The sequence below is a fragment of the Arachis stenosperma genome, chromosome 5 (genome assembly GCF_014773155.1).
Source record: "Arachis stenosperma cultivar V10309 chromosome 5, arast.V10309.gnm1.PFL2, whole genome shotgun sequence".
Classification (NCBI taxonomy): Eukaryota; Viridiplantae; Streptophyta; class Magnoliopsida; order Fabales; family Fabaceae; genus Arachis; species Arachis stenosperma.
In genome coordinates, this window is record NC_080381.1 from 97,078,307 (window position 1) to 97,150,395 (window position 72,089).

The window sequence follows — 72,089 nt, forward strand, 5'->3', positions numbered from 1 at the left end:
AGGACTGCTGATGTTGTTGGATTCTGACCTCCCTGCACTCGAAATGGATTTTCTGGAGGTACAGAACTCCAAATGCTGCGCTCTCAATTGCGTTCGAAGGTAGATATCTAGAACTTTCCAGTAATATATAATAGTCCATACTTTATTTAAGTTTATACAACGCAAACTGGCGTTCAACGCCAGTTCCATGCTGCATTCTGGAGTGAAACGCCAGAAACACGTCACAAACCAGTGTTAAACGCCAAAAACACGTTACAACTTGGCATTTAACTCGAAAAGAAGCCTCTACATGTGTAAAGCTCAAGCTCAGCCCAAGCACACATCAAAGTGGGCCCCTGAAGTGCATTTCTGCACTTAGACTTATTTCTGTAAACCCTAGTAACTAGTTTAGTATAAATAGAACTTTTTACTATTGTATTTACATCTTTGGATTATCTTTTGATCCTTTGATCAAGTTTTGGGGTCTGGCCTCACGCCCATGCCTGGACCTATATCACTTATGTATTTTCAATGGTGGAGTTTCTACACACCATCGATTAAGGTGTGGAGCTCTGCTGTACCTCGAGAATTAATGCAAAGTACTACTGTTTTTCTATTCAACTCTCATTTATTTCTATTCTAAGATATCATTCACGCCTAAGAACCTGATGAATGTGATGATTATGTGACGCTCATCATCATTCTCACCTATGAACGCGTGCCTGACAACCACTTCCGTTCAACAAGTAAACTAAGCTAGAATGAATATCTCTTGGGTTCCTTAACCAGAATCTTCGTGGTATAAGCTAGAATCCATTGGCAGCATTCTTGAGAATCCGGAAAGTCTAAACATTGTCTGTGGTATTCCGAGTAGGATTCAGGGATTGAATGACTATGACGAGCTTCAAACTCGCGAGTGTTGGGCGTAGTGACAGACGCAAAAGGATCAATGGATCCTATTCCAGCATGATCAAGAACCGATAGATGATTAGCCGTGCTGTGACAGAGCACCTGGACCATTTTCACTGAGAGGACGGACGGTAGCCATTGACAACGGTGATCCCCCAACATATAGCTTGCCATGGAAAGGAATATGCACGATTGGATGGAGACAGCCGGAAAGCAGACGTTCAAAGAGCCATACAGCACCTTCATACGCTTATCTGAAATTTCCACCATTGAATTACATAAGTATCTTTATCTTTATTTTCTGCTTTATTTATCTTTATGTTCGAAAACCTTTATAACCATTAGAATCCGCCTGACTGAGATTTATAAGATGACCATTGCTTGCTTCATACCAACAATCTCTGTGGGATCGACCCTTACTCATGTAAGGTTTATCACTTGGACGACCCAGTGCACTTGCTGGTTAGTGATGCGAAGTTGTGAAGAAAGTGCTGAGATTATAAATGCGCATACCAAGTTGAGCGCCATTGTTAGAGATCACAATTTCGTGCACCAAGTTTTTGGCGCTGTTGCCGGGGATTGTTTGAGTTTGGACAACTAACGGTTCATCTTGTTGCTCAGATTAGGTAGTTTTCTTTTTATTTTCTTTTCAAAAAGTTTTCAAAAATCTTTCAAAAATTTTTGTTTTCTTTTTCGTTTTCCAAAACAATTTTCGAAAAAAAATACAAAAACAATTTATAAAATCATAAAAATCAAAAAAATATTTTATGTTTCTTGTTTAAGTCTAGTGTCAATTTTTAAGTTTGGTGTCAATTGCATCTTTTTAATTTTCTAAAAATTTTTTTTGAAAATTCATGCATATGTTCTTCAGGATCTTCAAGTTGTTCTTGATAAGTCTTCTTGTTTGATCTTCATATTTTCTTGTTTTGTGTCTTTTCTTGTTTTTATATGCATTCTTATTTTATTAGTGTCTAAGCATTAAAAATTTCTAAGTTTGGTGTCTTGTATGTTTTCTTCTCTTGAAAATTTTTCAAAAATAAGTTCTTGATGTTCATCATGATCTTCAATGTGTTCTTGGTGTTCATCTTGACATTCAAAGTGTTCTTGCATGCATTATGTGTTTTGATCTTGCATTTTCATGTTTTGAGTCATTTTTGTCTTTTTCTCTCTCCTCATTAAAAATTCAAAAATCAAAAAAATATATTTTCCTTATTTTACTCATAAATTTCGAAATCTTTAGGTTGACTTAGTCAAAAAATTTTAAAATTAGTTGTTTCCTATTAGTCAAGTCAAGATTTCAAATTTAAAAATCTTATCTATTCAAAATCTTTTAATTTTTTTATTATTTTCGAAAATTTTAAAAATTAATTTTCAAAATCTTTTTCTTATCTTTATTTCAAATCTTCAAAAACTTTACTAACAATTAATGTGATTGATTCAAAAATTTGAAGTTTGTTACTTTCTTGTTAAGAAAGGTTCAATCTTTAAATTCTAGAATCATATCTTTTAGTTTCTTGTTAGTCAAGTAATCAATTTTAATTTTCAAAAATCAAATATTTATAAATTTCTTTTTCAAATCTTTTTCAAAATAAATTCCAACCATATCTTTTCAATCATATCTTTCAAACATATCTTTTTCAATCATATCTTTTTCAAAAAAATTTGATTTCAAAAATTTTTTTCTAACTTCTTATCTTTTCAAAATTGATTTTCAAATCTTTTCAACTAACTAATTGACTTTTTGTTTGTTTCTTATCTTTTTCAAAACCACCTAACTACTTTTCTATCTCTAATTTTCGAAAATCACTAACCATTTTTCAAAAATTAATTTTCGAAAACTCCCCTCTCTCATCTCCTTCTATTTATTTATTTATTTACTAGCACTTCTCTTCATCTAAAAAATTCGAACCCCCTATTCTCCTCTGTGTTCGAATTTTTCTCTTCTCCTTCTTCTATTCTTTTCTTCTTCTACTCACATAAAGGAATCTCTATACTGTGACATAGAGGATTCCTCTTCTTTTCTGTTCTCTTCTTTTTCATATGAGCAGGAGCAAGGACAAGGACATTCTTGTTGAAGAAGATCCCGAACCTGAAAGGACTCTAAGGAGGAAGCTAAGGGAAGCTAAAGCACAACCCTCTGGAGAGGACTTGACAGAAACATTCGAAAAGGAAGAAGACATGGCAGCCAAAAATTACAATAATGGCAACAATACGAAGAAGATGCTTGGTGACTTTACTGCACCAAATTCCAACTCACATGGAAAAAGCATCTCAATCCCTGCCATTGGAGCAAACAATTTTGAGCTAAAGCCTTAATTAGTTTCTCTGATGCAACAGAATTGCAAATTTTATGGACTTCCATCAGAAGATCCTTTTCAGTTCTTAACTGAATTCTTGCAGATTTGTGATACTGTTAAGACCAATGGGGTTGATCCCGAGGTCTACAGGCTTAAGCTTTTCCCTTTTGCTGTAAGAGACAGAGCTAGAGTATGGTTGGATTCTCAACCTAAAGACAGCCTGAACTCTTGGGATAAGCTGGTCACGACTTTCTTAGCCAAGTTCTTTCCTCCTCAAAAGCTGAGCAAGCTTAGAGTGAATGTTCAAACCTTCAGACAAAAAGAAGGTGAATCCCTCTATGAAGCTTGGGAGAGATACAAGCAACTGACCAAAAAGTGTCCTTCTGACATGCTTTCGAAATGGACCATCCTGGATATATTCTATGATGGTCTGTCTGAATTGTCTAAGATGTCATTGGACCATTCCGCAGGTGGATCTATTCACCTAAAAAAAACACCTGCAGAAGCTCAAGAACTCATTGACATGGTTACAAATAACCAGTTCATGTACACTTCTGAAAGGAATCCTGTGAGTAATGGGACGCCTCAAAGGAAGGGAGTTCTTGAAATTGATGCTCTGAATGCCATATTGGCTCAAAACAAAATGTTGACTCAGCAAGTCAACATGATTTCTTAGAGTCTGAATGGATTGCAACATGCATCCAACAGTACTAAAGAGGCATCTTCTGAAGAAGAAACCTATGATCCTGAGAACCCTGCAATGGCAGAGGTCAATTACATGGGTGAAGCCTATGGAAACACCTATAATCCTTCATGGAGAAATCATCCAAATTTCTCATTGAAGGATCAACAAAAGCCCCAACAAGGCTTTAATAGTGGTGGAAGAAGCAGGTTTAGCAATAGAAACAGACAGAGAATTCTAAGCAGAGTCCCTCTAGCTTAACAAACATAGTCTCTAATCTATCTAAGGCCACTCTAAGCTTCATGAATGAAACAAGGTCCTCCATTAGAAATTTGGAGGCACAAGTGGGTCAGCTGAGTAAGAAATCTCTCCCAAGCAATACAGAAGAGATTTCAAAAAGAGAGTGCAAGGCCATTGATATAATCAACATGGCCGAATCCAAGGAGGAAGGGGAGGACGTGAATCCCAATGAAAAAGACCTCATGGGACGTCTTCCAGACAGAAAGGAGTTCCCTATTGAGGACCTAAAGGAATCAGAGACTCATATGGAGACCATAGAGATTCCATTAAACCTTCTTCTGCCATTCATGAGCTCTGAGAACTATTCTTCCTCTGAAGAGGATGAAGATGTAACTGAAGAGCTAGTTGCTCAATATCTAGGAGCCATCATGAAGCTGAATGCCAAGTTGTTTGGTGATGAGACTTGGGAAGATGAACCTCCCTTGCTCATTAGTGAACTAAATACATGGGTTCAGCGTCTCGATGAATTAATGCAATGATTTCTATTTTCCATTTAAACACGCTTGTTTCTATCGAAGATGCTGATTTGTATTTAACTGTGATGGATGTGATGATCCGTGACACTCATCACCATTCTCAAACCATGAACGTGTGCCTGACAAACACCTCCGTTCTACACTAGATTGAATGAGTATCTCTTAGATTCCTTAATCAGAATCTTCATGGTATAAGCTAGAATCCATTGGCAGCATCCTTGAGAATCCGGAAAGTCTAAACCTTGTCTGTGGTATTCCGAGTAGTATTCAGGGATTGGATGACTGTGACGAGCTTCAAACTCACGAGTGTTGGGCGTAGTGACAGACGCAAAAGGATCAATGGATCCTATTCCGACATGATCGAGAACCGACAGATGATAAGCCGTACTGTGACAGAGCATTTGGACTATTTTCACTGAGAGGATGGGAAGTACCCATTGACAACGGTGATGCCCTACATACAGCTTGCCATGGAAGGAGCCTTGCATGTTTGAAAGTGAGAAAGCATTATGTTACAGAAATTCAGAAGACAAAGCATCTCCAAAACTCCAACATATTCTCCATTACTGCATAATAAGTATTATTTAATCCATGCTCTCTTGTTTATTTGCAAGTCAGTTGATAACTATAATTGGTATCCTGATTAAGATTAATAAGATAACCATAGCTTGCTTCAAGCCAACAATCTCCGTGGGATTCGACCTTTACTCACGTAAGGTATTACTTGGACGACCTAGTGCACTTGCTGGTTAGTTGTGCGGATTGCAAAAGTGTGATTGCAATTTCTTGCACCAAGTTTTTGTCGCCGTTGCCGGGAATTGTTCGAATTTGAACAACAGACGGTGAATCTTGTTACTTAGATTAGGAAAAATTTGTCTTTTTTTTTTGTTTAGAGTCACTTGGATTGCATCTTCTATTATTCCTTTTAAATTTTTTTTCAAAAATATTATTTTTCTTTATTAGTTTTTAATTTTTCTTGGAATCTTTTATGTGAGTTTAGTGTCATGTTTTAAGTTTGGTGTCAATTGCATGCTTTTCTTTGTCTTCCAATTTTCAAATTGCATGTTCTTTGTTCTTCCTTGATCTTCAAATTGTTCTTGTCAATTTTTCTTGTTTGATCTTTGGTTTGTCTTATTTTGTGTCTTTTCTTGTTTTTCTTGTGCATTTTTCAAAATTTTAGTTTTAAAAAAAAATACTTTTATACCTCTTTAAAACAGGTTACATTTATAGCTCAATTGGCTAGAGCGTTAGTTTATGTTCTTGGTAATTGGGTATCTTCTTTTTAAAACTTTTTCAAAAATAATTTTTCTTTGATTAAATCTTGTGCCAAACTTTAAATTTGGTGTTTTCTTGTTAATTTTTCTTTAGTTTTCAAAAATTTTAATTGGTTTTCTAAAAATTTTAAGTTTGGTGTTCTTTCTTTTGTTCCTTTTGTTCTTGTGAGTCTTCAAGGTGTTCTTGAGTCTTCTTTGCGTTTTGATCTTAAAATTTTTAAGTTTGGTGTTCCTTGGTGTTTTCCCTCCAAAATTTTCGAAAACAAGGAGCATTAGATTTAAAAATTTTAAATCTTGTGTCTTTTATGTGTTTTTCTCTTTCATCATAAAATTCAAAAATAAAAAAATTATCTTCTCCTCAAATTTCTCATAATTTTCGAATTACTTGGGTTGACTTGGTCAAAATTTTCAAATCACATCTTTTTTAAAAATATCCTAACCACTTTCTCTCTCCTCACTTTTTCGAAAATCTTCATAAAATATTTTCAAATTTTTATTTTTATTTTTATTTTGGTTTTTATTTTATTTTATTTTATTATTTCAAAAATAATTTTTTTTATAAAATAAATCCACATCATCTCCCTTTTTCCATCATAGACCTAAGTGGAAATGAACAGTCCAGAAGGACTCTGGGGTCATATGCTAACCCCACTACTGCTTCATATGGGAGTAATATCTGTATACCCTCTATAGGAATCAGTAGCTTTGAGTTAAATCCTCAGCTCATTATCATGGTGCAGCAAAGTCGCCAGTATTCCGGTCTTCCACAAGAAGAACCTACAGAGTTTCTGGCACAGTTTTTACAAATTGTTGACACAGTACATGATAAGGAAGTAGATCAGGATATCTACAGATTATTACTGTTTCCATTTTCTGTAAAGGACCAAGCTAAGAGGTGGTTAAATAACCAACCTAAAGACAGCATAAAGACATGGAAACAGCTGTCAGAAAAATTTCTGAATCACTATTTTCCTCCAAAACGGATGACACAGCTAAGGCTGAGCATCCAAGGCTTCAAACAAGGAGATAATGAATCCCTTTATGATGTCTGGGAGAGATACAGAGAGATGCTAAGAAAATGCCCCTCTAAAATGTTTTCAGAGTGGGTGCAGTTAGACATCTTCTATTATGGGCTTACAGAGAGAGCTCAGATTTCTCTAGACCACTCAGCTGGTGGATCTATCCACATGAGAAAGACAATTGAAGAAGCTCAAGAGCTTATTGATATAGTTGCCAGGAATCAGCATCTGTACCTAAGCAGTGAATCTTCCAAGAAAGAAGATGCTAAAATAGTAACTGCTGAACTCAGTCCTGCAGAACAAGTTACAAAATTCAATCAGCAATTAGATTTTCTAACAAAACAGCTAGCCGAATTCAAAGGGATATTACAAGAAACAAGAATGGCTAATATGAATAAGGAAGTGCAGTTGAAGCAAACAGAACAGCAGTTATCAAAACAAATAACAGAAAAATACCAAACAGTTCAATTAAGAAGTGGAAAAACATTAAATACCCCACTTCAAGGCAGCATAAAGCCAAGAAATGAGCAAACTGCTACCCAAAATCCCTCTGAGGACAGCAAGAGCCCAGAGAGGAATAATTCTGGTGCTCATACGCCAGAAAAGGGGTGGAGAGCTGGCGTTGAATGCCCAACCCATGCTCAGTCCTGGCGTTCAACGCCAGAAATAGGCAAGGAATTGGCATTGAACGCCCATGGGAAGCACAGTTCTGGCGTTCAAATGCCAGAAACAGGTAAGGAGTTAGCGTCTAACGCCACTCCATCTTCCACCCCTGGCATTCAAACGCCAGTGGGAGATCAAACACATACAAGTGCTGATAGCAACCCCTCTAAAAAGGCTTCTCAACCCACATCTGTAGGCAATAAACCTACAGTAACTAAGGTTGAGGAATACAAAGCCAAAATGCCGTATGTAACAACCCTGATTTTCGAGTACGCGAGATCTTTTCTGAAAGTACGAATTTCTCTGGAGGATCAGTAAGGGGAGAACCTCTGATATATCATCAAGTATTTCAATCCTCATTTTCGTTATGTCATCTTTAAGCTAGAACCTTTTTCCAAGGCAAGCTCGATAACACAGTCACGAAGAACATAGTTTTTGAACCGTATCAGTTAGGAGTTTTGATCCGGTTTTTTGTAAATAGTCTCAGTTTGACGAACCGGACTCGATTCATGAGAGAAGAGAGATAACAGGGTAATATTATCATTATATTAGTATTAGAAGCTACTTGAATAATATTATAAGGTTACCTGGTCAGTTTTAGTTAAAAACAGAAAATCGGTTTAATCGGGTTCACAATTTACTGGTGCAGTTTAGCACCAGCATTCTCTGATGACTTTAGCAATGCTAAGGCCTCATCATACATGTTTTATTCTCATAATAAATATGTTACTAGTGTCATTTATGCTAGTAGCTCAGAAAATAATTTTTAGAGATGTTTTCACAAGTGTTCTGATACACCTAGTTTTAGTAGTTATACACCTGAGATATTTTAATATTATTTTAATCCACCTCCAAGCCAACCAATCACAACTCACCCTACACCCCCAAAACCCCCAAGGCTGGTTCATTTTCTCCTTGTGGCCGAAATTACCAAGAGAGAAAAAGAGAGAAAAGTTCTTGGTTACAAATCTTCAAAGCTTGATTTCTGCTGAACTAAAACTCAAATCAAAATTCCAATCCGACCAAAATGATCCTCTCTTCTTTCTCCACATGATCATATAACTTATTAAGGCTGGAATCAAGGCGAGTTGGCTGCACCATCTCTCTTTTGATTCGGTTTCAAGGAAACATGCTCAAACATGTGTTTTCTTGATGTTCTTCCTTAGGAATCATGCTTAACTTGACTTGAGGGCCAAGAAACGTGACTTTCCAGAAAGTCTAAGGTTAGAAATCACTTCCTAACATGCTGAGTGAGATTTGGTTATTTGAGAGTTTTTGGATTTAAAGTTGTTCTTGATGTGATTTAGGAGGAAAAAGTGCTAAAGGACCACCTGAAAGTCTAACTGAATTATGAGCAGCAAAATCAGGTAGGGTGTCACGAAATTAATCTTGATTATTTGTGTTTGAGATGTGTGAATGTTGTATGATTTGGCTGTGCTAAAAAATTGGTTGCATATATGATTGATTCTTGGTGAAAATTTGGTGAAATGTTGATGAAATTTGATGAAATTCAAGCTTTAAAGTTCATCTTCTTGTGGCAGCTGGAAAAACGAAACCCTAGGCTTAAATTGAAGTTCAATTTGTGTTAAAATCATGTAGAAAAGATGGGGTTTTAGTGGCTGCTAATTTATTATGAATTATGGTAAAAATCGGTTGCTGAAAAGACTAAAATACGGGTAAAAACAGAGAAAGAATCTGAAGAATTCATGAAGAACATGAAGAACACTTTGAGTGCGATGAAGAACAATGAATAACAGGCTTTAGATCCTTAAAAGGGCAAGGAAGTAAAATTTTTGGTGTTTAAAGGGTTATTTGGTAATTTCTGAAAGTTAGGGTGGTTAAAGTAGAAATATTAAAAGTTACTGGGTTAAAAAGTGAATTTTAAAGGTAAAAAGGTAAAGGAAGGTTAATTTTCGAAAATTTAATAATAAAATAATAAATAATAATAAAATATTAAATAATAATATTTAATTAAAAATAATATTTTAATAAAAATGATAAAATAATGCGAAAAAGGTAGTTTTCTGTATAAGTTTTAGAAAGACAACTTTAAGCGCAGAATCTCATAATTACCTTCATAAAACACTTAGGGAATGGTAAGAACATATTAGTGAGGCAAAGATAAAAGAAAGATAAAAGCTAAAGAAAAGAAAAAAAAAACAAAGAAGAAGTCTATAAAGTTTTAACAACAGAAAAACAGACAGAGACTAGCGAACGAACTAGGGCAACATAGTTAGTCCTTGAGTTACGACTAGTGTTAGGTATAATATGAAAAGTTAAACTGTTTCAGTATAGACTTAATGAACCTATACTTGGGACAGGCTAACTATTCATATCGAGATTTACATAAGCTTTAAATACACATGTTAAACAGAGGAATCAGAGCAGAGTAAAGAGATTAAGAGTAGAGGACTTATTGAAAAGTTAATTGTTGCGTGAGGCAACCCAAGGGATATTATTTGCATATTCGTTGTTTAATGCAACGCAAGAGATAATGTTTATTTATCTGTTGCTTAAAGCACCCCAAGAGTTTCTGTAGGGAAACTAGGATACCTACAGCAATTTTTCGTTCCCAAGAGTATATTTCCTGCGAGTAGAAAGCAGAGGCTGTCTCAATAGAGCTGCTAATAATTATATGCGCATTTATTTGAACGGAAAATCGTATCCGGGAAATCGTGAACTTGTGACCGGATAAATGTCGGGAAATGCAAGTGCTAACCGACACATGAGCTCATGGCCTGTACTAGGGCTAGACATGCATCATTCTTGTATGCGCATCATTCTCAGTTGTTTTCTGATGAGCGGATAATTTATACGCTTTTTGACATTGTTTTTAAGTAGTTTTTAGTAAGTTCAAGCTACTTTTAGGGATGTTTTCATTAGTTTTTATGTTAAATTCACATTTCTGGACTTTACTATGAGTTTGTGTGTTTTTCTGTAATTTTAGGTAATTTCTGGCTGAAATTGAGGGACCTGAGCAAAACTCTGAAAAAGGCTGACAAAAGGACTGCTGATGCTGTTGGAATCTGACCTCCCTGTACTCAAAATGGATTTTCTGGAGCTACAGAACTCCAAATGGCGCGCTCTCAACGGCGTTGGAAAGTAGACATCCAGAGCTTTCCAGAAATATATAATAGTCCATACTTTATTCGGAAATTGACGACGTAACTTGGCGTTGAACGCCAAGTACATGTTGCTGTCTGGAGTTAAACGCCAGAAACACGTCATGATCCGGAGTTGAACGCCCAAAACACGTTATAACTTGGCGTTCAACTCCAAGAAAAGCCTCAGCTCGTGGATAGATCAAGCTCAGCCCAAGCATACACCAAGTGGGCCCCGGAAGTGGATTTATACATCAATTACTTACTCATGTAAACCCTAGTAGCTAGTCAAGTATAAATAGGATAAGTTACTATTGTATTAGACGTCTTATCTTTTGATAGTTTAATCTTTTGACTGTTTAGTCTTTGATCATTCAGTCTTTAGACCTTCATTGGGGCTGGCCATTCGGCCATGCCTGAACCTTTCACTTATGTATTTTCAACGGTGGAGTTTCTGCACACCATAGATTAAGGGTGTAGAGCTTTGCTGTACCTCAAGTTTCAATACAATTACTATTACTTTCTATTCAATTCTCTTTTATTCTTATTCCAAGATATACGTTGCACAACACTTTGATGAATGTGATGATCCGTGACACTCATCATCATTCTCACCTATGAACGCGCGTGACTGACAACCACTTCCATTCTACCTTAGGCCAGGCGCATATCTCTTAGATTCCCCAACAGAATCTTCCTGGTATAAGCTAGATAGATGGCGGCATTCATGGGGATCCAGAAAGTCTAACCTTGGCTGTGGTATTCCGAGTAGGATCCCGGGAATCCGGAAAGTCTAACCTTGTCTGTGGTATTCCGAGTAGGATTCCGGTATTGAATGACTGTGACGAGCTTCAAACTCCTGAAGGCTGGGCGTGATGACAAACGCAAAAGAATCAAGGGATTCTACTCCAACCTGATTGAGAACTGACAGATGAATAGCCGTGCTGTGACAGAGCATTTGGACCATTTTCACTGAGAGGATGGGATGTAGCTATCAACAAGGGTGATGCCTCCAGACGATTAGCCGTGCAGTGACAGCGCATAGGACCATTTTCCGGAGAGGATGAAAAGTAGCCATTGATGATGGTGATGCCCTACATACAGCTTGCCATGGAAAGGAGTAAGAAGGATTGGGTGAAAGCAATAAGAAAGTAGAGATTCGAAAGGATTCTAGCATATCCACACGCCTATCTGAAATTCCCACTATTGATTTACATAAGTATCTCTATCCTATTTTATTTTCTGTTTATTTTTATTAATCATATTTGATTTTCTAAATTCCATAATTTTATCCTCCTGACTGGGATTTACAAGATGACCATAGCTTGCTTCATACCAACAATCTCTGTGGGATCGACCCTTACTCACGTAATGTATTACTTGGATGACCCAGTACACTTGCTGGTTAAGTTGAATGAAGTTGTGAACATAAATTCCAATAGAGCCAATTTTTAAATCTCATGCAAATACAAAGAGGATCACAATTTCGTCCACCAAGTTTTTGGCGCCGTTGTCGGGGATTGTTCGAGTATGGACAACTGACGGTTCATCTTGTTGCTCAGATTAGGTAATTTTCTTTTCAAAAATCTTTTTCAAAATTTTTCCTTTATTTTTCGTTTTTCCAAACTATATTTTCGAAAAAAAATTAATAAAAATACAAAAAAAATTAGAAAATCATAAAAAATCAAAAATATTTTGTGTTTCTTGTTTGAGTCTTGATAAGTCCTCTTGATAAGTCCTCTTGTTTGATCATAAAAATTAGAAAATCATAAAAAATCAAAAATTCCATGCATTCATAGTGTTCTTCATGATCTTCAAGTTGTTCTTGATAAGTCCTCTTGTTTGATCTTGATGTTTTCTTGTTTTGTGTTGTTTGTTGTTTTTCATATGCATTTTTCGTTTGTTAGAGTCCATGCATTAAAGATTTCTAAGTTTGGTGTCTTGCATGTTTTCTTTGCATCAAAAATTTTTCAAAAATATGTTCTTGATGTTCATCATGATCTTCAAAGTGTTCTTGATGTTCATCTTGACATTCATAGTGTTCTTGCATGCATCATGTGTTTTGATCCAAAATTTTTATGTTTTGGGTCATAATTGTGTTTTTCTCTCTCATAATTAAAAATTCAAAAATAAAAAATATATCTTTTCCTTTTTTCTCTCCAAATTTTTGAAATTTTGGGTTGACTTGGTCAAAAAAATTTTCAAAATTAGTTGTTTCTTACAAGTCAAGTCAAATTTTCAATTTTAAAAATCTTATCTTTTTCAAAAATTATATCTTTTTCATTTTTTTCTATTTTTCAAAAATTTCAAAAATCTTTTTCAAAATCTTTTTCTTATCTTTATATCATATTTTCGAAAATTCACTAACAATTAATGTGATTGATTCAAAAATTTGAAGTTTGTTACTTTCTTGTTAAGAAAGGTTCAATCTTTAAGTTCTAGAATCTTATCTTGTAATTTCTTGTTTGTGAAGTAAGTAATTTCAAATTTTTGAATTAAATCTTTTTATCTTTTATCATATCTTTTTCAAAAAGTTTTATCTTTTTCAAAATTTGATTTCAAAATATCTTATCTAACTTCTTATCCTCTTATCTTTTTAAAATTTGATTTTAATATCTTTTTCAACTAACTATTTGACTTTTTGTTTGTTTCTTATCTTTTTCAAAACCACCTAACTACTTTTCCCTCTTCAATTTTCTAAAATACCTCTCTCTTTTTCAAAAATTCTTTTTAATTGTCTTAAATTTTAATTTTAATTATATCTTATATTTAATTTTCGAAAATACTAATCCCTTTTTCAAAATTATTTTCAAAATTCTCCCTCCCTTTTCTTATTCTATTTAATTAATAATTTACTAACACTTCTTTTCACCTCTCTTCATCTAAAAATCCGAACCCACTCTTCTACATTCTTCTCCCCTTTCTTCTCCTACTAACATAAAGGAATCTCTATACTGTGACATAGAGGATTCCTCTTCTTTTCTTGTTTTCTTCTCTTTCATATGAGCATTAACAAGGAAAAAGGCACTCTTGTTGAAATTGATCCAGAACCTGAAAGGACTCTGAAGAGAAAATTAAGAGAAGCTAAGTTACAACAATCTAAAGGTAACCTTTCAGAAACATTAGAACAAGAGAAGGAGATGGCAGCCGAAAATAATAATAATGCAAGGAGAATGCTTGGTGACTTCACAAAGCCAACGTCCAAATTTGATGGAAGAAGCATCTCCATTCCTGCCATTGGAGCCAATAATTTTGAGCTTAAGCCTCAACTAGTTGCTTTAATGCAACAGAACTGCAAGTTTTATGGACTTCCATCTGAAGATCCTTACCAGTTTTTAACTGAGTTCTTGCAGATCTATAAGACTGTAAAGACGAATGGAGTTGATCCTGAAGTCTACAGACTCATGCTTTTCCCTTTTGCTGTAAGAGACAGAGCTAGAATATGGTTGGATTCACAACCCAAGGATAGCCTGGACTCCTGGGATAAGCTGGTCACTGCCTTCTTGGATAAATTCTTTCCTCCTCAAAAGCTGAGCAAGCTGAGAGTGGATGTTCAAACCTTCAAACAAAAAGATGGTGAATCCCTCTATGAAGCTTGGGAAAGTTACAAGCAGCTGACCAAAAGATGTCCATCTGACATGTTTTCAGAATGGACCATATTAGATATATTCTATTATGGTCTATCTGAATTTTCGAAAATGTCATTGGACCATTCTGCAGGTGGATCCATTTACCTAAAGAAAACGCCTGAAGAGGCTCAAGAACTCATTGACATGGTTGCAAACAACCAATTCATGTACACTTCTGAGAAGAATTCCGTGAATAATGGGATACCTCAGAAGAAAGGAGTTCTTGAAATTGATGCTCTGAATGCCATATTGGCTCAGAACAAAGTGTTGACTCAACAGGTCAACATGATCTCTCAAAATCTGAATGGATGGCAACATGCATCCAACAGTACTAAAGAGGCAGCTTCTGAAGAAGCTTATGATCCTGAGAACCCTGCCATGGCAGAGGTTAATTACATGGGTGAACCTTATGGAAACACCTATAACTCATCATGGAGAAATCATCCAAATTTCTCATGGAAGGATCAACAAAAGCCTCAACAAGGCTTTAACAATGGTGGACGCAATAGGCTGAGCAATAGCAAGCCTTTCCCATCATCTTCTCAACAACAGACAGAGAATTCTGAACAAAACACTTCTAATTTAGCCAATCTAGTCTATGATCTGTCAAAGGCCACTTTCAGTTTCATGAGTGAAACAAGATCCTTCATCAGAAATCTAGAGGCACAAGTAGGCCAACTGAGTATGAAAGTCATTGAAACTCCTCCCAGTATTCTCCCAAGCAATACAGAAGAGAATCCAAAAGGAGAGTGCAAGGCCATTGATATAATCAATATGGCTGAATGCACAAGGGAGGAGGAGGACGAAAATCCTAGTGAGGAAGACCTCCTGGGACGTTCCTCAAGCAAGAAGGAGTTTCCTATTAAGGATCCAAAGGAATCTGAGGCTCATATAGAGACCATAGAGATTCCATTAAATCTCCTTCTGCCATTCATGAGCTCTGAAGACTATTCTTCCCCTGAAGAGGATGAAGATGTGACTGGAGAGCAAGTTGCTCAATATTTAGGAGCTATCATGAAGCTGAATGCCAAGTTGTTTGGTAATGCGACTTGGGAAAGTGAACCTCCTTTGCTCATTAGTGAACTGGATACCTGGATTCAGCAAATTTTACCTCAAAAGAGACAAGATCCTGGCAAGTTCTTAATACCTTGTACCATAGGCACCATGACCTTTGAAAAAGCTCAATGTGATCTAGGGTCAGGGATAAATCTTATGCCACTCTCTGTAATGGAGAAGCTGGGGATCATTGAGGTACAACCTGCCTTGTTCTCATTACAATTGGCAGACAAGTCATTGAGACAAGCTTATGGAATAGTAGAGGACGTGTTAGTAAAGGTTTAAGGCCTTTACATCCCTGCTGATTTCATAATCTTAGACACTAGGAAGGAAGAGGATGAATGCATCATCCTTGGAAGACCTTTCCTAGCCACAGCAGGAGCTGTGATAGATGTCAACAGAGGTGAATTAGTCCTTCAATTGAATGGGGACTACCTTGTGTTTAAGGCACATGGCCATCCCTCTGTGACAAAAGAGAGTAAGCATGAAGAGCTTCTCTCAGTTCAGAGTCAAGAAGAGCCCCCACAGTCAAACTCTAAGTTTGGTGTTGAGAGGCCACAACCAAACTCTAAGTTTGGTGTTAAGACCCCATATCCAAACTCTAAGTTTGGTGTTGGGACTATACAACATTGACCTGATCACCTTGTGGCTCCATGAGAGCCCACTGTCAAGCTATTGGCATTAAAGAAGCGCTTGTTGGGAGGCAACCCAATTTTATTTATCTAATTTTTATTTTATTCTATTGTTATTTTGTGTTTTATTAGGTACATGATCATGTGGAGTCACGAAAAAAATATAAAAATTAAAAACAGAATCAAAAATAGCAGAAGAAAAATCACACCCTGGAGGGAGGACAGACTGGCGTTCAACGCCAGTAAGGAGCATCTGGCTGGCATTCAATGCCAGAACAGAGCATGAATCTGGCGCTGAACGCCAGAAACAAGCAACATTCTGGCGTTTGAACACCAGAAATGTGCCTAGAGGAAAAGCTGGCGCTGAACGCCAGTAACAAGCATGAAACTGGTGTTCAACGCCAGAAACATGTTACATATGGGCGTTGAACGCCCAGAACGTGCACCACTCGGCGTTTAAATGCCAGAATGGTATGCAAAGGCATTTTACATGCCTATTTGGTGCAGGGATGGAATTCCTTGACACCTCAGGATCTGTTGACCCCACAGGATCACCTCAGGATCTGTGGACACCACAGGATCCCCACCTAACATATTCCCACCTTACCTCCTAATCCTATTTTACTCTTCCCAATAAACACTCCTCCCCAAAACCCTTCACCAATCACCTCAATCTCTCTTCCCCATCACCTGTTCACCACTCACATCCATCCACTCTTCCCCATAAACCCCACCTACCTTCCAACTTCAAATTTTCTTTCCCACCCTATATGGCCGAAACTTCACTCTCCCCTTTCCCTATATAAACCCCTCCATCCCACTTCATTTTCACACAACACAACCCTCTCTTCTCCCCCTTGGCCGAATACACATTCACCCTTCTCCTCCATATTTTCTTCTTCTTCTTCTTCTCTTCTTTCTTCTCTTGCTTGAGGGCGAGCAATATTCTAAGTTTGGTGTGGTAAAAGCATAAGATTTTTGTTTTTCCATTACCATCAATGGTACCTAAGGCCAGAGAATCCTCTAGAAAAGGAAAAGGGAAGACAAAAGCTTCCACCTCCGAGTCATGGGAGATGGAAAGATTCATCTCCAAAAGCCATCAAGACCACTTCTATGATGTTGTGGTAAAGAAGAAGGTGATCCCTGAGGTCCCTTTCAAGCTCAAGAAAAATGAGTATCCGAAGATCCGACATGAGATCCGAAGAAGAGGTTGGGAAGTCCTAACCAACCTCATGCAACAAGTCAGAATCTTAATGGTTCAAGAGTTCTATGCCAATGCATGGATCACTAGGAACCATGATTAAAGTATGAACCCGAGTCCAAAGAATTATCTCACAATGGTTCGGGGGAAATACTTAGATTTTAGTCCGGAAAATGTGAGGTTGGCGTTCCACTTGCCCATGATGCAAGAAGATATACGCCCCTACACTAGAAGGGTCAACTTTAATCAAAGGTTGGACCAAGTCCTTATGGACATATGTGCGGAAGGAGCTCAATGGAAGAGAGACTCCAAAGGTAAGCCAGTCCAACTAAGAAGACTGGACCTCAAGCTTGTGGCTAGAGGATGGTTGGAGTTCATTCAACGCTCCATCATTCCCACTAGCAACCGATCTGAAGTTACTGTGGATCGGGCCATCATGATTCATAGCATCATGATTGGAGAGGAAGTAGAAGTTCATGAAGTCATCTCCAATGAATTCTACAAAATAGCCGAAAAACCCTCCACCATGGCAAGGCTAGCTTTTCCTCACCTTATTTGCCATCTATATTACTCAGCTGGAGTTATCATAGAAGGAGATATCTCCATTGAAGAGGATAAGCCCATCACCAAGAAGAGGATGGAGCAAGCAAAAGAAACCCTCCACGGTTCTCAAGAGATGCATGAGGAAGCTCATCATCAAGAAATCCCTGAGATGCCTCAAGGGATGCACTTTCCTCCCAACAACTATTGGGAACAACTCAACACTTCCTTAGAAGATTTGAGCCACAATGTGGAACAATTAAGGGTGGAACATCATGAGCACTCCATCATTCTCCATGAAATAAGAGAAGATCAAAGAGCAATGAGGGAGGAGCAACAAAGGCAAGGAAGGGACATAGAAGAGCTTAAGGACATTGTTGGTCCTTCAAGAAGAAGACGCCACTAAGGTGGATTCATTCCTTGTTCTTATTTCTTTCTGTTTTTCGGTTTCTATGTTATGTTTATCTATGTTTTGTATCTCTACTTCATGATCATTAGTATGTAGTAACTATGTCTTAAAGCAATGAATAAAATCCATTAATCCTTCACCTCTCTTAAATGAAATATGTTTTAATTCAAAAGAACAAGAAGTACATGAATTTCGAATTTATCTTTGAATTTAGTTTAATTATATTGATGTGGTGACAAAACTTTTTGTTTTCTGAATGAATGATTGAGCAGTGCATATTTTTGATCTTATTGTTTATGAATGTTAAAATTGTTGGCTCTTGAAAGAATGATGAACAAAGAGAAATGTTATTGATGATCTGAAAAATCATGAAATTGATTCTTGAAGCAAGAAAAAGCAGTGAAAAAGAAAAATCTTGCGAAAAAAATGGCGAAAAAAAATAGAAAGAAAAAGAAAAAGCAAGCAGAAAAAGCCAATAGCCCTTAAAACCAAAAGGCAAGGGTAAAAAAAGGGATCCAACGCAGAAAGAGTGTGCTTAAGAGCTCTGGACACCACTAACTGGGGACTCTAGCAAAGCTGAGTCATAATCTGAAAAGGTTCACCCAGTTATGTGTCTGTGGCATTCATGTATCAAGTGGTAATACTGGAAAACAAAGTGCTTAGGGCCACAGCCAAGACTCATAAGTAGCTGTGTTCAAGAATCAACATGCTTAACTAGGAATGTCAATAACACTATCTGAACTCTGAGTTCCTAGAGACGTCAATCACTCTAAACTTCAAAGGAAAAAGTGAGATGCCAAAACTATTCAGAAGCAAAAAGCTACAAGTCCCGCTCATCTAATTAGAATTAATATTCATTGATATTTTGGAATTTATATTATATTCTCTTCTTTTTATCCTATTTGATTTTCAGTTGCTTGGGGACAAGCAACAATTTAAGTTTGGTGTTGTGATGAGCGGATAATTTATACGCTTTTTGGCATTGTTTTTAGGTAGTTTTTAGTAAGTTCAAGCTACTTTTAGGGATGTTTTCATTAGTTTTTATGTTAAATTCACATTTCTGGACTTTACTATGAGTTTGTGTGTTTTTCTGTAATTTCAGGAAATTTCTGGCTGAAATTGAGGGACCTGAGCAAAACTCTGAAAAAGGCTGACAAAAGGACTGTTGATGTTGTTGGAATCTGACCTCCCTGTACTCAAAATGGATTTTCTGGAGCTACAGAACTTCAAATGGCGCGCTCTCAACGGCGTTGGAATGTAGACATCCAGAGCTTTCCAGAAATATATAATAGTCCATACTTTATTCGGAAATTGATGACGTAACATGGCGTTGAACGCCAAGTACATGTTGCTGTCTGGAGTTAAACGCCAGAAACACGTCATGATCCGGAGTTGAACGCCCAAAACACGTTATAACTTGGCGTTCAACTCCAAGAAAAGCCTCAGCTCGTGGATAGATCAAGCTCAGCCCAATCATACACCAAGTGGGCCCCGAAAGTGGATTTATACATCAATTACTTACTCATGTAAACCCTAGTAGCTAGTCTAGTATAAATAGGATAAGTTACTATTGTATTAGACGTCTTATCTTTTGATAGTTTAATCTTTTGACTGTTTAGTCTTTGATCATTCGGTCTTTAGACCTTCATGAGGGCTGGCCATTCGGCCATGCCTGAACCTTTCACTTATGTATTTTCAACGGTGGAGTTTCTGCACACCATAGATTAAGGGTGTGGAGCTCTGCTGTACCTCAAGTTTCAATACAATTACTATTACTTTCTATTCAATTCTCTTTTATTCTTATTCCAAGATATACGTTGCACAACACTTTGATGAATGTGATGATCCGTGACACTCATCATCATTCTCACCTATGAACGCGCGTGACTGACAACCACTTCCGTTCTACCTTAGGCCGGGCGCATATCTCTTAGATTTCCCAGCAGAATCTTCGTGGTATAAGCTAGATAGATGGTGGCATTCATAGGGATCCGGAAAGTCTAACCTTGTCTGTGGTATTCCGAGTAGGATCCCGGGAATCTGGAAAGTCTAACCTTGTCTGTGGTATTCCGAGTAGGATTCCGGTATTGAATGACTGTGACGAGCTTCAAACTCCTGAAGGCTGGGCGTGATGACAAACGCAAAAGAATCAAGGGATTCTACTCCAACCTGATTGAGAACCGACAGATGATTAGCCGTGCTGTGACAGAGAATTTGGACCATTTTCATTGAGAGGATGGGATGTAGCTATCAACAAGGGTGATGCTTCCAGACGATTAGCCATGCAGTGACAGCGCATAGGACCATTTTCCCGAGAGGATGAAAAGTAGCCATTGATGATGGTGATGCCCTACATACAGCTTGCCATGGAAATGAGTAAGAAGGATTGGATGAAAGCAATAAGAAAGTAGAGATTCGAAAGGATTCTAGCATCTCCACACGCCTATCTGAAATTCCCACTATTGATTTACATAAGTATCTCTATCCTATTTTATTTTCTGTTTATTTTTATTAATCATATTTGATTTTCTAAATTCCATAATTTTATCCTCCTGACTGGGATTTACAAGATGACCATAGCTTGCTTCATACCAACAATCTCTGTGGGATCGACCCTTACTCACGTAAGGTATTACTTGGATGACCCAGTACACTTGCTGGTTAAGTTGAATGAAGTTGTGATCATAAATTCCAATAGAGCCAATTTTTAAATCTCATGCAAATACAAAGAGGATCACAATTTCGTCCACCATTTTCCTTCTTGTGTGTTAACTATTTTTGTATGTTTGTTTGCTTGAGTGCTATGTCTATGCTTTATTTCCTTGTGTTCTTCTATTTGTGTTTTGTTTTCTGTTTTTCTATCTATTTATAACTACTGTTTACTACTTTACTGTATTCTAATATCCATCTGCTAATTGGAATCGAATAAATGAATGTAACTAACAACCCCGACCCTTCTAAGAACTTTGCAGTTCTTACCCCTTCTCTCCCTTCTTCTACCTCAGATGGAGACGGGCGTGATATTCTATGAGTTTGAGGACCCCTATGTATACGAGGATCCAATACATCACAGTTACTTCATCATGGGATTGTAGCCTCGTATTAGACGATATGCGTTACCTAATCGAGCTTTTCAACATCCTCTGTCTAGCCCGCATTTTGACACCGATGCTCCTTACGACTTTCCCTTATCCTGGTTACATCCTGACGCACCTGTACATCCTTTTCCTGATGATCCTGAGCACCCTATACCAGCTCAACCTTTGAATGAGGTGGAACCTGAGCCTTTCATTCCTGATGAGCCCGAGTTAGCTGGTGACTACGTACCGGTCATACCACCAGAGTGGGACTTTTCCCCTGAGCCGATCCCTGCTTTTCCACAGCCCGATGAGCCGGCACTACCAGACGGTGGGATAGCTCTTATATACGCGAACGGACCTATGCTCACGAATGGTTTTGTACATAGTGACAACAGTATTTCTGGTGGATCTGAGGGTTTAGGTGTAGCTGCGGACGATGAGGAGGAGGAGGATCCTGAGATAGAGATAGAGCAGGATGAAGAGATGAATGAGCCTCATGGCGATTCTCTGAATGGCCACATGTAGATATAGTCTAACAACAGAAGGGGCATTCTTTTGATGACACTTTAGTATGACATTATCTGTTAGTTAGTCTCTCACTTGTGTTAGTACACCCGAGAGCTAGGAGCTATATAGCGGTTAGGCTAGCCTGGGTGCCAGTTTAGCGGCTTTTTGTATGGGCCAGGCCCTAGGAGTGTCGTGTATATATTAGCTACGTAGGATGACGAGGATGTAAACTGACTTGATCTTGTGTAAACGCTACATGTTTTGTTATAGTGTATATGATGTATATTATCTGTTATTTCTATGTTTCTTTATGCTACTTTCCTTTGACTCTCAATGTATGTCTGATTATTTTATCTTTTCTCCTCAACGAATAAAAAAAAATTTACTCGTAAAATTGGCATCGTTCTAACATGGAATAGGATCATATATTAAATATTATTTAATAATTAGGAAAGATAAGTTAGTAACACTTAGTTTCTTGTATGACCATGTCATGCTAGGAGTTGGGTCGTTACAATTTGGTATCAGAGCAGTTCGTTCCCAATAGAGCCTGGGGAGTGGACTGACTGTGCTTCATTGCACACTCTGTTGTGTGTCTCATGCTTATAGGATATCTATGTGATATGTGTTGCATGATTGTCTCTGTGTTTTCATTCTGGGAATGTTCACACTTGACTTGAAGTGTTAAGACTGATCACCTTAGTAATGATTGTTTGGTGTGAACAGGACCACGATGAGTTCACGGAGACGAGGCGTACGGGAAGGAATTCCTAATGTTAACCACGAGAGGGAACAGGAAACGTTTATGACTACTATGAGCACTGTGGCTGAGGTAGTGCGCGAGGCTGCAGTAGCAGCAACTAGGGCTGTTGAACGTCTTGGGGTGAGAAACGGGAATGAGAATGAACATGGAGAAGATAGTGGAAATGATGAGAATAACTTGGGGCATCTCGAAAGACCTATGACCCTTGTGACTTTTCTGAAGGTTAAACCGCCTAAGTTTAAAGGTACACTCGTTGCGACTGATGCTGACAATTGGTTTCGAGCAATCGAACGATCACTGTGAGCACAGCATGTTCCGGAAGGCCAACACATGGAGTTTGCTATTTATATGCTGGAAGGAGAAGCTGAGCATTGGTGGCAAGGGATACCGCGACTGTTGCAACAAGATGAAGGCGATGTTCCTTGGAATACTTTTAAGGATAAATTTTATAAGAAGTATTTTCCGAGGGCAGCTCGTGACGCTAAGGAGATGGAACTTATACAGCTGAAACAGGGTAACACAACTGTTGCAGAATATGCCCGTAAGTTTGATGACTTGTGCCGTTTCTCCAAGATTTGCCAAGGGAATCCTGCTGATTTTGAAGAATGGAAGTGCTTAAAGTTTGAAGGGGGTCTTCGTGAGGATCTGATGAGTTCAGTAGTCCCATTGGAGATACGAGATTTTGCTGAGCTGGTTAATAAGTGTAAGTTAGTGGAAGAATGTGCTAAGAAGGTAATTGCATCTAAAGCAAGTCGTCAAGGATTTCTACCAAGGAACTACAATAGTTATAATTGGCAACTGCGAAGGACAAACTTCAAGACACCTGGTGTGCCATAGCGAAGGAATCCACATGTTGGTAACGCTCCTGCTCGCCCTATGGGTGGAAACGGAGGTAGACCAAGGCAGGAAAATGGTAAACGACCCCAACAAGCACAGGTGAATACTGCATGTAGGCAGTGTGGGAAAGATCATGGTAATAGACCCTGCTTGTTTGGAACATCCAAGTGTTATATTTGTAATGACCCAGGACATATGGCTAAGAATTGCTCAAAGAGGTTTACTCAGAATCCAGCGCGAACCCAGCAACAAGGTCGAGTGTTTGCTATGACTGCTGATGATGCTATGCAATCAGACGCCCTGATCCAAGGTCAGTGTTATGTTAAAAATCGATTTCTAACTGTACAGTATGATTCGGGTGCATCGCATTCCTTTATTTCTTTAACTGTTGCTCGTGAGTTGGGACTAGATTTCTCTGAGTTAAACTTTGATCTAATTGTCCATACCCCTACATCCCAAAATGCTTTGACCAGTTTAGCGTGCCTGCAAGTACCATTCACTATTAGGAACAGGACTTTTATACATGATCTAATCTATTTGCCTCTATGTGGTTTAGAAGTTATTCTAGGATTAGATTAGTTATCTAAGTATCATGTTTTCCTTGATTGCTATGAAAGAACTGCTGTAATTCTATCTAATGGTTTAGATATTAAACCATTTTTGTCTCATACTTTATATCTGAATTCTGAAAGAGTTACCTTAGACAGGAGTGATTGTGAGGGGTACGTTCTGTTAGCGGTGATGGGCGAAATTGTGATCATCAATAATGGCTCCAAAGGCTTCCTGCTCTCAAACGTGAATCACACTTTATCACAACTCCGCACAACTAACCAGCAAGTGTACTGGGTCGTCCAAGTAATACCTTACGTGAGTGATGAGCGGATATTTTATACACTTTTTGGGGGTAATTTCATGTAGATTTTAGTATGTTTTAATTAGTTTTTAGTGGAATATTATTAGTTTTTAGGCAAAAATCATATTTCTGGACTTTACTATGAGTTTGTGTGTTTTTCTGTGATTTCAGGTATTTTCTGGCTGAAATTGAGGGAGCTGAGCAAAAATCTGAGTTAGGCTGAAAAAGGACTGCTGATGCTATTGGATCCTGACCTCCCTGCACTCGAAATGGATTTTTTGGAGCTACAGGAGTCCAGTTGACGCGCTCTTAATTGGGTTGGAAAGTAGACATCCAGGGCTTTCCTGCAATATATAATAGTCCATACTTTGCGTGAAGATAGACGACGTAAACTGGTGTTCAACGCCAGTATCATGCTGCTGTCTGGCGTCCAGCGCCAGAAACAGGTTATAAGTTGGAGTTCAGCGCCCAAAACACGTTACAACCTGGCGTTCAACTCCAGAAACAGCCCAACCACGTGAGAAGCTTTAGTCTCAGCCCCAACACACACCAAGTGGGCCCCAGAAGTGGATTTCTGCACCAATTATCTTAGTTTACTCATATTCTGTAAACCTAGGCTACTAGTTTACTATTTAAAACAACTTTTAGAGGATTACTTAGCATCTCATGACATTTTCAGATCTGAATTACATACTTTTTGACGGCATGAGTCTCTAAACTCCATTGTTGGGGGTGAGGAGCTCTGCAGCGTCTCGATGAATTAATGCAATTGTTTCTGTTTCTCCTTTCAAACATGCGTGTTCCTATCTAAGATATTCATTTGCGCTTAATTATGGAGAAGGTGATGATCCGTGACACTCATCACCTTCCTCAATCCATGAACGTGTGCCTGACAAACACCTCCGTTCTACATCAGATTGAATGAGTATCTCTTAGCTTCCTTAATCAGAATCTTTCTGGTATAAGCTAGAACCGATGGCGGCCACTCTTGAGGATCCGGAAAGTCTAAACCTTGTTTGTGGTATTCCGAGTAGGATTCAAGGATTGAATGGCTGTGACGAGCTTCAAACTCGCGATTGCTGGGCGTGATGACAAACGCAAAAGGATCAATGGATCCTATTGCAACATGATCGAGAACCAACAGCTGATTAGCCGTGCTGTGACAGAGCATCTGGACCGTTTTCACTGAGAGGATAGGAGGTAGCCACTGACAATGGTGATTCCCTACATACAGCTTGCCATGGAAGGAGCCTTGCATTTATGAAAGTGAGTAAGCATTATGTTGCAGGGATTCAGAGGACAAAGCATCTCCAAAAACCCCAACATATTCTCCATTACTGCACAACAAGTAACTATTTCACACTCTTTTATTTTTCTAATAATTCCAACTGATAATTTTAATTAATATCCTGACTAAGAATAATAAAATAAACATAGCTTGCTTCAAACCAATAATCTCCGTGGGATCGACCCTTACTCACGTAAGGTATTACTTGGACGACCCAGTGCACTTGCTGGTTAGTGGTACGAAGTTGTGTTAAATAGTCCATTAATATTGGCATACACAATTTCGTGCATCAAGTTTTTGGTGCCGTTGCCGGGGATTATTCGAGTTTGAACAAATAAAGGTTTATTTTGTTTCTTAGATTAGGAATAATTTTTTTTGTTGCTATAGAGTCATTAAATTCTGATAGGATAATTTCTTTTCAAAAAATTTTTTTTTCAAAAATATTATTTTTCTTTATCAATTTTTAATTTTTTTCGTGAGTTTAGTGTCTTGTTCAAAGTTTGGTGTTAATTGCATATTTTATATTTTTCTTTAACTTTTCGAATTTGTGTCCTTTGTTCTTCATTGATCTTCAAGTTGTTCTTGTTTATTTTTCTTGTTTGATCTTGAGTTTTTCTTGTTTTGTGTCTTTTCTTATTTTTCTTGTGCTTTTTCAAAACATTAACTTTCAAAAATTATACTTTTATCCATAAAAATAATACATCTTTAAAATACGTTACAGTTTAGCTCAGTTGGTTATAGCGTTGGCTTATGTTCTTGGCAATTGGGCATCTTCTTTTTAAAATCTTTTTTCAAAAATAATTATTCTTAAGTTAATCTTGTACCAAACTTTAAGTTTGGTGTTTTCTTGTTGATCTTGCTTTAATTTTCGAAAATTTATCTTGGTTTTCTAAAAATTTTAAGTTTGGTGTTCTCTCTTTTGTTCTTGGTATTCTTGTGAATCTTCAAGGTGTTCTTGAGTCTTTCTTGTGTTTTGATCTTAAAATTTTTAAGTTTGGTGTTTCTTGGTGTTTTCCCTCCAAAATTTTCGAAAATAAGGAGCATTAGATCTAAAAATTTTATGTCTTGTGTCTTTTATGTGTTTTTCTCTTTCATCATAAAATTCAAAATTCAAAAAAAATAAATATCTTTTCTAACTAATTATAAACTATATTTTCGAAATTTCTAGATAAAAATTCAGATTTCAATTTCAAAATTTTTCAATTCTTATCTTTTTAAGTTTCAAAAATCTTCATAAAAGTTTTCAAATTTTTTATTTTTAATTTTCTTTCTTTATTTATTTTATTTTTATTTCGGTTTTTGTTTTATTTTATTATTTCAAAGATTATTCTTATAATAAAATAGACAATATCAACATACATATCATCTCCCTTGTTCTATCATGGAATTAAGTGGAAATGAACAGTCTAGGAGGACTCTGAGGTCATATGCTAACCCCACTACTGCTTCATATGGGAGTAGTATCTGTATACCCTCCATTGGAATTAGTAGCTTTGAGTTGAATCCTCAGCTCATTATCATGGTGCAGCAAAGCTGCCAGTATTTCAGTCTTCCACATGAAGAACCTACAGAGTTTCTGGCACAATTTTTACAAATTGCTGACACAGTGCATGATAAGGAAGTAGATCAGGATGTCTACAGATTATTACTGTTTCCATTTGCTGTAAAAGATCAAGCTAAGAGGTGGTTAAATAACCAACCTAAAAACAGCATAAAGACATGGAAACAGCTGTCAGAAAAATTCCTGAATCACTATTTTCCTCTAAAACGGATGACACAGCTAAGGCTGAGCATCCAAGGCTTCAAACAAGGAGATAATGAATCCCTTTATGATGCTTGGGAGAGATACAGAAAGATGCTGAGAAAATACCCCTCTGAAATGTTTTCAGAGTGGGTGCAATTAGACATCTTCTACTATGGGCTTACAGAAAAAGCTCAGATTTCTCTAGATCACTCAGCTGGTGGATCTATACATATGAGAAAAACAATTGAAGAAGCCCAAGAACTCATTGATACAGTTGCCAGAAATCAGCATCTGTACCTAAGCTGTGAATCTTCCATGAAAGAAGAAGCTAAAACGGTAACTGCTGAACTCAGTCCTGTAGATCAGGCTAATGAATTCAATCAGCAATTAGACTTTCTAACTCAGCAGCTAGCCGAATTCAAGGAAATACTACAGGAAACAAGAATGACTAACAGGAATATGGAAGTACAGTTAAAGCAAACAGAAAAGCAACTGTCAAAACAAATAACAGAAGAATGCCAAGCAGTTCAACTAAGAAGTGGGAAAACATTAAATACCTCACTTCAAAGCAGCAGGAAGCCAAGAAATGAACAAATGGCTACTCAACATCCCTCTGAGGACAATCAGAGACCAGAGAGGAATAATGCTGGCGCTGAACGCCCAGACCATGGTCATTCCTGGCGTTCAACGCCAGAAACAAGCATGAATCCGGCGTTGAACGCCCAAAGGGAGCACAGTTCTGGCGTTCAGACGCCAGTAACAGATAAGGAGTTGGCGTCTAACGCCACTCCAGCTTCCACCCCTGGCATTCAAATGCCAGTGAGTGATCAGTCACATACAAGTGTTGATAACAACCCTTCTAAAAAGGCTTCCCAACCCACTTCTGTAGGTAATAAACCTGCAGCAACTAAGATTGAGGAATATAAAGCCAAAATGCCTTATCCTCAAAAACTCCGCCAAGTGGAACATGATAAGCAATTTGCCCGCTTTGCAGACTATCTCAGGACTCTTGAAATAAAGATTCCGTTTACAGAAGCACTTGAGCAAATTCCCTCTTATGCTAAGTTCATGAAAGAGATCTTAAGTCATAAGAAGGATTGGAGGGAGACTGAAAAAGTTTACCTCACTGAAGAATGCAGTGCAGTCATTCTTAAAAGCTTACCTGAGAAGCTTAAAGATCCCGGGAGCTTCATGATATCATGCACATTAGAGGGTAACTGCACCAAGCAAGCTTTGTGTGACCTTGGGGCAAGTATCAACCTAATACCTGCATCTATTATCACAAAGCTTGGTTTGACTGAAGAGGTCAAACCAACCCGGATATGTCTTCAACTTGCTAATGGCTCCATTAAATACCCATCAGGCGTGATTAAAGACATGATTGTCAAGGTTGGGCCATTTGCCTTTCCTACTGACTTTGTGGTGCTGGAAATGGAGGAGCACAAGAGTGCAACTCTCATTCTAGGAAGACCTTTCCTAGCAACTGGTCGAACCCTCATTGACGTCCAAAAAGGGGAAGTAACCCTGAGAGTCAATGAGGAGGAGTTCAAGTTGAATGTTGTCAAAGCCATGCAACATCCAGACACCCCAAATGACTGCATGAGTGTTGATATCATTGACTCTCTGGTAAGAGAGGTCAATATGGCTGAGAGTCTCGAATCAGAGCTAGAGGACATCTTTAAAGATGTTCAGCCTGATTTAGAGGAATCAGAGAGAATAATAGAACCTTTGAAAATCCCTCAGGAAGAGGAGAAACCTCCCAAACCCGAGCTCAAACCATTACCACCATCCCTGAAATATGCATTTCTGGGAGAAGGTGATACCTTTCCTGTAATCATAAGCTCTACCTTAGAGCCACAGGAAGAGGAAGCACTAATGCAAGTGCTAAGGACACACAAGACAGCTCTTGGGTGGTCCATCAGTGATCTTAAGGGTATTAGCACAGCTAGATACATGCACAAGATCCTATTGGAGGGTGACGCCAAGCCAGTGGTCCAACCACAAAGGCGGCTGAATCCAGCCATGAAGGAAGTGGTGCAGAAGGAGGTCACTAAATTACTAGAGGCTAGGATTATTTATCCTATTTCTGACAGCCCCTGGGTAAGCCCTGTCCAAGTTGTCCCTAAGAAAGGTGGCATGACAGTGGTTCACAATGAAAGAAATGAACTGGTTCCTACATTAACAGTTACAGGGTGGCGTATGTGTATTGATTATAGAAGGCTCAATATAGCCACCAGAAAGGATCATTTTCCTTTACCATTCATAGACCAGATGCTAGAAAGACTAGCAGGTCATGAATACTACTACTTTCTGGATGGATATTCAGGTTATAATCAAATTGCAGTAGATCCCCAGGATCAAGAGAAAACGGCATTCACATGTCCATCTGGAGTATTTGCATACAGAAGGATGCCATTTGGCCTGTGCAATGCACCTGCAACCTTTCAGAGGTGCATGCTCTCAATTTTCTCTGATATGGTGGAAAAATTTCTAGAAGTCTTCATGGATGACTTTTCAGTATTTGGAGACTCATTCAGCTCCTGTCTTGACCATCTAGCACTTGTTCTAAAGAGATGCCAAGAGACTAACCTGGTTTTAAACTGGGAGAAATGTCACTTTATGGTGACTGAAAGAGTTATCCTTGGGCACAAAATTTCAAACAAGGGAATAGAGGTGGATCAAGCTAAGGTAGAAGTAATTGAAAAATTACCACCACCTACTAATGTTAAGGTAATCAGAAGTTTTCTGGGGCATGCAGGATTCTATAGGAGGTTTATAAAGGATTTTTCAAAAATTGCCAAACCTCTGAGCAACATGCTAGCTGCTGACACGCCATTTGTCTTTGATAAGGAGTGTCTGCAGGGATTTGAGACTCTGAAAGCTAAATTGGTCACAGCACCAATCATTTCTGCACCAAACTGGACATTGCCATTTGAACTAATGTGTGATGCCAATGACCATGCCATTGGTGCAGTGTTGGGACAAAGGCATGACAAGCTTCTGCACGTCATTTACTATGCCAGCCGTGTTCTAAATGACGCATAAAAGAACTACACAACCACAGAAAAAGAGCTACTTACAGTGGTTTACGCCATTGACAAATTCAGATCCTATTTAGTAGGATCAAAAGTGATTGTGTACACTGATCATGCTGCTCTTAAATATCTACTCACAAAGCAGGATTCAAAACCCAGACTTATAAGATGGGTGTTGCTTCTGTAAGAGTTTGATATAGAAATAAGAGACAGAAAAGGGACAGAGAATCAGGTAGCAGATCACTTGTCCCGAATAGAACCAGTAGAAGGGGCGTCCCTCCCTCTTACTGAGATCTCTGAAAACTTTCCGGATGAGCAACTCTTTGCCATCCAGGAAGTGCCATGGTTTACAGACATTGAAAACTACAAGGAAGTGAGATTCATACCCAAAGAATACAGTAAGCAGCAATCAAAGAAGCTGATCACGGATGCAAAGTATTATCTTTGGGATGAGCCGTATCTCTTTAAGAGATGTGCAGACGGAGTAATCCGTAGATGTGTGCCTAAAGAAGAAGCGCAGAAGATCCTATGGCACTGCCATGGATCCCAGTATGGAGGACATTTTGGAAGTGAGTGAACAGCCACAAGAGTCCTCCAATGTGGCTTCTACTGGCCTACTCTCTATAAAGATTCCCGAGTGTTTGTACTTAATTGTGACAGTTGCCAAAGATCTGGTAATCTGCCTCACAGTTATGCCATGCCTCAACAAGGAATCTTAAAAATTGAGTTGTTTGATGTATGGGGTATTGACTTCATGGGACCTTTCCCACCATCATACTCAAATAATTATATTCTGGTGGCAGTGGATTATGTATCCAAATGGGTGGAAGCTATTGCAACACCCACTAATGACACTAAGACAGTGTTAAAATTCCTCCAGAAACACATCTTCAGCAGATTTGGCACCCCTAGAGTACTAATCAGTGATTGGGGCACTCATTTCTGCAATAAACAGCTCTATTCTGCTTTGGTTCGTTATGGAGTTAGCCACAGGGTGGCCACTCCATATCATCCACAGACTAATGGGCAAGCTGAAGTCTCAAATAGAGAAATCAAAAGAATCCTGGAATGGACTGTAATTAACCGTAGAAGGGATTGGGCAAGAAGCTTGGATGATGCTCTGTGGGCATACAGAACAGCATTCAAGACCCCTATAGGGACCTCTCCATACCAGCTTGTGTATGGAAAGGCATGTCACTTGCCAGTGGAACTGGAACATAAGGCCTACTGGGCAACCAGATTCCTGAACCTTGATGCCAAGTTAGCTGGAGAAAAACGATTGCTTTAGTTAAATGAACTAGAGGAATTTAGACTCAATGCTTTCGAGAATGCAAAAATATACAAAGAGAAAGCAAAAAGATGGCATGATAAGAAATTGTCATCCAGAGTCTTTGAGCCAGGGCAGAAAGTTCTGCTATTCAATTCTAGGCTCAAATTATTCCCCGGGAAATTGAAGTCCCGGTGGAGAGGTCCATATGTGATTACAAGTGTATCACTATATGGATATGTTGAGCTTCAGGATAATGACTCTAACAAAAGGTTCATTGTTAATGGACATAGAGTTAAACATTATCTTGAAGGCAATTTTGAGCAAGAATGCTCAAAACTGAGACTTGATTAAAGCTCAGTAATAGTCCAGCTAACGACATTAAAGAAGCGCTTGCTGGGAGGCAACTCAGCCATTCACAAAATTTAATTTTATTCGTTTTGGTTAATTAATTGATTTTTACAGGTATATGTCAAAGTATCTTCAAAAGGTAAAATAGCAATTGATTGAATTCACAGAGTTACAGGGGAATTTGGAAGCTCACTGGCGTGAAACAGCTAGTAAGAAATGTTTTGGGCGTTGAACGCCCAAAAGAAGCATCCACTGGGCGTTCAACGCCAGTAAGGATAGCCATCTGGGCGTTGAACGCCAGAAAGGAGCATCTTCTGGGCGTTGAACGCCAGAAAGAAGCTCCTTCTGGGCGTTTAACTCCAGAATTATAGCATCCTGGGCGTTTAGAAAAACGCCCAGTGACAAAGGACTTCCTGGCGTTCAACGCCAGAAAGAAGCAACAGCTGGGCGTTGAATGCCCAGGAGAAGCAGCAATTGGGCGTTAAACGCCCAAAACATGCAGCATTTGGGCGTTTAACGCCAGAATGGTGGGAAGGAGGTAAAATTCGTTTTTCTTCACAAATTTTCTAATTTTTATGTTTCAATTCATGATTTCTTGCATAAACATGTTTCAAAATATCATCATTTAATTCCAAAAATTTTAATCCTAATTTCTAAAAACCCTAATTTCTAAAATCCCTTTTTCAAAAATATCAAATGTATCTTAATTCATAAACACAAATCTTTTTCCAATCCAAATCTTTTTCAAATCTTTTTCAACTCATCATTTCTTTTGGATTTCGAAATTGCCTCTCCCTCTATTCCTCTCCTATCCTTTATTTTGCTTGAGGACAAGCAAACCTCTAAGTTTGGTGTGATTTGCCATGATCACTGAGCTAAAACTCATCAAGATCATGGCACCTACGGGAACAGGAAGAGCAAGGGCGTAACTTAAAGGAACTGAAGCATCAGAACTTATCTCTTGAAGGACCAAGCACCCCACAGACTAGAGGAACATCCACTTCCCAAAATACAGGTTGTTAAGTTCTAATTTTAAGTTTTAACTCTGTGATAGTATTATTATAGAAATTTACCTTAGAAGATATATAGGAGTAGTAGTAATTAGCATGTCTATTTTGGTTTTATTTCCAATTAAGTTATAATTTATTTTTCTCATCATCATCAAACATGAATAAAATAGTAGATTTTTAGAATAAAGAGGCAATTGAATTTTTTTTCTATAACTTAATAAGGAAAATTCTAATTATTTATATGTGGTGGCAATACTTTTCGTCTTCTGAATGAATGCTTGAACAGTGCATATTTTGGATATTGAATTTTATGAATGTTAAAATTGTTGGCTCCTGAAAGAATGATGAACAAGAAAAATGTTATTGATGATCTGAAAAATCATGAAATTGATTCTTGAAGCAAGGAAAAGCAGTGAAAAAGAAAAAAGCAAGCAAAAAAGCCAATAGCCCTTAAAACTAAAAGGAAAAGGTAAAAAGAATCCAAGGCTTTGAGCATTAATGGATAGGAGGGCCCAAGGAAATAAAATCCAGGCCTAAGCGGCTAAATCAAGCTGTCCCTAACTATGTGCTTGTGTCATGAAGGTCCAAGTGAAAAGCTTGAGACTGAGTGGTTAAAGTCGTGATCCAAAGCAAAAAGAGTGTGCTTAAGAGCTCTGGACACCTCTAACTGGGGACTCTAGCAAAGCTGAGTCACAATCTGAAAAGGGTTCACCCAGTCATGTGTCTGTGGCATTTGTGTATCCGGTGGTAATACTGGAAAACAAAGTGCTTAGGGCCACGGCCAAGACTCATAAAAGTAGCTGTGTTCAAGAATCAACATACTTAACTAGGAAAATCAATAATACTATCTGAATTCTGAGTTCCTATGGATGCCAATCATTCTGAATTTCAAAGGATAAAGGGAGATGCCAAAACTGTTCAGAAACAAAAAGCTACTAGCCCCGCTCATCTAAATTAGAATCTGAGCTTCACTTAAAACTCGGAGATTTTATTACTCCTTAAATTCTTTTTATCCTATTTTGATCATCTAGTTGCTTGGGGACAAGCAACAGTTTAAGTTTGGTGTTGTGATGAGCGGATATTTTATACGCTTTTCGGGGGTAATTTCATGTAGATTTTAGTATGTTTTAATTAGTTTTTAGTGGAATATTATTAGTTTTTAGCCAAAAATCATATTTGTGGACTTTACTATGAGTTTGTGTGTTTTTCTGTGATTTCAGATATTTTCTGGCTGAAATTGAAGGAGCTGAGCAAAAATCTGAGTTAGGCTGAAAAAGGACTGCTGATGCTGTTGGATCCTGACCTCCCTGCACTCGAAATGGATTTTTTGGAGCTACAGATGTCCAATTGACGCGCTCTCAATTGGGTTAGAAAGTAGACATCCAGGGCTTTCCAGCAATATATAATAGTCCATACTTTGCGCGAAGATAGAGGACGTAAACTGGCGTTCAACGCCAGTATCATGCTGCTGTCTGGCGTCTAGCGCCAGAAACAGGTTATAAGTTGGAGTTCAGCGCCCAAAACACGTTACAACCTGGCGTTCAACTCCAGAAACAGCCCAAGCACGTGAGAAGCTTTAGTCTCAGCCCCAGCACACACCAAGTGGGCCCCAAAAGTGGATTTCTGCACCAATTATCTTAGTTTACTCATATTCTGTAAACCTAGGCTACTAGTTTACTATTTAAAACAACTTTTAGAGGATTACTTAGCACCTCATGACATTTTCAGATCTGAATTACATACTTTTTGATGGCATGAGTCTCTAAACTCCATTGTTGGGGGTGAGGAGCTCTGCAGCGTCTCGATGAATTAATGCAATTGTTTCTGTTTCTCCTTTCAAACATGCGTGTTCCTATCTAAGATATTCATTTGCGCTTAATTATGGAGAAGGTGATGATCCGTGACACTCATCACCTTCCTCAATCCATGAACATGTGCCTGACAAACACCTCCGTTCTACATCAGATTGAATGAGTATCTCTTAGCTTCCTTAATCAGAATCATCGTGGTAAAAGCTAGAACTGATGGCGGCCACTCTTGAGGATCCGGAAAGTCTAAACCTTGTCTGTGGTATTCCGAGTAGGATTCAAGGATTGAATTGCTGTGACGAGCTTCAAACTCGCGATTGCTGGGCGTGATGACAAACGCAAAAGGATCAATGGATCCTATTCCAAAATGATCGAGAACCAACAGCTGATTAGCCGTGCTGTGACAGAGCATCTGGACCGTTTTCACTGAGAGGATGGGAGGTAGCCACTGACAATGGTGATTCCCTACATACAGCTTGCCATGGAAGGAGCCTTGCATTTATGAAAGTGAGTAAGCATTATGTTGCAGGGATTCAGAGGACAAAGCATCTCCAAAAACCCTAACATATTCTCCATTACTGCACAACAAGTAACTATTTCACACTCTTTTATTTTTCTAATAATTCCAACTGATAATTTTAATTAATATCCTGACTAAGAATGATAAAATAAACATAGCTTGCTTCAAACCAATAATCTCCGTGGGATCGACCCTTACTCACGTAAGGTATTACTTGGACGACCCAGTGCACTTGCTGGTTAGTGGTATGAAGCTGTGTTAAATAGTCCATTAATATTGGCATACCCAATTTCGTGCATCAGTGAGTAAGGATCGATTCCACAGGGATTGTTGGTATAAAGCAAGCTATAGTCATCTTGTAAATCCCAGTCAGGCGTATTTAAATGGATTAAGAGATTATTGTTTTAAATAATTATGATAAAATAAATAGAAATTAAAGATAAAGTTACTCATGTAATTCAATGATGGGAATTTCATATAGGTGTATGGAGGTGCTGTGTTCCTTCTATATCTTTGCTTTTCTACTTCTTCCTTCCAGTTTTTTATCACTCCTTTCTATGGCAAGCTGTATGTAGGGCATCACCATTGTCAATGGCTACATCCCATCCTCTAAGTGAAAATGGTCCAAATGCTCTGTCACAGCACGGCTAATCATCTGTCAGTTCTCAATCAGGTTGGAATAGAATCCAGTGATTCTTTTGCGTCTGTCACTAACGCCCAGCCTTCAGGAGTTTGAAGCTTGTCACAATCATTCAATCCCGGAATCCTACTCGGAATACCACAGACAAGGTTAGACTTTCCGGATTCCCATGAATGCCGCCATCATTTCTAGCTTATACCATGAAGATTCTAATTAAGGAATCCAAGAGATATGTACCCGGTCTAAGGTAGAACGAAATTGGTTGTCAGTCATGTACGTTCATAGGTGAGAATGATGATGAGTGTCACGGATCATCACATTAATCAAGTTGAAGTGCAACGAATATCTTAGAACAGGAATAAATCGAATTAAATAGAAAATAGTAGTAATTGCATTAAAACTTTGAGGTACAGCAGAGCTCCACACCCTTAATCTATGGTGTGTAGAAACTCCACCGTTGAAAATACATAAGTGATGAAGGTCCAGTCATGGCCGAATGGCCAGCCCCCAAGATCTCAGAACTAAATGTCCAAAGATGTCTAATACACTAGTAAAAAGTTCTATTTATACTAAACTAGCTACTAGGGTTTACAGGAGTAAGTAATTGATGCATAAATCCACTTCTGGGGCCCACTTGGTGTATGTTTGGGCTGGGCTTGATCTATCCACGAGCTGAGGCTTATCTTGGAGTTGCCAAGTTGTAACGTGTTTTGGGCGTTCAACTCTGGTTCGTGACGTGTTTCTGGCGTTTGACTCCAGAATGCAGCATGAAACTGGCGTTGAGCGCCAGTTTACGTCGTCAAATCTCGAACAAAGGATAGACTATTATATATTGCTGGAAAGCACTGGATGTCTACTTTCCAAAGCCGTTGAGAGCGCACTATTTGGAGTTACGGAGCTCCAGAAAATCTATTTCGAATGCAGGGAGGTCAGATTCCAACAGCATCAGCAGTCTTTTGTCAGCCTTTTATCAGAGTTTTGCTCAGGTCCCTCAATTTCAGCCAGAAAATGTCTGAAATCAAAGAAAAACACACAAACTCATAGTAAAGTCCAAAAATGTGAATTTGGCATAAAAACTAATGAAAACATTCCTAAAAGTAACTAGATCATACTTAAAACTACCTAAAAATAATGCCAAAAAGCGTATAAATTATCCGCTCATCACAACACCAAACTTAAATTGTTGCTTGTCCCCAAGCAACTGAAAATCAATTAGGATAAAAAGAAGAGAATATACTATAAATCCCAAAATATCAATGAATATTAATTATAATTAGATGAGCGAGACTTGTAGCTTTTTGCTTCTAAACAGTTTTGGCATCTCACTTTTTCCTTTGAGGTTTAAAATGATTGGCTTCTCTAGGAACTTAGAATTTCGGATAGTGTTATTGATTTTCCTAGTTAAGTATATTGATTCTTGAACACAGCTACTTTTATGAGTCTTGGTAGTGACCCTAAGCACTTTATTTTCCAGTATTACCACCTGATACACAAATGTCACAGACACACGACTGGGTGAACCTTTTCAGATTGTGACTCAGCTTTGCTAGAGTCCCCAGTTAGAGGTGTCCAGAGCTCTTAAGCACACTCTTTTTGCTTTGGATCACGACTTTAACCACTCAGTCTCAAGCTTTTCACTTGGGCCTTCATGACACAAGCACATGGTTAGGGACAGCTTGATTTAGCCGCTTATGCCTGGATTTTATTTCCTTGGGCCCTCCTATCCATTGATGCTCAAAGCCTTGGATCCTTTTTATCCTTGCCTTTTAGTTTTAAGGGCTATTAGCTTTTTCTGCTTGCTTTTTCTTTTTCTTTTTATTTTTTTTCACCATTATTATGTTTTTTTTACAAGCTTTTGCTTTTTCACTGCTTTTTCTTGCTTCAGAATCAATTTCATGATTTTTCAGATTATCAATAACATTTCTCTTTGTTCATCATTCTTTCAAGAGCTAATAACTTTAACATTCATAAACAACAAGATCAAACATATGCACTGTTCAAGCATTCATTCAGAAAACAAAAAGTATTGTCACCACATCAATATAATTAAACTAAATTCAAGGATAAATTTGAAACTCATGTACTTCTTGTTCTTTTGAATTAAAACATTTTTCATTTAAGAGAGGTGAAGGATTAATGGAATTATTCATAACTTTAAGACATAGTTACTAAATACTAATGATCATGCAGTAGAGACACAAAACATAGATGAACATATATAAAAACCGAAAAGCAGAAAAGATAAAAACAAGGAATGAGTCCACCTTAGTGGCGTCTTCTTCTTGAAGGACCAACAATGTCCTTAAGCTCTTCTATATCCCTTCCTTGCCTTTGTTGCTCCTCCCTCATTGCTCTTTGATCTTCTCTTATTTCATGGAGAATGATGGAGTGCTCTTGATGTTCCACCCTTAATTGTTCCACATTGTAACTCAAATCTTCTAGGGAAGTGTTGAGTTGTTCCCAATAGTTATTGGGAGGAAAGTGCATCCCCTGAGGCATCTCAGGGATTTCTTGATGATGAGCTTCCTCATGCATCTCTTGAGATCCGTGGACGGTCTCTCTTGTTTGCTCTATCCTCTTCTTGGTGATGGGCTTATCCTCTTCAATGAGGATGTCTCCTTCTATGATAACTCCAGCTGAGTAACATAGATGGCAAATAAGATGAGGAAAAGCTAGCTTTGCCGTGGTGGAGGACTTTTCGGTTATTTTGTAGAGTTCAAGAGGGATGACTTCATGAACTTCTACTTCCTCTCCAATCATGATGCTATGAATCATGATGACCCGATCCACAGTAACTTTGGATCGGTTGCTAGTAGGGATGATGGGGAGTTGGATGAGCTCCAACCATCCTCTAGCTACAAGCTTGAGGTCCAGTCTTCTCAGTTGAACTGACTTACCTTTGGAGTCTCTTTTCCATTGAGCTCCTTCCACACATATGTCCATAAGAACTTGGTCCAACCTTTGATCAAAGTTGACCCTTCTAGTGTAGGGGCATTCATATCCTTGCATCATGGGTAAGTTGAATGCCAACCTCACATTTTCCGAACTAAAATCTAAGTATTTCCCCCGAACCATTGTAAGATAATTCTTTGGATTCGGGTTCACACTTTTATCATGGTTCCTAGTGATCCATGCATTGGCGTAGAACTCTTGAACCATTAAGATTCCGACTTGTTGCATGGGGTTGGTTAGAACTTCCCAACCTCTTCTTCGGATCTCATGTCGGATCTCCGGATACTCATTTTTCTTGAGTTTGAAAAGGACCTCAGGGATCACCTTCTTCTTTGCCACAACATCATAGAAGTGGTCTTGATGGCTTTTGGAGATGAATCTTTCCATCTCCCACGACTCGGAGGTGGAAGCTTTTGTCTTCCCTTTCCCTTTTCTAAAGGCTTCTCCGGCCTTAGGTGCCATTAATGGTGATGGAAAAACAAAAATCTTATGATTTTACCACACCAAACTTAAAATATTGCTCGCCCTCGAGCAATAGAAGAAAGAAAAGAAGAAGAGAAAATATGGAGGAGAGTGAGGGGGAGGTGTATTCGCCCAAGCTATAGAAGAGAGGGTTGTGTTGTGTGAAAATGAAGTAGAATGGAGGGGTTTATATAGGGAAGGGAGAGACGGTAGGTTCGGCCATTTAGGGTGGGTTTGGGTGGGAAAAAATTTTTGAATTTTGAAGGTAGGTGGGGTTTCTGGGGAAGAGTAGATGGATGTGAGTGGTGAACGGGGTAATTGGGAAGAGAGATTGAGGTGATTGGTGAAGGGTTTTTGGGAAAGTGTGTTATAGGATTATTAGGAGGTAAGGTGGGAATATGTTAGGTGGGGATCCTGTGGGGTCCACAAATCCTGAGGTGTCAAGGATTTACATCCTTGCACCAATTAGGCATGTAAAATGCCTTTGCATGCAATTCTGGCGTTTAAACGCCGAAGTGATGCACGTTCTGGGCGTTCAACGCCCATGTGCAGCATGTTTCTGGCGTTGAACGCCAGTTCCATGCTTGTTACTGGCGTTTAGTGCCAGCTTTCCTCAGGGCATATTTCTGGCGTCCAAACGCCAGGATGTTGCTTGTTTCTGGCATTCAGCACCAGATCCATGCTCTGTTCTGGCGTTGAACGCCAGCCAGATGCTCCTTACTGGCGTTTAAACGCCAGTAAGTCCTTCCTCCAGGGTGTGATTTTTCTTCTTCTATTTTTGATTCTGTTTTTAATTTTAATATTTTTTTTGTGACTCCTCATGATCATGAACCTACTAAAACACAAAATAACAACAAAAATAAAATAAAAATAAAATTAGATAAATAAAAATTGGGTTACCTTCCAACAAGCGCTCTTTTAATGTCACTAGCTTGACAGTGGGCTCTCATGGAGCCTTAGAGAAGTTCAGAGCATGATGAAGGTCTCCCAACACCAAACTTAGAGTTTGAATGTGGGGTCTTCTCAACACCAAACTTAGAGTTTGGTTGTGGCCTCTCAACACCAAACTTAGAGTTTGACTGTGAGGGCTTTGTCTGACTCTGTACTGAGAGAAGCTTTTCATGCTTTCTCTCCAGTGTTACAGAGGGATGGCCGTGTGCCTTAAACACAAGGTAGTCCCCATTCAATTGAAGGACTAATTCTCCTCTGTTAACATCAATCATAGCACTTGCTGTGGCTAAGAGAGGTCTTCCAAGGATGATGCATTCATCTTCTTCCTTCCTAGTGTCTAAGATTATGAAACCAGCAGAGATGTAAAGGCCTTCAACCTTTACTAACACGTCCTCTACTAATCCATAAGCTTGTCTTACTGACTTGTCTGCGAATTGTAATGAGGATAAGGCAGGCTATACCTCAATGATCCCTACTTTCTCCATTACAGAGAGTGACATAAAATTTATGCCTGACCCCAGGTCACACAGAGCTTTGTTAAAGGTCATGGTGCCTATGGTACAGGGTATTAAGAATTTACCAGGATCTTGTCTCTTTTGAGGCAAAGTTTTCTGAACCCATGTATCTAGTTCACTAATGAGCAAGGGAGGTTCACCTTCCCAAGTCTCATTACCAAACAACTTGGCATTCAGCTTCATGATAGGTCCTAGATATTGAGCAACTTGCTCTCCAGTCACACCTTCATCCTCTTCTGAGGAAAAATAGTCTTCAGAGCTCATGAATGGCAGAAAGAGATTTAGTGGAATCTCTATGGTCTCTATATGAGCCTCAGATTCCTTTAGGTCCTTAATAAGGAACTCCTTCTTGTTTGAGAGACGTCCCAGGAGGTCTTCCTCACTAGGATTTTCGTCCTTCTCCTCCCTTGTGCATTTGGCCATATTGATTACATCAATGGCCTTGCACTCTCCTTTTGGATTCTCTTCTGTATTGCTTGGGAGAATATTGGGAGGAGTTTCAATGACTTTCTTACTCAGCTGGCCCACTTGTGCCTCCAAATTTCTAATGGAGGATCTTGTCTCACTCATGAAACTTAAAGTGGCTTTTGACAGATCAGAGACTAAGTTTGCTAAATTAGAGTGACTTTGCTCAGCATTCTCTGTCTGTTGCTGAGAAGATGATGCAAAAGGCTTGTTATTGCTGAGCTTGTTTCTTCCACCATTATTAAAGCCTTGTTGAGGCTTTTGTTGATCCTTCCATGAGAAATTTGGATGATTTCTCCATGATGAATTATAGGTGTTTCCATAAGGTTCACCCATGTAATTTACCTCTGCTATTGCAGGGTTCTCATGATCATAAGCTTCTTTAGAAGCTGCCTCTTTAGTACTGTTGGATGCATTTTGCCATCCATTCAGACTTTGAGAGATCATGTTGACTTGCTGAGTCAATACTTTGTTCTGAGCCAATATGGCATTCAGAGCATCAATTTCAAGAACTCTCTTTCTTTGAGGCATCTCACTATTCACGGAATTCCTCTCAGAAGTGTACATGAATTGGTTATTTGTAACCATGTCAGTAAGTTCTTGAGCTTCTGCAGGCGTTTTCTTTAGGTGAATGGATCCACCTGCCGAATGGTCCAATGACATTTTGGAAAACTCAGATAGACCGTAATAGAATATATCTAATATGGTCCATTCTGAAAACATGTCAGAAGGACACTTTTTGGTCATCTTCTTGTATCTTTCCCAAGCTTCATAGAGGGATTCACCATCTTTTTGCTTGAAGGTTTGAACATCGACTCTAAGCTTGCTCAGCTTTTTAGGAGGAAAGAATTTATCCAAGAAGGCCGTGACTAGCTTATCCCAGGAGTCCAGGCTATCTTTAGGTTGTGAGTCCAACCATGTTCTAGCTCTGTCTCTTACAGCAAAAGGAAAAAGAATGAGCCTGTAGACTTCAGGATTTACTCCATTCGTCTTAACAGTCTCACAAATCTGCAAGAACTCAGTTAAAAACTGATAAGGATCTTCAGATGGAAGTCCAGGAAATTTGCAATTTTGTTACATTAAAGCAACTAATTGAGGTTTCAGCTCAAAATTGTTTGCTAGAATGGCAGGAATTGAGATGCTTCTTCCATCAAACTTGGACGTGGGTTTAGTAAAATCACCAAGCATCCTCCTTGCATTATTGTTGTTGGGTTCGGCTGCCATCTCCTCCTCTTGTTCAAAAATTTCAGAAAGGTTGCCTCTAGATTGTTGTAATTTAGCTTCTCTTAGTTTCCTCTTCAGAGTCCTTTCAGGTTCAGGATCAGCTTCAACAAGAGTTCCTTTTTCCTTGTTCATGCTCATATGTAATATAAGAGAAAAAGAAAAAGAAAGAGGAATCCTCTATATCTGGACAAAGAGGATCCTTATTATTAGTAGAAGAAGAAAGGAATAAGAGTGGAGAATCCAATCACAAGGGTGAGGATAGAGGCAGTGATTGGAGATGAAGAGAGGTGAAGAGAAGTGTTAGTGAATAAATAAATAAATAGAAGAAGAGAAGAGAGAGAGAATTCAAAAATAATTTTGAAAAAGTAGTTAATGATTTTCGAAAATTAAAGATAAGATATAATTAAAATTAAAATTTAAAACAATTAGTTAATTTAAAAAGAATTTTGAAAAAGAATGAGATATTTTTGAAAATTAGAGAGGGAGAAGTAGTTAGGTGGTTTTGAAAAAGATAAGAAACAAACAAAAAGTTAGTTGGTTAGTTGAAAAAGATTTGAAATTCAATTTTGAAAAGATAAGATAAGAAGATATTTTGAAATCAAATTTTTGAAAATGATAAAATTTGAAAAAGATATGATAAAAAGATAAGATAAAAAGATATGATTGAAAAGATATGGTTAGAAAATATTTAATTTTTGAAATTAAAATTAATACCTTGACTAACAAGAAACTAAAAGATAAGATTCTAGAATTTAAAGATTGAACCTTTCTTAACAAGAAAGTAACAAACTTCAAATTTTTGAATCAATCACATTAATTGTTAGTAAAATTTCAATTTTTTTGAAAAAAAAAGATAAGAAAAAGATTTTGAAAATAAATTTTTAAAAATTTCGAAAATTATAAGAAAATTGAAAAAGATTTGATTTTTGAAAAAGATTTTGAAAAGATAAGATTTTTAAATTTGAAAATTTGACTTGACTTGTAAGAAACAACTAATTTTAAAAAAATTTTGACTAAGTCAACTCAAATTTTCAAAAATTATGAGAAAATTAAGGAAAAGATTTTTTTTTATTTTTTGAATTTTTAATGATGAGAGAGAAAAACAACAAAAATGACTCACAACATGAAAATTATGAATCAAAACTCATGATGCATGCAAGAACACTATGAATGTCAAGATGAACACCAAGAACACTTTGAAGATCATGATGAACATCAAGAACATAATTTTGAAAAATTTTTTTATGCAAAGAAAACATGCAAGACACCAAACTTAGAAATCTTTAATGCATAGACACTATGAATGCAAAAATGCACATGAAAAATAACAAAAGACACAAAACAAGAAAACATCAAGATCAAACAAGGAGACTTACCAAGAACAACTTGAAGATCATGAAGAACACTATGAATGCATGAATTTTCGAAAAATGCATAATAATTTTTAAAACATGCAATTGACACCAAACTTAAAAATTGACTCAAGACTTAAACAAGAAACACAAAATATTTTTGGTTTTTATGATTTTCTAATTTTTTTTGTATTTTCTTTTATTTTTTTTCGAAAATATTTTTTAGAAACACGACAATAAAGAAAAAAAAAATTTTGAAAGATTTTTGAAAACTTTTTGAAAAGAAAATTACGTAATCTGAGCAACAAGATGAACCGTTAGTTGTCCAAACTCGAACAATCCCCGGCAACGGCGCCAAAAACTTGATGGGCGAAATTGTGATCATCAATATTGGCTCCAAAGGCTTGGTGCTCTCAAACGTGAATCACACTTTATCACAACTCCGCACAACTAACCAGCAAGTGTACTGGGTCGTCCAAGTAATACCTTACGTGAGTAAGGGTCGATTCCACAGGGATTGTTGGTATGAAGCAAGCTATGGTCATCTTGTAAATCCCAGTCAGGCGGATTTAAATAGATTAAGAGATTATTGGTTTAAACAATGATAATAAAATAAATAGAAAATAAATATAAAGTTACTCATGTAATTCAATGGTGGGAATTTCAGATAGGTGTATGGAGGTGCTGTGTTCCTTCTGAATCTTTGCTTTTCTACTTCTTCCTTCCAGTTTTTTATCACTCCTTTCTATGGCAAGCTGTATGTAGGGTATCACCATTGTCAATGGCTACATCCCATCCTCTCAGTAAAAATGATCCAAATGCTCTGTCACAGCACGACTAATCATCTGTCGGTTCTCAATCAGGTTGGAATAGAATCCAGTGATTCTTTTGCGTCTGTCACTAACGCCCAGCCTTCAGGAGTTTGAAGCTCGTCACAGTCATTCAATCCCGGAATCCTACTCGAAATACCACAGACAAGGTTAGACTTTCCGGATTCCCATGAATGCCGCCATCAATTCTAGCTTATACCACGAAGATTCTGATTAAGAAATCCAAGAGATATGCGCCCGGTCTAAGGTAGAATGGAAGTTGTTAGTTGGTGGACGAAATTGTGATCACATGTTCTTTGATTTGATTCATTGTAATTGGATTTTAGAAATTGGCACTGAGTGAAAGCACAACTCCGTTCAACTAACCAGCAAGTGTACTGGGTCGTCCAAGTAATAACCTTACGTGAGTAAGGGTCGAATCCACAGAGATTGTTGGTATGAAGCAAGCTATGGTCACCTTGCAAATCTCAGTTAGGCAGATTAAATCTGTTTATGGTGAGTTCGAATATTAATAATAAATAAATAATAAAAAGGGATAGAATACTTATGCAGATTCATTGGTAGGAATTTCAGATAAGCGGAATGGAGGTGCTGTAGAGCTCTAGGACGCCTGCTCTCCTATTCCTTCTACCCAATCCTTCTTACTCCTCTCCATGGCAAGCTTTGTATAGGGGTTCACTATCAGCTGTGGCTACTTTCATTCCTCTCGGGGAAATAACCTGCACGGCTGTCACTCGCACAGCTAACCAGTCTGGAGGCATCACCCATGGTTGATAGCTGCATCCCATCCTCGCAGTGAAAGCTAATGCACGCACTCTGTCACAGTGCGGCCAATCACCGGTTGGTTCCCGCTCCTACTGGAATAGAATCCCTCTTTTGCGTTTGTCACTAACGCCCAGCAGGTTAAAGTTTGAAGCACGTCACAGTCATTCATGAACGGAATCCTACTCGGAATACCACAGACAAGGTGAGACTTTCCGGATTCCCAGGATCCTACTCGGAACACCACAGACAAGGTTGGACTTTCCGGATCCAGATGAATGCCGCCATCTATCTAACTTATACCACGAAGATTCTGTTGGGGAATCTAAGAGATACACATTCAAGCTTGTGTTGCATGTAGAACGTAAGTGGTTGTCAATCACGCGCGTTCATGAGTGAGAATGATGCTGAGGGTTATCTAACTCATCATCACTCATCATGTTCTTGAGTACGAATGAATATCTTGGAATATGGATAAAGTGGAGTATTGAATAAAAGAAAATAGAACTTCATTAATCTCTGAGGTACAGCAGAGCTCCACACCCTTGATCTATGGTGTGCAGAAACTCCACCGTTGAAAATACATAAGTGAAAGAAGGTCAGGCATGGCCGAATGGCCAGCCCCCTTAAACGTGATCAATGATCTCCTAAGATGAAGAATAAAACAGAACTGAGACCAAAGATGATTGATACATTAGTAAATCATCCTATTTATAATAAACTAGCTCCTAGGGTTTACATGAGTAAGTAATTGATGCATAAATCCACTTCTGGGGCCCACTTGGTGTATGCTTGGGCTGAGCTTGATCTATCCACGAGCTGAGGCTTCTCTTGGAGTTAAATTTCGAGTTGTGGTGTGCTTTGGGCGTTCAACTCCGGATTATGACGTTTTTCTGGCGTTTAACTCCAGAAAGGAGCGTGTACTTGGCGTTCAACGCCAGTTTGCGTCGTCATTCTTCGAATAAAGTATGGACTATTATATATTGCTGGAAAGCCCTGGATGTCTACTTTCCAACGCCGTTGAGAGCGCGCCATTTAGAGTTCTGTAGCTCCAGAAAATCCATTTCGAGTGCAGGGAGGTCAGAATCCAACAGCATCAGCAGTCCTTTTGTCAGCCTTTTTCAGAGTTTTGCTCAAATCCCTCAATTTCAGTCAGAATTTACCTGAAATCACCGAAAAAACACACAAACTCATAGTAAAGTCCAGAAATGTGAATTTAACATAAAAACTAATGAAAACATCCCTAAAAGTAGCTCAAACTTACTAAAAACTATATAAAACAATGCCAAAAAGCGTATAAATTATCCGCTCATCACAACACCAAACTTAAATTGTTGCTTGTCCCCAAGCAACTGAAAATCAAATAGGATAAAAGAAGAGAATATACTATAAAGTCCAAAATATCAATGAATATTAATTTAATTACATGAGCGGGACTTGTAGCTTTTTGCTTCTGAACAGTTTTGGCATCTCACTTTTTCCTTTGAAGTTCAGAGTGATTGGCATCTTTAGGAACTTAGAATTTCAGATAGTGTTATTGACTTTCCTAGTTAAGCATGTTGATTCTTGAACACAGCTACTTTTGAGTCTTGGCCGTGGCCCTAAGCACTTTGTCTTCCAGTATTACCACCGGATACACAAATGCCACAGACACATAACTGGGTGAACCTTTTCAGATTGTGACTCAGCTTTGCTAGAGTCCCCAGTTAGTGGTGTCCAGAGCTCTTAAGCACACTCTTTTGCCTTGGATCACGACTTTAACCACTCAGTCTCAAGCTTTTCACTTGGACCTTCATGACACAAGCACATGGTTTAGGGACAGCTTGATTTAGCCGCTTAGGCCTGGATTAAATTTCCTTGGGCCCTCCTATCCATTGATGCTCAAAGCCTTGGATCCTTTTTACCCTTGCCTTTTGGTTTTAAGGGCTATTGGCTTTTTCTACTGCTCCTTCTCTTTTTTTTTTTTTTTTTTCGCCATTTTTTCCCCTTTTTTTTTTTTTTTTTTTTCGCAAGCTTTCTTTTTCACTGCTTTTTCTTGCTTCAAGAATCAATTTCATGATTTTTCAGATCCTCAATAACATTTCTCTTTGTTCATCATTCTTTCAAGAACCAACAATTTTAACACTCATAAACAACAAGATCCAAAGACATATGCACTGTTCATTCATTCATTCAGAAAACAAAAGCATTGTCACCACATCAAAATAATTAAACTAAATTCAATAATAATTTCGAAAATTATGTACTTCTTGTTCTTTTGAATTAAAACATTTTTCTTTTAAGAGAGGTGAAGGACTAATGGAATTTATTTATAGCTTTAAGGCATGGTTACATACTAATGATCATGAAATAAAGACACAAAACATAAATAAACATAATAATTAAAACCGAAAATAGAAAGAAATAAAGAACAAGGAATGATCCACCTCTAGTGGCGTCTTCTTCTTGAAGGACCAATGATGTTCTTCAACTCTTCTATGTCCCTTCCTTGCCTTTGTTGCTCCTCCCTCATTGCTCTTTGATCTTCTCTTTTTCTTGAAGAGTGAGGGCGTGCTCATGGTGTTCCACCCTTAGTTGTTCCACATTATGGCTCAAATCTTCCAAGGAGGTGCTAAGTTGCTCCCAATAGTTGTTGGGAGGAAAGTGCATTTGAGGCATTTGTTGATGGTGAACCTCCTCTTGTTCTCCTTGAGGGCCGTGAGGAACTTCCCTTGTTTGCTCCATCCTTTTCTTGGTGATGGGCTTGTCTTCTTCTATGGAGGCATCTCCATCTATGATAACTCCGGCTGAATAACATAGATGGCATATGAGGTGAGGGAATGCTAGCCGTGCCATGTATGAAGGTTTGTCAGCTATTTTGTAGAGTTCATTGGCTATGACTTCATGAACCTCTACTTCTTCACCAATCATGATGCTATGAACCATGATGGCCCGATCCACAGTAACTTCAGATCGGTTGCTTGTGGGGATGATGGATCTTTGAATGAACTCCAACCATCCTCTAGCTACAGGCTTGAGGTCCAGTCTTCTTAGTTGGACTGGCTTGCCTTTGGAGTCAACTCTCCATTGGGCGCCTTCCACACAAATGTCCCTAAGGACTTGGTCCAACCTTTGATCAAAGTTGACCCTTCTAGTGTAGGGGTGTTCATCACCTTGCATCATAGGCAAATGAAATGCCAACCTCACATTCTCCAGACTAAAATCCAAGTATTTCCCCCTAACCATGGTGATATAGTTTTTCGGACTTGGGTTCATACCTTGGTTATGGTTTCTAGTGATCCATGCATTGGCATAGAACTCTTGAACCATGAGAATTCCGACTTGTTGCATGGGGTTGGCTAAGACTTCCCAACCTCTTTTTTGAATTTCAAGTCGGATTTCCGGATACTCATTCTTCTTGAGTTTGAAAGGGACCTCATGGATCACTTTCTTCTTTGCCACAACATCATAGAAGTGGTCTTGGTGGCTCTTGGAGATGAATCTCTCCTTCTCCCATGACTCGGAAGTGGAAGCTTTTGCCTTCCCTTTTCCTTTTCTTGAGGAAACTCCGGCCTTGGGTGCCATTGATGGTGAATGAAAAATAAAAAGCTTAGGCTTTTTACCACACCAAACTTAAAATTTGCTTGTCCCCAAGCAAAAAGAAAAGAAGAGTAGAAGAAGAAGAAGAAAATATGGAGAGAGGGAGAAGAGAGGGTTCGGTTATGTGGGAGAATGTGGGTTTGTGTTGTGTGAAAATGTAAAAGAAAAGAAGGGTATTTATAGGGAGGGGGGAGGGTATAGGTTCGGCCATGTTGGGTGGGAAAGGGTGGGAAATTGAATTTGAAAGTAGTGGGGGTAGGTGGGGTGTATGGGGAAGAGGGGTATGATGTGAATGGTGAATGGGGTAATTGGGAAGAGGAATTGAGGTGATAGGTGAAGGTTTTTGGGAAGTGTGACATTGAGAATGAGATTTGGATTAGAAGAATGTGATTAGGATTAAAAGAAATGTGGTAGGTGGGGAAGGTGAGGATCCTGTGGGGTCCACAGATCCTGAGGTGAAAACAAATACCATTCCTTCACCATATAGGCATGTAACATGCCTTGATGCATCATTCTGGCGTTCAAACGCCCATTGATGCTAGTTCTGGGCGTTAAACGCCCATGTTATGCATGATTCTGGCGTTGAACGCCAGTTTCATGCTTGTTTCTGGCGTTCAGCGCCAGATTGTCCTCTGTGTGCGCATCCTGGCGTTAAACGCCAGGTTGTTGCTTGTTTTGGGCGTTCAACGCCAGAATGGTGCTCTGTTCTGGCGTTGAACGCCGGCCAGATGCACCTTCTGGGCGTTGAACGCCAGCCCGTGCGTCCCCAGGGTGAAAAATTTTTTTTTTCTTCTGTTTTTGACTCTGTTTTTAATTTTTTTGATTTTTTCGTGACTCCTTATGATCATGTACCTAATAAAACACAAAAATAACAAAGAAACAAAATAAAATAAAATTAGATGAATAAAATTGGGTTGCCTCCCAACAAGCGCTTCTTTAATGTCAATAGCTTGACAGTGGCTCTCATGGAGCCACATAGTGATCAGGTCAATTTAGTGTGTAGTGTTCCCAACACCAAACTTAGAGTTTGGATATGGGGTTTGAACACCAAACTTAGAGTTTGGTTGTGGCCTCACAACACCAAACTTAGAGTTTAACTGTGGAGGCTCTTCTTGACTCTGAACTGAGAGAAGCTCTTCATGCTTACTCTCTTTTGTCATAGAGGGATGGCCATGTGCTTGAAACACAAGGTAGTCCCCATTCAATTGAAGGACTAACTCACCTCTGTTGACATCTATCACAGCTCCTGCTGTGGCTAGGAAAGGTCTTCCTAGGATGATGCATTCATCATCTTCCTTCCTAGTATCTAGGATTATGAAATCAGTAGGGATGTAAAGGCCTTCAACCTTTACTAGCACGTCCTCTACTAATCCATAAGCTTGTCTTATGGACTTATCTGTCAATTGTAATGAGAACAAGGCAGGTTGTACCTCAATGATCCCCATCTTCTCCATTACAGAGAGTGGCATAAGATTTATCCCTGACCCTAGATCACATAGAGCTTTTTCAAAGCTCATGGTGCCAATGGTACAAGGTATTAAGAACTTGCCAGGATCTTGTTTCTTTTGAGGTAGAGTTTTCTGAATCCAAGTGTCTAGTTCACTAATGAGTAAGGGAGGTTTACTTTCCCAAGTCTCATTACCAAACAGTTTGGCATTCAGCTTCATGATAGCTCCTAAATATAGAGCAGCTTGCTCTCCAATCACATCTTCATCCTCTTCAGAGGATGAATATTCTTCAGAGCTCATGAATGGCAGAAGGAGATTTAATGGGATCTCTATGGTCTCTAGATGAGCCTCAGATTCCTCTGGATCCTTAATAGGAAACTCCTTCATGCTTGAAGGACGTCCCAGGAGGTCTTTCTCCTTAGGATTTTCGTCCTCCTCCTCCCTAGTGCATTCGGTCACTTTGATTAAATCAATGGCCTTGCACTCTCCTTTTGGATTCTCTTCTGTATTGCTTGGGAGAATACTGGGAGGAGTTTCAATAACTTTCTTACTCAGCTGGCCCACTTGTGCTTCCAGATTTCTAATGGAAGATCTGGTTTCATTCATGAAACTGAAAGTGGCCTTTGACAGATCAGAGACTATGTTGGCTAAATTAGAATTGTTTTGTTCAGAGTTCTCTGTCTGTTGCTGAGAAGATGATGGATATGGCTTACTATTATTCAGCCTTGCACGTCCACCATTGTTAAAACCTTGTTGAGGTTTTTGTTGATCCTTCCATGAGAAATTTGGATGATTTCTCCATGTTGGGTTATAGGTGTTTCCATAAGGTTCACCTAAGTAATTAACCTCTGCCATGGCAGGGTTTTCAGGATCATAAGCTTCTTCAGAAGCTGCCTCTCTATTACTGTTGGATGCATGTTGCAATCCATTCAGATTCTGAGAGATCATGTTGACCTGTTGAGTCAACACTTTGTTCTGAGCCAATATGGCATTCAGAGCATCAATTTCAAGAACTCCTTTCTTCTGAGGTACCCCATTGTTCACGGAATTCCTCTCAGAAGTATACATGAACTGGTTGTTTGCAACCATGTCAATGAGTTCTTGAGCCTCTTCAGGCGTTTTCTTCAGGTGAATAGATCCACCTGCAGAATGGTCCAATGACATTTTCGAAAATTCAGAGAGACCATAATAGAATATATCTAATATGGTCCATTCAGAAAACATGTCAGATGGACATCTCTTTGTCAGCTGCTTGTATCTTTCCCAAGCTTCATAGAGGGATTCACCATCTTTTTGTTTGAAGGTTTGAACATCCACTCTCAGCTTGCTCAGCTTTTGAGGAGGAAAGAACTTATCTAAGAATGCAGTGACAAGCTTATCCCATGAGTCCAGGCTATCCTTGGGTTGAGAATCCAACCATACTCTAGCTCTGTCTCTTACAGCAAAAGGGAAAAGCAAGAGTCTGTAGACTTCTGGATTAACTCCATTTGTCTTTACAGTGTCACAGATCTGCAAGAACTCAGTTAAAAACTGGTAAGGATCTTCAGATGGAAGTCCATAAAACTTGCAGTTTTGTTGCATTAATGCAACTAGTTGAGGCTTAAGCTCAAAGTTATTGGCTCCAATGGCAGGAATGGAGATGCTTCTTCCATCAAACTTGGATGTTGGCTTTGTGAAGTCACCAAGCATTCTCCTTGCATTATCATTATTTTTCGGCCATCTCTTCCTCTTGTTCGAAATTTTCTGAAAGGTTGCTTCTGGATTGTTGTAATTTAGCTTCTTTTAATTTTCTCTTCAGAGTCCTTTCAGGTTCTGGATCAACTTCAACAAGAGTGCCTTTGTCCCTGTTCCTGCTCATATGAAAGAAAAGGGAACACAAAAAAAAGAAAGAAGGAATCCTCTATGTCACAGTATAGAGATTCCTTTATGTTAGTAGAAAAAGAAAGGGGTAGAAGAAGAGGAATGGATTCGGATTTTTGATGAAGAGGGGTGAAGAGAAGTGTTAGTAATTAAATAATTAAATAGAAGAGGAAGAGAGAAGAGAAATTTCGAAAATAATTTTGAAAAGGAGTTAGTGATTTTCGAAAATTAGAGATAAAATGTAATTAAAATTAAAACATGAAATAATTAATTAATTAAAAGAACTTTTGAAAAAGAGAGAGATATTTTCGAAAATAGAAGAGGAAAAAGTAGTTAGGTGGTTTTGAAAAAGATAAGAAACAAACAAAAAGTTAGTTAGTTGATTGAAAAAGATTTGAAATCAAAATTTAAAAAGATAAGAAGATAGTAAGTTGGATAAGATATTTTAAAATCAAATTTTGAAAAAGATAAAATTTTTGAAAAAGATAAAATTTTTTTTTTTGAAAAGATAAGATAAAAGATAAAAAGATTTAATTCAGAAAAATTTTGAAATTATTTACTTTACTAACAAGAAACTACAAGATAAGATTCTAGAACTTAAAGATTGAACCTTTCTTAACAAGAAAGTAACAAACTTCAAATTTTTGAACCAATCACATTAATTATTAGTGAATTTTCGAAAATTACATATAAAGATAAGAAAAAGAATTTGAAAATATTTGAAAAATATTTTTGAAATTTTCGAAAATAAGAAAAATTTGAAAAAGATATGATTTTTGAAAAAGATTTTGAAAAGATAAGATTTTTAAAAATTGAAATTTTGATTTGACTTGTAAGAAACAACTAATTTTAAAAATTTTTGACCAAGTCAACCCAAAGTTTCGAAAATTTGGAGGAAAATAAGGAAAAGATATTTTTTTTGATTTTTGAATTTTTAATTATGAAAGAGAAAAACAACAAAAATACTTTTATGCATGAAATTTTTAGATCAAAATAATGAATGCATGCAAGAATGCTATGAATGTCAAGATGAACACCAAGAACACTTTGAAGATCATGATGAACATCAAGAACATAATTTTGAAAAATTTTTGATGCAAAGAAAACATGCAAGACACCAAACTTAGAAATTTTTAATGCATGGAAAATATGAATGCAAAAATGCACATGAAAAACATCAAACAACACAAAACAAGAAATCATCAAGATCAAACAAGAGGACTTGTCAAGAACAACTTGAAGATCATGAAGAACACTATGAATGCATGGATTTTCGAAAAAATGCAAGAAAAATTTTAAAAGCATGCAATTGACACCAAACTTAAAAATTGACTCAAGACTCAAACAAGAACACAAAATATTTTTGGATTTTATGATTTTCTAATTTTTTTGGATTTTTTTTATTAATATTTTCGAAAATAATGTGAAGAAAAACGAAAAATAAAAAGAAAAATTTTGAAAAAGATTTTTGAAAAGAAAATTACCTAATCTGAGCAACAAGATGAACCGTCAGTTGTCCATACTCGAACAATCCCCGGCAACGGCGCCAAAAACTTGGTGGACGAAATTGTGATCACATGTTCTTTGATTTGATTCATTGTAATTGGATTTTAGAAATTGGCACTGAGTGAAAGCACAACTCCGTTCAACTAACCAGCAAGTGTACTGGGTCGTCCAAGTAATAACCTTACGTGAGTAAGGGTCGAATCCACAGAGATTGTTGGTATGAAGCAAGCTATGGTCACCTTGCAAATCTCAGTTAGGCAGATTAAATCTGTTTATGGTGAGTTCGAATATTAATAATAAAATAAATAATAAAAAGGGATAGAATACTTATGCAGATTCATTGGTAGGAATTTCAGATAAGCGGAATGGAGGTGCTGTAGAGCTCTAGGACGCCTGCTCTCCTATTCCTTCTACCCAATCCTTCTTACTCCTCTCCATGGCAAGCTTTGTATAGGGGTTCACTATCAGCTGTGGCTACTTTCATTCCTCTCGGGGAAATAACCTGCACGGCTGTCACTCGCACAGCTAACCAGTCTGGAGGCATCACCCATGGTTGATAGCTGCATCCCATCCTCGCAGTGAAAGCTAATGCACGCACTCTGTCACAGTGCGGCCAATCACCGGTTGGTTCCCGCTCCTACTGGAATAGAATCCCTCTTTTGCGTTTGTCACTAACGCCCAGCAGGTTAAAGTTTGAAGCACGTCACAGTCATTCATGAACGGAATCCTACTCGGAATACCACAGACAAGGTGAGACTTTCCGGATTCCCAGGATCCTACTCGGAACACCACAGACAAGGTTGGACTTTCCGGATCCAGATGAATGCCGCCATCTATCTAACTTATACCACGAAGATTCTGTTGGGGAATCTAAGAGATACACATTCAAGCTTGTGTTGCATGTAGAACGTAAGTGGTTGTCAATCACGCGCGTTCATGAGTGAGAATGATGGTGAGGGTTATCTAACTCATCATCACTCATCATGTTCTTGAGTACGAATGAATATCTTGGAATATGGATAAAGTGGAGTATTGAATAAAAGAAAATAGAACTTCATTAATCTCTGAGGTACAGCAGAGCTCCACACCCTTGATCTATGGTGTGCAGAAACTCCACCGTTGAAAATACATAAGTGAAAGAAGGTCAGGCATGGCCGAATGGCCAGCCCCCTTAAACGTGATCAATGATCTCCTAAGATGAAGAATAAAACAGAACTGAGACCAAAGATGATTGATACATTAGTAAATCATCCTATTTATAATAAACTAGCTCCTAGGGTTTACATGAGTAAGTAATTGATGCATAAATCCACTTCTGGGGCCCACTTGGTGTATGCTTGGGCTGAGCTTGATCTATCCACGAGCTGAGGCTTCTCTTGGAGTTAAATTTCGAGTTGTGGTGTGCTTTGGGCGTTCAACTCCGGATTATGACGTTTTTCTGGCGTTTAACTCCAGAAAGGAGCGTGTACTTGGCGTTCAACGCCAGTTTGCGTCGTCATTCTTCGAATAAAGTATGGACTATTATATATTGCTGGAAAGCCCTGGATGTCTACTTTCCAACGCCGTTGAGAGCGCGCCATTTAGAGTTCTGTAGCTCCAGAAAATCCATTTCGAGTGCAGGGAGGTCAGAATCCAACAGCATCAGCAGTCCTTTTGTCAGCCTTTTTCAGAGTTTTGCTCAAATCCCTCAATTTCAGTCAGAATTTACCTGAAATCACAGAAAAACACACAAACTCATAGTAAAGTCCAGAAATGTGAATTTAACATAAAAACTAATGAAAACATCCCTAAAAGTAGCTCAAACTTACTAAAAACTATATAAAAACAATGCCAAAAAGCGTATAAATTATCCGCTCATCATTAGTCATGCGCGTTCATAGGTGAGAATGATGATGAGTGTCACAGATCATCACATTCATCAAGTTGAAGTGCAACGAATATCTTAGAACAGGAATAAATCGAATTGAATAGAAAATAGTAGTAATTGCATTAAAACTTTGAAGTACAGCAGAGCTCCACACCCTTAATCTATGGTGTGTAGAAACTCCACCATTGAAAATACATAAGTGATGAAGGTCCAGGCATGGCCGAATGGCCAGCCCCCAAGATCTCAGAACTAAACGTCCAAAGATGTCTAATACACTAGTAAAAAGTTCTATTTATACTAAACTAGCTACTAGGGTTTACAAGAGTAAGTAATTGATGCATAAATCCACTTCTGGGGCCCACCTGGTGTATGTTTGGGCTGAGCTTGATCTATCCACGAGCTGAGGCTTATCTTGGAGTTGAACGCCAAGTTGTAACGTGTTTTGGGCGTTCAACTCTGGTTCGTGACGTGTTTCTGGCTTTTGAGTCTAGAATGCAGCATGGAACTGGCGTTGAGCGCCAGTTTATGTCATCAAATCTCGAACAAAGTATAAACTATTATATATTGCTGGAAAGCTCTGGATGTCTACTTTCCAAAGCCATTAAGATCGCGCCATTTGGAGTTTTTTAGCTCCAGAAAACCTATTTCGAGTGTACGGAGGTTAGATTCCAACAGCATCAGCAGTTCTTTGTCAGCCTTTTATCAGAGTTTTGCTCAGGTCCCTCAATTTCAGCCAGAAAATGCCTAAAATCACAGAAAACACACAAACTCATAGTAAAGTCCAGAAATGTGAATTTAGCATAAAAACTAATGAATACATCCCTAAAAGTAACTAGATCATACTAAAAACTACCTAAAAATAATGCCAAAAAGCGTATAAATTATCCGCTCATCAAGCGGCTAGCTCGAATGATAGTGAATTAAGCTTAGAACGAATCCGAGTGGTGAAGGAATTTCCTGATGTTTTCCCAGACGACATACCTGAGTTTCCTCCTCAACGAGAGTTAGAATTCAGCATTGAACTAGTACCTGGAACTGGACCGATTTCCATAGCACCGTACCGGATGTGACCATTGGAACTTGCAGAGTTAAAGAAGCAGTTGGATGAGCTACTTGGAAAGAAATTTATTCGTCCCAGTGCATCACCTTGGGGAGCTCCAGTATTGCTAGTAAAGAAGAAGGATAGGGGAATGAGACTTTGCGTAGATTACCGACAGTTAAATAAAGTCACTATCAAGAACAAGTATCCACTTCCACGGATAGATGATTTGATGGATCAGTTGAAAGGTGCAACTGTGTTCTCGAAGATTTAATTTGCGATCGGACTATCACCAGATTCGAGTAAAAGAATCAGATATACCGAAGACTGCATTTAGAACTCGATATGGTCACTATGAGTATACGGTTATGTCGTTTGGACTAACTAATGCTCCTGCAATTTTCATGGATTACATGAATCGTATTTTCCGTCTGTACCTCGATCAGTTCGTAGTAGTTTTCATAGACGATATTCTCATCTATTCGAAGACAGAAAGAGAGTATGAAGAACATCTAAGGACTGTATTGCAGATACTGAGGACTCGGAAGTTATATGCTAAACTATCAAAGTGTGAATTTTGGACAGATAAGGTGGCATTTTTGGGACATGTCATATCACAGGGAGGAATTGCAGTGGATCCTTCAAAAATTGAGGCAGTAGTGTAATGGGAACCACCTACAACCGTTACAGAAGTTCGGAGTTTTCTCGGACTTGCTGGATATTACCGGAGGTTTATTAGAGGGTTTTCACAAATAGACTTACCTCTGACTTACCTTACACGAAAGGAAGTTCCGTTCGTTTGGACAGCTGAGTGTGATAGAAGTTTCAACATACTTAAGGAAGAGTTAACAACTGCACCTGTATTAGTACTACCCGACCCACAGAAACCATTTGAAGTATACTGTGACGCCTCTCATAAAGGACTTGGGTGTGTGCTAATGCAAGACAAGAATGTGGTGGCTTATGCTTCCCGACAGCTGAGACCTCATGAACGAAATTATCCAACGCAAGACTTGGAGTTGGCTGCAGTAGTGTTTGCTCTGAAGATCTGGAGACACTATTTGTATGGCGCTCAACTAGTAGTTTTCTCCGACCACAAAACTTTAAAGTATATCTTTGACCAGAAAGATCTTAATATGCAATAGCGAAGGTGGATGGAATTTTTGAAGGACTATGATTTCAAGTTAAGTTATCTTGGTGGCAGACGCTTTAAGCAGGAAGAATTTGAGTATCTCTTGGATGTTGATAAAGGAAGAAAAGCTACTTATGGAATTTGAGGACCTTAAATTGACTATGACTGAAATGTCAAGTGGAGTCCGTCTGGCCCAATTGCATATAACACCAGATTTTAAGATTAATATTCAACAAGCACAAATACGGGATTCAGAAATGATGACGATGTTGAGACGGATGAAAGTAGAGGAACCAGAAGCTGTAAAACAAGATCGTAGCGGTCTCTGGAGGTACAAGAACAGGATTTGTGTGCCTAGCTCTGGAGATTTGCGACAAAGGATTCTTGTAGAAGCTCATCAAAGTAGATTCTCCATGCATCCTGGAGTGACAAAGATGTATCAAGCTTTGAAATAAATGTTCTGGTGGCCGGGCTTAAAGAAAGAGGTTGTTGACTATGTCTCAAAATGTTTAACCTGCCAGAGGGTGAAGGTGGAACATCAGAAGCCGTCAGCAACCCTGCAACCCTTGGAAATACCCCAATGGAAATGGGAGCAGATCACTATGGATTTTGTCGTGGGATTGCCAAGGACCTCAATAGGGCACGATGCTATTTGGATAATTGTGGACAGGTTAACAAAATCAGCACATTTCCTTCCGATTCGAGTTGACTATACTTTAGAAAGGCTGGCACGGATATATATTCAAGAAATCGTACGATTGCACGGGATACCTTCATCAATTATTTCAGATCGAGATCCGAGGTTTACTTCCAGATTCTGGGGAGCTTTCCAGAAAGCGTTGGGGACAGAATTGTACATAAGTACAGCATACCATCCTCAGACAGACGGACAATCAGAGCGGACAATCCAAACATTAGAAGGCATGCTAAGATCTTGTGTGTTGGATAACCAAGGCAGTTGGGATAAGTATTTGCCCTTGATTGAATTCGTCTACAATAACAGCTACCAACAAAGTATCGGGATGGCACCTTATGAAGCTCTCTATGGAAGAAGATGTCAGACACCATTATGTTGGAATGATGACGGAGAAGCTAGTATCTTGGGTCCAGACTTAGTTCAAGAAACTACAGAGAAGATAAAGGGAATTCGTCAGAAGATCCAGACAACACAAAGCCGTTAAAAGAGCTATGCCGATAATAGATGTAGACCCTTAGAGTTTAGTGAGGGAGGCCATGTTTTTCTTAAAGTAACCCCGACTACTGGAATAGGTCGAGCCCTTAAGACTAAAAAGCTTAACCCTCGATACATAGGACCTTTCCAAATACTTAAAAGAGTCGGTCTAGTAGCGTATCAACTAACCCTTCCTTCATATCTGTCAAACCTTCATGATGTTTTTCATGTCTCGCAACTTAAGAAATATATTCCTGACAAAAATCACATTTTACAACCAGAGACAATACAGTTACGAAACAATTTAACATATCAAGCATCACCAGTTCAGATCGTAGAAAGAAGTGATAAGCAGCTAAGAGGCAAAACTGTTCGCCTAGTCAAAGTAGCTTGGGGACAAAGAGGAAAAGAAGAGCACACCTGGGAACTGGAAGATAAGATGAAAGTTGATTATTCGCATCTATTCTCAGGTAACTGAAATTTTGAGGACAAAATTTTCATTTAGGAGGGTAGAATGTAACAACCCTGATTTTCGAGTACGCGAGATCTTTTCTGAAAGTACGGATTTCTCCAGAGGATCAGTAAGGGGAGAATCTCTGATATATCATCAAGTATTTCAATCCTTATTGTCATTATGACATCTTTAAGCTAGAACATTTTCCGAGGCAAGCTCGATAACGCAGTCACGAAGAACATAGTTTTTGAACCATATCGGTTAGGAGTTTTGATCCGGTTTTTTGTAAATAGTCTCAGTTTGACAAACCGGACTCGATTCATGAGAGAAGAGAGATAATAGGGTAATATTATCATTATATTAGTATTAGAGGCTGGTTGAATAATATTATAAGGTTACCTGGTCATTTTTAGCTAAAAACAAAAAATCGGTTTAACCGGATTCACAATTTACTGGTGCAGTTTAGCACCAGCACTCTCTGATGACTTTAGCAATGCTAAGGCCTCATCATACATGTTTTATTCTCATAATAAATATGTTACTAGTGTCATTTATGCTAGTAGCTCAGAAAATAATTTTTAGAGATGTTTTCACAAGTGTTCCGATACACCTAGTTTTAGAAGTTATACACCTGAGATATTTTAATATTATTTTAATCCACCTCCAAGCCAATCAATCACAACTCACCCTACACCCCCAAAACCCCCAAGGCTGGTTCATTTGCTCCTTGTGGCCGAAATTTCCAAGAGAGAAAAAGAGAGAAAAGTTCTTAGTTCCAAATCTTCAAAGCTTGATTTATGCTGAACTAAAACTCAAATCAAAATTCCAATCCGACCAAAATGATCCTCTCTTCTTTCTCCACAAGATCATATGACTTATTAAGGCTGGAATCAAGGTGAGTTGGCTGCACCATCTCTCTTTTGATTCGGTTTCAAGGAAACATGCTCAAACATGTGTTTTCTTGATGTTCTTCCTTAGGAATCATGCTTAACTTGACTTGAGGGCCAAGAAACGTGACTTTCCAGCAATTATAAGGTTAGAAATCACTTCCTAACATGCTGAGTGAGATTTGGTTAGTTGAGAGTTTTTGGATTTAAAGTTGTTCTTAATGTGATTTAGGAGGAAAAAGTGCTAAAGAACCACCTGAAAGTCTAACTGAATTAGGAGCAGCAAAATCAGGTAGGGTGTCACGAAATTAATCTTGATTATTTGTTTTTGAGTTGTGTGAATGTTGTATGATTTGGCTGTGCTAAAAAATTGGTTGCATATATGATTGATTCTTGGTGAAATTTTGGTGAAATTTTGATGAAATTTGATGAAATTCAAGCTTTAAAGTTCATGTTCTTGGGGCAGCTGGAAAAATGAAACCCTAGGCTTAAATTGAAGTTCAATTTGTGTTAAAATCATCTATAAAAGATGGGTTTTTAGTGGCTGCTAATTTATTATGAATTATGGTAAAAATCGGTTGCTGAAAAGATTGAAAAACGGGTAAAAACAGAGAAAGAATCTGAAGAATTTATGAAGAACATGAAGAACACTTTGAGTGTGATGAAGAACAATGAAGAACAGGCTTTAGATCCTTAAAAGGGCAAGGAAGTAAAATTTTTGGTGTTTAAGGGGTTTTTTGGTAATTTCTGAAAGTTAGGGTGGTTAAAGTAGAAATATTAAAAGTTACCGGGGTAAAAAGTGAATTTTAAAGGAAAAAAGGTAAAGGAAGGTTAATTTTCGAAAATTTAATAATAAAATAATAAATAATAATAAAATATTAAATAATAATATTTAATTAAAAATAATATTTTAATAAAAATGATAAATTAATGCGAAAAAGGCAGTTTTCTGTAAAAGCTTTAGAAAGACAACTTTAAGCGCAGAATCTCATAATTACCTTCATAAAATACTTAGGGAGTGGTAAGAACATATTAGTGAGGCAAAGATAAAAGAAAGATAAAAGCTAAAGAAAAGAAAAAAAAACAAAGAAGAAGTCTGTAAAGTTTTAACAACAGAAAAACAGACAGAGACTAGCGAATGAACTAGGGCAACATAGTTAGTCCTTGAGTTACGACTAGGGTTAGGTATAATATGAAAAGTTAAACTGTTTCAGTATAGACTTAATGAATCTATACTTGGGACAGGCTAACTATTCATATCGAGATTTACATAAGCTTTAAATACACATGTTAAACAGAGGAATCAGAGCAGAGTAAAGAGATTAAGAGTAGATGACTTATTGAAAAGTTAATTGTTGCTTGAGGCAACCCAAGGGATATTGTTTGCTTATTTGTTGCTTAATGCAACCCAAGAGATAATGTTTATTTATCTATTTTTTAAAGCAACCCAAGAGTTTCTGTAGGAAAACTAGGATACCTACAGCAATTTTCCGTTCTCAAGAGTATATTTCCTGCAGGTAGAAAGCAGAGGTTGTCTCAATAGAGCTGCTAATAATTATATGCACATTTATTTGAATGGAAAATCGTATCCGAAAAATCGTGAACTTGTGACCGGATAAATGTCGAGAAATGCAGGTGCTAACCGACACATGAGCTCATGGCCTGTACTAGGGCTAGACATGCATCATTCTTGTATGCGCATCATTCTCTGTTGTTTTCCTTCTTGTGTGTGAACTATTTCTGTATGTTTGTCTGCTTGAGTGCTATGTCTATGCTTTATTTCCTTGTGTTCTTTTGTTTGTGTTTTGTTTTCTGTTTTTCTATCTATTTATAACTACTGTTTACTACTTTACTGTATTCTAATATCCATCTGCTAATTGGAATCGAATAAATGAATGTAACTAACAACCCCAACCCTACTAAGAACTCCCCAGTTCTTACCCCTTCTCTCCCTTCTTCCCCCTCAGATGTAGACGGGCATGATATTCTATGAGTTTGAGTACCCCTATGTCTACGAGGATCCGATACATCACAGTTACTTCATCATGGGATTGGAGCCTCGTATTAGACGATATGCGTTACCTAATCGAGCTTTTCAACATCCTCTATCTAGCCTGCATTTTGACCCCGATGCTCCTTACGACTTTCCCTTATCCTGGTTACATCCTGACGCACTTGTACATCTTTTTCCTGATGATCCTGAGCACCCTATACCAGCTCAACCTTTGAATGAGGTGGAACCTGAGCCTATCATTCCTGATGAGCCCGAGTTAGCTGGTGACTACGTACCGGTGATACCACCAGAGTGGGACTTTCCCCCAGAGCCGATCCCTGTTTTTCCACAGCCCGATGAGGCGGCACTACCAGACGATGGGGTAGCCCCTATATACGCGAACGGACCTATGCTCACAAATGGTTTTGTACATAGTGACAGCAGTATTTCTGGTGGATCTGAGGGTTTAGCTGTAGCTGCGGACAATGAGGAGGAGGAGGATCCTGAGATAGAGATAGAGCAGGATGAGGAGATGGACGAGCGTTGATGAGCAGATAATTTATACGCTTTTTGGCATTATTTTTATGTAGTTTTTAGTATGATCTAGTTACTTTTAGGGATGTTTTCATTAGTTTTTATGATAAATTCACATTTCTGGACTTTACTATAAGTTTGTGTGTTTTTCTGTGATTTTAGGTATTTTCTGGCTGAAATTGAGGGACCTGAGCAAAACTCTGATAGAAGGCTGACAAAGGATTGCTGATGCTGTTGGAGCTACAGAACTCCAAATGGCGCACTCTCAAAAGCGTTATAAAGTAGACATCCATAGCTTTCCAGCAATATATAATAATCCATACTTTATTCAAAATTTGACGACGTAAATTGGCGCTCAACGCCAGTTCCATGCTACATTCTGAAGTCAAACGCCAGAAACACGTCACGAACCAGAGTTAAACGCCAAAAACACGTTACAACTTGGCGTTCAACTCCAAAGGAAACCTCAACTCGTGTAAAGGTCAAGCTCAGCCCAAACACACACCAAGTGGGCCCCGTAAGTAGATTTATGCATCAATTACTTACTTCAGTAAACCCTAGTAGCTAATCTAGTATAAATAGGATAGTTTACTATTGTATTAGACATCTTTGGTCTCAGTTTTATTTTATTATTTAACTTAGGAAACTATTGATCACGTTGGGGGGCTGGCCATTCGGCCATGCCTGAACCTTCATCACTTATGTATTTTCAATGGTGGAGTTTCTACACACCATAGATTAAGGGAGTGGAGCTCTGCTGTACCTCGAGTTTTAATGCAAGTACTTCTATTTTTTATTCAATTCGACTTATTCTTGTTCTAAGATATTCGTTGCACTTCAACTTGATGAATGTGATGATCCGTGACACTCATCATCATTCTCACCTATGAACGCGCGTGACTGACAACCACTTCTGTTCTACCTTAGACCTGGCGCATATCTTTTGGATTCCTTAATCAGAATCATTGTGGTATAAGCTAGAATTGATGGTGGAATTCATGAGAATCCGGAAAGTCTAACCTTGTCTGTGGTATTCCGAGTAGGATTTCGGGATTGAATGACTGTGACGAGCTTCAAACTCGCGATTGTTGGGCGTGATGACAAACGCAAAAGAATCAAGGGATTCTATTCCAACATGATCGAGAACCGACAGATGATTAGCCGTGCTGTGACAGAGCATTTGGACCATTTTCACTGAGAGGATGGGATGTAGCCATTGACAATGGTGATGCCCTACATATAGCTTTCCATGGAAAGGAGTAACAAGGATTGAGGGAAGGCAGTAGGAAAGCAGAGATCCAACAGGGATAATTCATCTCCGTACACTTATCCGAAATTCTCACCAATGATTTACATAAGTATCTCTATCTTTATTTTATGTTTTGTTTATTATTATTATTCGAAAACTCCATAATCAATTATTATCCGCCTAACTGAGATTTACAAGTTGACCATAGCTTGCTTCATACCAACAATCTCTGTGGGATCGACCCTTACTCACGTAAGGTATTACTTGGATGACCCAGTGCACTTGCTGGTTAATTGTGCGGAGTTGTGACAAAGTGTGATTCACCTTTGAGAGCGCTACCAAGTTTTTGGCGCCATTGTTGATGATCACAATTTCGTATACCAAGCGTCACGGCGATTCTCCGAATGGCCACGTGTAGATGTAGTCTGGCAACAGAAGGGGCATTCTTTTGATGACACTCTAGTCTGACATTATCTGTTAGTTAGTCTCTCACTTATGTTAGTACACCTGAGAGCTAGGAGCTATATAGTGGTTAGGCTTGCCTGGGCGCCAGTTTAGCGGCTTTTTGTATGGGCCAGGCCCTAGGAGTGTCGTGTATATATTAGCTACGTAGGATGACGAGGATGTAAACTAACTTGATTTTGTGTAAACGCTACATGTTTTGTTATAGTGTATATGATGTATATTATCAGTTATATTTCTATGTTTCTTTATGCTACTTTCCTTTGACTCTCAATGTATGCCTGATTATTTTATCTCTTCTCCGTAACGAATAAAAAAAAGTTACTCATAAAATTGGCATCGTTCTAACAAGGAACAGGCTCATATATTAAATATTATTTAATAATTAGGAAAGATAAGTTAGTAACACTTAGCTTCTTGTATGACCATGGCATACTGGGAATTGGGTCGTTACACCGTATCCTCAGAAACTCCGCCAAGCGCAACAGGATAAGCAATTTTCCTGCTTTGCAGACTATCTCAGGACTCTTGAAATAAAGATTCCGTTTGCAGAGGCACTTGAGCAAATACCCTCTTATGCCAAGTTCATGAAAGAGATCTTAAGTCATAAGAAGGATTGGAGGAAAACTGAAAAAGTTTACCCCTCTGAAGAATGCAGTGCAGTCATTTTGAAAAGCTTACCTGAGAAGCTTAAAGATCCCGGAAGCTTTACGATACCATGCACATTAGAGGATACTTGTACCAAGCAAGTTCTATGTGATCTTGGGGCAAGTATCAACCTAATACCTGCATCTACTATCAGAAAGCTTGGTTTGACTGAAGAAATCAAACCATCCCGGATATGTCTCCAACTTGCTGATGGCTCCATTAAATACCCATCAGGCATGATAGAAGACATGATTGTCAAGGTTGGGCCATTTGCCTTTTCCACTGACTTTGTGGTGCTGGAAATGGAGGAGCACAAGAGTGCAACTCTCATTCTAGGAAGACCTTTCTTTGCAACTGGACGAACCCTCATTGACGTCCAAAAAGGGGAAGTAACCCTAAGAGTCAATGAGGATGAGTTTAAGTTGAATGTTGTCAAAGCTATGCAGTATCCAGACACCCCAAATGACTGCATGAGCATTGATATTATTGACTCTCTAGTAAAAGAGGTCAATATGACTGAGAGTCTCAAATCAGAGCTAGAGGATATCTTTAAAGATGCTCAGCCTGATTTGGAGGAACCTGAGAGAATAATAGAACCTCTGAAAATCCCTCAGGAAGAGGAGAAACCTCCCAAACCCGAGCTCAAACCATTACCACCATCCCTGAAATATGCATTTCTGGGAGAAGGTGATACCTTTCCTGTAATCATAAGCTCTACTTTAGAGCCACAGAAAGAGGAATCACTGATTCAAGTGCTAAGGACACACAAGACAGCTCTTGGGTGGTCTATCAGTGATCTTAAGGGCATTAGCCCAGCCAGATGCATGCACAAGATCCTATTGAAGGGTGACGTTAAGCCAGTGGTTCAACCACAAAGGCGGCTGAATCCAGCCATGAAGGAGGTGGTGCAGAAGGAGGTCACTAAATTACTAGAAGTTTGGATTATTTATCCTATTTCTGATAGCCCCTGGGTAAGCCCTATATAAGTCGTCCCTAAGAAAGGTGGCATGACAGTGGTCCATAATGAAAAAAATGAACTGGTTCCTACAAGAATAGTTACAGGGTGGCGTATGTGTATTGATTATAGAAGGCTCAATACAGCCACCAGAAAGGATCATTTTCCTTTACCATTCATAGAACAGATGCTAGAAAGACTAGCAGGTCATGAATACTACTACATCCTGGATGGATATTCAGGTTATAATCAAATTACAATAGATCCCCAGGATCAAGAGAAAACAGCATTCACATGTCCATCCAGAGTATTTGCATACAGAAGGATGCCATTTGGTCTGTGCAATGCACCTGCAACCTTTCAAAGGTGCATGCTCTCTATTTTCTCTGATATGGTGGAAAAATTTCTGGAAGTCTTCATGGATGACTTTTCAGTATTTGGAGATTCATTCAGCTCCTGTCTTGACCATCTAGCACTTGTTCTAAAGAGGTGCCAAGAAACTAACCTGGTTTTAAACTGGGAGAAATGTCACTTTATGGTGACTGAAGGAATTGTCTTTGGGCACAAAATTTCGAACAAGGGAATAGAGGTAGATCAAGCTAAGGTATAGGTAATTGAAAAATTACCACCACCTGCCAATATTAAGGCAATCAGAAGCTTTCTAGGGCATGCAGGATTCTATATGAGGTTTATAAAAGATTTTTCAAAGATCGCCAAACCTCTGAGTAATCTGCTAGCTGCTGACACGCCATTTATCTTTGATAAGGAGTGTCTGCAGGCGTTTGAAACTCTGAAAGCTAAGCTGGTCACAACACCAGTCATCTCTGCACCAGACTGGACATTACCATTTGAACTAATGTGTGATGCCAGTGACCATGCCATTGGTGCAGTGTTGGGACAAAGGCATGACAAGCTTCTGTACGTCATTTACTATTCCAGTTGTGTTTTAAATGATGCACAGAAGAACTACACAACCACAAAAAAAGAGTTACTTGCAGTGGTTTATGCCATTGACAAGTTTAGATCTTATTTAGTAGGATCAAAAGTGATTGTGTACACTGACCATGCTGCTCTTAAATATCTACTCACAAAGCAAGATTCAAAACCCAAACTCATCAGATGGGTGTTGCTTCTGCAAGAGTTTGATATAGAAATAAGAGACAGAAAAGGGACGGAGAACCAAGTAGCAGATCACCTGTCCCGAATAGAACCAGTTGAAGGGGCGTCCTTCCCTCTTACTGAGATCTCTGAAAACTTTTCAGATGAGCAACTCTTTACCATCCAGGAAGTGCCATGGTTTGTAGACATTGCAAAGTACAAGGCAGTGAGATTCATACCCAAAGAGTACAGTAGGCTGCAATCAAAGAAATCGATCACTGATGCAAAGTACTATATTTGGGATGAACCATATCTCTTCAAGAGATGTGCAGATGGAGTAATCCGTAGATGTGTGCCTAAGGAAGAAGCACAGAAGATCCTCTGGCACTGCCATGGATCACAGTACGGAGGGCATTTTGGAAGTGAATGAACAACCATAAGAGTCCTCCAATGTGGCTTCTACTGGCCTACTCTCTATAAAGATTCCTGAGTGTTTGTACTTAACTGTGACAGTTGCCAAAGATCTGGCAATCTGCCTCACAGTTATACCATGCCTCAATAAGGGATCTTATAGATTGAGTTGTTTGATGTATGGGGTATTGACTTGATGGGGCATTTCCCACCATCATACTCAAACACTTATATTCTGGTGGCAGTGGATTATGTATCTAAATGGGTGGAAGCTATTACAACACCCACTAATGATACTAAGACAGTGCTAAAATTCCTCTAGAAACACATCTTCAGCAGATTTGGTATCCCTAGAGTACTAATCAGTGATGGGGGCACTCATTTCTACAATAAACAGCTTTACTCTGCTTTGGTTCGATATGAAGTTAGCCACACGATGGCCACTCCATATCATCCACAAACAAATGGGCAAGCTGAAGTCTCTAATAAAGAACTTAAAAGAATCTTGGAACATACTGTGATTAACCATAGAAGGAATTGAGCAAGAAGCTTGGATGATGCTCTGTAGGCATACAGAACAGCATTCAAGACTCCTATAGGAACTTCTCCATATCAGCTTGTGTCTGGAAAAGCCTGTCACTTGCCAGTGGAACTGGAGCATAAGGCCTATTGGTCAACCAGGTTCCTAAACCTTGATGCCAAGTTAGCTGGAGAAAAATGATTGCTCTAGTTAAATGAACTAGAGGAATTTAGACTCAATGCTTTCAAAAATGCAAAAATCTACAACGAGAAAGCAAAAAGATGGCATGATAAGAAGTTGTCATCCAGAGTCTTTGAGCCAGGGCAGAAAGTTCTGCTGTTTAATTCTAGGCTCAGATTATTCCCTGGGAAATTGAAATCCCAGTGGAGAGGACCATATTTGATTACAAGTGTGTCACCATATGGTTACGTAGAGCTTCAGGATAATGATTCTAACAAAAAGTTCATTGTTAATGGACAGAGAGTCAAACATTATCTTGAAAACAATTTTGAGCAAGAATGCTCAAAACTGAGACTTGATTAAAGCTCAGTAATAGTCAAGCTAAAGACAATAAAGAAGCGCTTGCTGGGAGGCAACCCAATTTTTATTTATTTATATTTTTCCTATTGTTATTATATGTCTTCATAGGTTCATGATCATGTAAAGTCACAAAAATAACTGCAAAAATTGAAGAAAAATCGAAAACAACATTAAATACAGCACACCTTGGAGGAGGAACTCACTGGCATTTAAACGCCAGTAAGGAGCACAGAGCTAGCGTTTAACGCCAGAAAGAAGCATCAGTCTGGCGTTAAACGCCAGAAACAAGCATGGAAGTGGCGTTCAATGCCAGAAACATGCTACAGATTGGCGTTGAACATTAGTGTGGTGTGGTAAAAGCATAGCTTTTTTGTTTTTCCATAACCATTTATGGCACCTAAGGCCAGAGAAACCTCTAGAAAGAGGAAAGTGAAGGCAAAAGCTTCCACCTCCGAGTCATGGGAGATAGAGAGATTCATCTCAAGGGTCCATAGCTCAGTAATAGAGCATTTGACTGCACATCAAGAGAGCCCACTCATGGACCTCATCAAGAAATTCCTGAGATGCCTCAAGGGATAAATTTTCCTCCACACAACTATTTGGAGCAACTAAGGATAGGAGCACCAAAATCACTAGGGATCAAGCAATAGAAGCAAGGAAGAGACATAAAGGAGCTCAAAGAGCACCATTGGTTCTTCAAGAGGAAGACGCCACCCTCACTAAGGTGGACTCATTTCTTAATCTCCTTGCTCTTATTTTTCTGTTTTTCGATTTTTATGCTTCATGTTTATCTATGTTTTGTATCTTTACTACAAGATCATTAGTGTCTAGTGTCTATGTCTTAAGGCTATGAATAATTCCATGAATCCTTCACCTTTCTCAAATGAAAAATATTTTTAATACAAAAGAACAAGAAGTACATGAGTTTCAAATTCATCCTTGAAATTAGTTTAATTATATTGATGTGGTGACAATACTCTTTGTTTTCGGAATGAATGCTTGAACAGTGCATATTTTTTATCTTGTTGTTTATGAATGTTAAAATTGTTGGCTCTTAAAAGAATGATGAAAAAGAGAAATGTTATTGATGATCTGAAAAATCATAAAATTGATTCTTGAAGTAAGAAAAAGCAGTGAAAAAAATGGCCAAAAAAAAGAAAAAAAGAAAAAAATAAAAATAAAAATAAAAGAAAAAGAAAAAGAAAAAGCAAACAGAAAAAGCCAATAGCCCTTAAAACCAAAAGGCAAGGGTAAAAAAGATCCAAGGCATTGAGCATCAATGGATAGGAGGGTCCAAGGAAATAAATCCAGGCCTAAGCGGCTAAATCAAGCTGTCCCTAACCATGTGCTTGTGGCATGCAGGTCCAAGTGAAAAGCTTGAGACTGAGTGGTTAAAGTCGTGATCCAAAAGCAAAAGAGTGTGCTTAAGAACTCTGGACACCTCTAATTGGGGACTTTAGCAAAGCTAAGTAACAATCTGAAAAGGTTCACCTAGTTATGTGTCTGTGGCATTTATGTATCCGGTGGTAATACTGGAAAACAAAGTGCTTAGGGCCACGGCCAAGACTCATAAAGTAGCTGTGTTCAAGAATCAATATACTAAACTAGGAGAATCAATAACACTATCTGAATTTTGAGTTCCTATAGATGCTAATCATTCTAAACTTCAAAGAATAAAGTAAGATGCCAAAACTGTTCAGAAGCAAGAAGCTACTAGTCCCGCTCATCTAATTAGAACTAAGCTTCATTGATATTTTGAAATTTATAGTATATTCTCTTCTTTTTATCCTAATTGATTTTCAGTTGCTTGGGGACAAGCAATAATTTAAGTTTGGTGTTGTGATGAGCGGATAATTTATACGCTTTTTGGCATTATTTTTAGATAGTTTTTAGTAGGTTCTAGCTACTTTTTAGTATGTTTTTATTAGTTTTCATGGAAAATTCATATTTCTGGACTTTACTATGAGTTTGTGTGTTTTTCTATGATTTCAGATATTTTCTGGCTGAAATTGAGGGAGCTGAGCAAAAATCTGATTCAGGCTGAAAAAGGACTGCTGATGCTGTTGGATTCTGACCTCCCTGCACTCGGAATGGATTTTTTGGAGCTACAAGAGTCCAATTGGCGCGCTCTCAATTGGGTTAGAAAGTAGACATCCAACGCTTTCCAGAAATATATAATAGTCTATACTTTGTGTGAAGATAAATGACGTAAACTGGCGTTTAACGCCAGTTCCATGTTGCATTCTGGCGTTGAACGCCAGAAACAGGTTGCAAGTTGATGTTAAATGCCAGAAACAGGTTACAACCTGACGTTTAACTCCAAAAACAGCCCAGGCACTTGAGAAGCTCAAGTCTTAGCCCCAGCACACACCAAGTGGGCCCCAGAAGTGGATTTCTGCACAATCTATCTTATTTTACTCATTTTCTGTAAACCTAGGTTACTAGCTTAGTATTTAAACAACTTTTAGAGACTTATTTTGTACCTCATGACATTTTTAGATCTAAACTTTGTATTCTTTGATGGCATGAGTCTCTAAACTCCATTGTTGGGGGTGAGGTGCTCTGCAGCGTCTCGATGAATTAATGCAATGATTTCTGTTTTCCATTCAAACACGCTTGTTTCTATTTAAGATGCTGATTCGTATTTAACTGTGATGGATGTGATGATCCATGACACTCATCATCATTCTCAACCCATGAACGTGTGCCTGACAAACACCTCCTTTCTACACTAGATTGAATGAGTATCTCTTAGATTCCTTAATCAGAATCTTCGTGGTATAAGCTAGAATCTATCGGCAGCATCCTTAAGAATCTGAAAAGTCTAAACCTTGTCTGTGGTATTCCGAGTAGTATTCAGGGATTGGATGACTGTGACGAGCTTCAAACTCGCGAGTGTTGGGCATAGTGACAGATGCAAAAGGATCAATGGATCCTATTCCGACATGATCGAGAACCGACAGATGATCATCCGTGCTGTGATAGAGCATTTGGACCATTTTCACTGAGAGGATGGGAAGTAGCCATTGACAACGGTGATGCCCTACATACAGCTTGCCATGGAAGGAGCCTTGCATGTTTGAAAGTGAGAAAGCATTATGTTACAGAAATTCAAAAGACAAAGCATCTCCAAAACTCCAACATATTTTCCATTGCTGCATAATAAGTATTATTTACCCATGCTCTCTTGTTTATTTGCAAGTCAATTGATAACTATAATTGGTATCCTGACTAAGATTAATAAGATAACCATAGCTTGCTTCAAGCCAACAATCTCTGTGGGATTCAAGCCTTACTCACTGGTGCACGAAATTGTGATCATCAATGGCGCCATCAACATGGTACGCTCAATT

The 72,089-nt window shown here is 38.4% G+C and overlaps 1 protein-coding gene and 3 non-coding genes across 4 annotated transcripts; 2 read left to right on the plus strand and 2 right to left on the minus strand.

Moving 5' to 3' along the window:
• Positions 1-3,471: 3,471 nt before the first annotated feature.
• On the minus strand, positions 3,472-3,579 carry LOC130983896 (small nucleolar RNA R71). Its single transcript, XR_009087865.1, has one exon. It is a non-coding gene; the product is annotated as a small nucleolar RNA R71 (small nucleolar RNA).
• Positions 3,580-14,236: 10,657 nt separating this feature from the next.
• Positions 14,237-14,340, minus strand: LOC130983923 (small nucleolar RNA R71). Its single transcript, XR_009087890.1, has one exon. It is a non-coding gene; the product is annotated as a small nucleolar RNA R71 (small nucleolar RNA).
• Positions 14,341-22,847: 8,507 nt separating this feature from the next.
• LOC130980989 (uncharacterized) lies at positions 22,848-57,347 on the plus strand. The gene is made up of 3 exons (XM_057904632.1): positions 22,848-23,249; positions 23,355-23,843; positions 56,979-57,347. The coding sequence occupies exons 1-3, from the start codon at positions 22,848-22,850 to the stop codon at positions 57,345-57,347; spliced, it is 1,260 nt and encodes a 419-aa protein (XP_057760615.1).
• LOC130983339 (small nucleolar RNA R71) lies at positions 41,937-42,040 on the plus strand. Its single transcript, XR_009087335.1, has one exon. It is a non-coding gene; the product is annotated as a small nucleolar RNA R71 (small nucleolar RNA).
• Positions 57,348-72,089: the final 14,742 nt, after the last annotated feature.

Excerpts from the sequence above, each read along its gene's own strand:
- LOC130980989 (XM_057904632.1), top strand. The coding sequence starts at position 22,848 with ATGGAGTTTGCTATTTATATGCTGGAAGGAGAAGCTGAGCATTGGTGG. Across the intron at positions 23,250-23,354 it reads TGGAAGAATGTGCTAAGAAG|CGAAGGAATCCACATGTTGG; the intron begins GTAATTGCATCT and ends GGTGTGCCATAG. Across the intron at positions 23,844-56,978 it reads CCAGTTTAGCGTGCCTGCAA|ATTCGAGTAAAAGAATCAGA; the intron begins GTACCATTCACT and ends GACTATCACCAG.